Here is a 68,840-nt window from a genome sequence, read left to right on the forward strand (position 1 = left end):
CGGGAATGAAGTGGATTCAAGCCTGATGGCCAAAGGAGACATGCACCGTTTCATTTCCCAGTGTTTTGCCAGAGGACTACAGAGGATTGCACACGGAAGATCAGTACATCTCCTCCATATGTCCATGATGATAACATTATTATGCAGCTTATACAATGCTTTTTTTTTTTTCTCACTGGCCTGGACTGCATATGAACTGTTACAATCTTTCTGATTGGATGAATATGGAATATACTGTATATGCCAGGAAATTAATGCATGTAGATCCGATCTGGGGATAATAGAAGCCACAGAAAAATGGAGATTTTGTGTGATTGAGCTTGCAGAGCTGAGTAGAGATCTAGGGGACTGATTAGCGCCTTGCAGGGGAGCAGGGACGGCATCCAGCAACAACTGTAAGTAAACGGGCACTTCAGTGGGATCCTATAACAACTGGGTTCTCTAACCTCTAGCTCTCTCCAAGTATTTATATGACTTACTGCAACAGTTTACTTCTCTTCATTGCTTTTAGTATGAAACTCTTTTTTTGATTAAGTAAATGTGAAATACAGCTTGTTGAAGATCTTTTGTGGATAGAGGGAAAACAAGTAAGGCCATAGAACAAACACTCAGACAAACATTACAGTCTAAAATATGATTTACTAATCTAAATGTAGCATTATTAAGTTGTGAAATATTCCTATCTAAATGAGCCCATGAATATGAATATGCCAGCAGTTGTAGAATTATTCTTCTGAAAAAAGGCAGAGGTGATTTTTGAGAGATTTTATCAAAAAAGGCAGAGTGGCCAAAGATATCCTTGTAATCACTCCATATTTTATACAGTCAACAACGTTGTATAACTGAAAGCCTGCCACAAACTATGATAATGGTTGTAGGTTCTATTTTATTATGCTGGCTTTTATCTTCGTTGAAATGTTCTGGTGCGCACTTTCTGTGTGTTGTTGCACTGGTGCAGAAAACGTGTCACCAAACGCATTCGCCTTAGCACTCTACGAAAACCCACATGCACTAATATTGCATATCGGAAACAAACTGTGATGCATTCACCGCTGGACATGCAATGGGAAACAAATGTAACCTACTTTTCAAAAGTTTCTCGAAGTCAAGATAATTTGTTTATCAAGTAAAGTTACAATAATGTATTGTAAAATAATAAATAGAAATAACAAACCCCACCTCCACCACTTTTGTTCTCATATTATTTTAAAGTACACTTCAATATACCATACAATACTACACATTTTCTGCTGCCACGTGGATTATGAAATATAAATCCTTTAAAGTTATATATCGATTTGATTTGGCTGTCACTGGGGCATTCAGTCCAGAGACTGATTTAATCTGCATGTGAGCTTGCTGGAGAGATTCATGTCTTTGGCGAGATCCATAGTAAGTGGCCTCTAAAAGGCTGCCAGTGTGCGTTAAACATGAAGCTTTGAAAAGGTCACAACCTCCCCATTGGCCTGGCCCGGAACCGTTCTCATACGCCGCGATCCAGACCTTGTGATGAATAATGAAACATTGTTCGCACTGGTCTCCAAAGTGACAACCTTTGCACACTTTCTGTAGTCCTTTCTCAAAAATCGCAAAGCAATTTCAAAGCATCTTATTGTGAAGTCACAGCTTTGCTGCATTGAACAGCCTTTCAACATGCACAAATGATTCACCCAATCAGTAAGCCACATGATACATATTTTGTGACATAAAAAATTTGATTATTCAGATTTACTGCCTTTGGTAAGTAAAACATACTATAGTGTAACAAATGTATATTGCTAAAATCCTGTATATATTTTATTAAATCAGCAAAATATTATGATGTACTGTGTATATGATGATGGAAAATATCACATGATTTTTATCTTCATACAGTGGCTTCTGAAAGTATTCAGACCCCTTCACTTTTTGCACACTTTATTGTGTTGTAGATTTCATTTTAATGGATAAAATTGCAATTTTTTTAAAAACTGAAATCTCTCATTTATAAAAGTATTCAGACCCTTTGATGTGGAAATCCAAATTGTGGTGAGGTTTGCTTTAATTATCCTTGAGATGCATCTAGAACTTGATTGGAGTCCACCTGTGGCAAATTAAATTGATTGGACATAGTTTAGAAAGACACACACCTGTGTATATATGGTCCCACAATTCACACTACATGTCAGGACAAAAACTAAGCCATGAAGTCCAAGGAACTCTCTGTAAATTGACATAGATTTAATTGTAGCAAGGTATAGATCAGGGCATGGGTATAACACAATTTCTAAAGATTTGAGTGTTCCCAGGAGCAGAGTGGCCTCATTAAATGTGAAATGGAAGAAGTTTGGAACCACCAGGACTCTTCATAGAATTGGCTGTCTGGCAAAACCGTAACCGAGCCAGAAGGGCCTTGGTCAGGGAGGTGACCAAGAACGCAACAGTCACTCTAACAGAGCTTCCTCTGCAGAGATGGAAACCTGCCAGAAATGCGCCCATCTCAGCAGCACTCCATCAATCAAGCCTTTATGGTAGAGTGGCTAGACGGAAGCCACGCTTGAGTAAAAGGCATATGACAGCCCACTTGGCATTTAAAGGACTCTGACAACATCAGGAAAAAGATTCTCTGGTCTGATGAGACAAAAATTAACTCTGGGCCGAACTCCAAGGACTATATCTGGCGAACACCAGGCACTGGCAAACATCATCCCTACGGTGAAGCATGGTGGTAGCAGCATCATGGAATGGGGGTGCTTCTCAGCGGCAGGGACAGGGAGACTGGTCAGAATTGAGGGAAGGATAAATGCAGCCAAATACAGAGAGGTCCTTGAAGAAAACCTGCTCCAGAGTGCATTCGACCTCAGACTGTGGCGATGCTTCACCTTTCAGCACAACAATGACCCAAAGCATACAGCCAAGACAATGCTACAGTGACTTCAGGACAAGTCTCTGACTGTCTTTGAGTGGCCCAGCCAAAGCCCAGACTTGAACCCCATAGAACATCTGTGGAGAGACCTGAAGATGGCAGTTCACAGATGCGTCCCATCTAATCTGACGGAGCTTGAGAGGATCTGCCAGGACGAATGGGATAAACTGCCAAAATCCAGGCGTGTAAAGCTTGGAAAAACTTGAAGCTGTAATTGCTGCCTAAGGGGCTTCTACAAAGTACTGAATTAAGGGACTGAATACTTACTATATAAATGAAAGATTTCAGTTTTGGATTTTTAATAAATGTGCAAAGATTTTTCACTTTGTCATTATGGGTTATTTAGTGGAGATTGATGGGAGAAATCTGGGGTGGGGTCAAATCTGACAACACAATAAAGTGTGGGGGTCTGAGTCTGCTTGTTCTTTGCCTTGTTACATACAATTATTAAATGTGTATGCTCTAAATCTTTATCTTTGTACCTTAGCCTTTGATTCCAGTACTTTTATATGTTCTTCCATATGAAATGTACCCAGGTGATAGCACGTCAGCTCAACCATTGAATGAGACTGCATTTGCCCCGGTGTATGTGTATTAGTAATTATTCATAATGCATTATGTTTCCAAATTAACACAGTAAATCACAGTAAGTATACGTTTAAAAATAGCCTTAAAGGGATTTGGGCTTTCCAGAAGACTCATTATTCATTTTATAGCAGTCAGGCAGCACACCAAAGAAGAAAGCTTTTATTAATCCTGCAGTAGCATATTAATGAAGTTAAGGACATGGAATTAGAAAAATAAAAAGCTAAATTAATTTGGAAATTAATAATATGTGCATTCAAGGACATCTTTTGAAAGAGTTCCTTCTTTCGCAAACAGTACTTTGTACTAGTAATAGTACTTTCACTGTACTTTGAATTTTTATCCCCATTTAGAAACACAGTAATGTCATGATTTCCAAATATTGTTAAATGATTTAGCATATTGGTGAGAAGGTGGTGTGCGATAATACTGTCCCTCTCGAACGACAGTGATTTGTTTGGGGTTGGGATGTCAAAATCAGGCTAGACTAATGGGATGTGGAGGGAAGAATGTGTGTTTACTCTTGTTGCTGGCCTGAGTCCACTTCGCTCCTCTCAGTCCTCACCGTGTTCTCTGAGTGTTAATGAGATCAGGGCATGGAGGACCGCTTCAGGATTATTGACTCAGAGCTCAAAGCTGTCTGAATTCAATCAAACTGCATCCCTGAGGTGGACCATGGGGCAAGCAGAGGATTTTAAAAGTTGCCGTACATCTCGCAGATTATATGTGTGCTTGCTCAAGGCCAAACCAGTTTGTGGCAAATATATGTGGTGGAGGAGGGCTCTACCGCTACCCCCACTAATATACCGAGTGTGATGCAATGTGAAACGAGGCCAATAGCCATGGGAAAGAGAGAGTCTGTCCTGAGACAGACGCACGCACCCCCCTTGATGGATAAAGCCTCTGGACCAATGGAAATGACGCGCTATTGGTTCAGTTCCTGCATAATCGCAGTTCCGGTTATTGCACATCTTTGCCAGGCAGACGGTGTTCCTGGGTTAAGTGAGCGTGTTGACCTATTTTCGCTAATGTCGGAAACCTGAGTCATTTCCCACTTGAAAGTTTCCAGGCACACTTCTGTTTCATGGAACCCGTCAGAGGGAAGCCTCACAGCGCGCCGTGGACTGGATTTAGACAGCATTGAACAATAGTTTAAAAAGACCACCATTTTTGTCATTTATTATTTAGAGAGAAACTGGGTCCAGCCCATTGTTTCAAGGTTCAGTAGCAAACACTACAGTATACCAGAGTACCAAAACTGAAAATGTCTTTCTCTAGTCTAGATCTAAACTCCACCTGGGGTGGGGGTTAATACAGTATGTTGTGTTGTTTTTGTTTCATTATGTTGGTCCCTCAGAAAGATGCTCCTAAGTATGTACAAATAGAGAATTTGAGATATCCTACAAATAATCTATCATCCTGTCTATCAAGAGTCGACTGCGGAATACACATAGATTATGTATATACTGAACATATGCAACATTTTTTAATTGATATATCCATATATTATTAAGGTCATAGCTCTCAGGTTCATTATTTACAATCCTGTGCAATCGATTGCCTCTACTCCTATCTGGACATTCTTAATAGAAACTAATACAGTGTTCAGCACAGTCATTTGTTTATCATGAGTTCCCATGGACATGAAGCAGCTGCTATTACTCTGTCCCTCACTAGAGGACAGCAGTACTCCAGTTTTTGTCATTCTGTGCAAAGGCATTGGAAGAAACATTATGCCTGGGGCCTGTTCCATGAAGCAGGTGTACAGAGTTAGCAGGATAAGTGCACTGAGTAAAACCCAGAGCCCCCAAATCTGGAACATGGGCTGAAGTAAAAAGAGCTGTTCAGGGTTTTACAACTCTATCTACAGTATCTGACTAACTCTGCTTTCTGAAACAGGCCCCTGAAGTGCCTTTTTATGTTTCTCTCCTTATGATGAAATAATAGGTAGCTTATACTTTCAGTAAAGGCCCTACATGCATCATTAACTACATACCGTAATGACTAATCTTCAACACACCATGGGCGCTGTTGCCTTTTGCATTAATCATGTTTCCCCACACATAACACTGCTCTCTCTTCTCCTGCATATATCCTCATCACATATGTGACTGTTGAAAACAGGTCTGTGTTCACACCAAACATGAACACATGTCAACAATGCCTATAAAAAGAAGATTTAATACAGTATGTAATGGAGAGGACATAGTCGAATACAATATGTTAGCTTATGTTCTATCTGTGAACTATTCCAGTCTCTTTTTATAAACATTATTGAGATGTGTTCAGTTCTTTGGAGAGTGCAGGCCTGTCTTACTTGAATCTCACTGGTTTCTGTATGCCAGTGAAGGCCTCATTCTACTGAGGGATTTGAGCATCTCATAATAAAAGGTCTTTTTTTTTCTTTTTCTTTTTTACAGAATAGAGATGTGACGTCTTTTGATTAGTTCTGGAAATCTTTGCCAATTTCACAAACAATGATTACGCTTAGTACTGGACTAAGTTCAGTATTTGATGGATAATCTCTTTGAAACTGGCCCTTGGTGTTTTATTTCAGAAACCATGGTACACAGGACATACTATATCTTTAGAAAATCTATAGAAATCTATAGAAAATATAGAAAACTACTATAGAAAATGGGTATGGATGGCAAGGTGCAATATACTGCACAATATAATATACACTCAGTCAGGACTTTATTAGGTAGTTATTCGACTTATTCTTTAGACTTATTGGTCCTCTGCTGCTGTAGCCTATCTACTTTTTATGCGTTGAGTATTCAGAGATACTCTTCTGCATACCACTGTTGTAATGTGTGGTTATTTGCATTACTGTCACCTTCCAGTCAGCTTTGACCAGTCTGGTCCTTCTCCTCGGACCTCTCTCATTAACAAGGGACTTTTCCCTGCAGAACTGCTGCTCACTGGATGTCTTTCTTCCCGCACTATTCTCTGCAAACTCTTGAGACTGTTGTGCATGAAAATCCCAGGAGATCAACAGTTTCTGAAATACTCAAACCACCCTGTCTGGCACCAACAATCATTCCACTGTCAAAATCACTTAGATTATATTTCTTCCCCGTTCTGACATTTGGTCTGAAAAGCAGCTGAACCTCTTGACCACGTCTGCATGCTTTTATGCATAGTTGGCTGATTAAATTTTGCATTAGCAAGCTGGTGTAGAGGTCTACCAAATAAAGTGATCGCTGAGTGTATATAGTAGATATTATTATCATTTCCAAATAGTGTGCAGTGGGTCAGAGCTAGAAAAAGTAATCTGGCCCTCTGCCAATCTGCTTAGAACATGGAGCCAGAAGAAGAAACGCCATAACAAAATAAGGTCTTTGTGAAGGTCCTCTTCACTCAAATGTCACTCTTGTTATTATATCCATTTGGATATTCTTTACATTCCTTTTAGTCACTCAGAATGATAGTGGGCCTGTATATACTTTATATTGCTTTACTGTGACTACTGTGACCTATCATCAATGATCATGCCAGTGTTTAAACGTGTTTACCAACCTCCTCACATTTTTCCATCTTGCCAGGTGAGCCTATAGCTGAAAATCAGTAAGAAAGTTTTACATTGTACTAGTCGTGAGGGATCCCAAGTGTAAACAATAGTATACCCAGCATCCTTGAAATAAGCTTTAATTATACTATAGGTATTCAGAAGTATACAATACTATTTGTTTTTAATGGGACGACAGTAAACTATCAGCAATAGTTGAATACATATCCCACAATTCACTTTTAGCTACAACAGTGAATACATTGCTTGTATTTTTTTTAAATAAGAATATCAAGTGCAAATGCATGCTTCATTTGGAATACATCTCCCCGAACCAACAAAAAAGCAAGACCGTACAGCATGTAACCCCCCTGTATGTGCCTATAGAGGGCAGTGTGCTGCAGGATATGATAAAGCACTGCTTCCGAACAGCGCTCACAAATGAATTCTGCTGCCAGTATTAGTAAACGAAAAAAGTATTTTAAAAGCTGTGAAATCATTGTGGCAGTTCAAAATAAGACACTATCCCTTCTATTTTTCGGCTCTTTTAGATTTGTCAGTGTCCTTTCCAAACTTGTCCTGCCAAAAAAATAACATAATCTTTCCGACAGAGCCTGACAGCACCACATACAGCCAGTGACAGAAGCCGACGGTGTTGGCAATGACCTCATTATGGCCCGGCACACAGCCAAATGAATAAGCACCGTTCGAAACATCTTTGTAACTTTTAATTAATCGTTTCAGTCCACTTAGAGTCACATCACGTTTAACGATTAAGATGCCATGAAGATCCCCAGACAGCATTGTTCAGCAATTTGATATGTAAAAAATAAAAAATAAAAAAAGATTAATTCTGCTTTGCTCATTACTGTGTGTCTGTCACTGGTCAGCATTTTCACCCACAATTTCGGATAATTATTCATCTGCACCTACCGTACATTATCCACTCTATCGGTCTACATTAAAATAATATCCCTGCATCATTAATGTCAAGCTGGGCAGCCTTTCACCAGATGTACCATGAGCTCCACGTGTGTGTCTTATGTAATGAATGTCTATTTTTTCACCCACATTATGATAGTGTGCTTCTCAAGGTAAAAATGATAAATACTGAATCAAGCTTCAAGGCATCAGAGATCATTTTACGGTCAGCTCTTCAAACTCTTTGGCAAGCAATAAGGACCTGTCAGGCAGAGATGATATCCAAGTTAACCTCTCTGTGGTGGGATATATTTGACTGTAATTATACCCAGAAGAGATCAGAGTGCTGGCTCGCAATCTCCACAATGGCAGCACCTCGTTACGCTGCAGTCGATCTCCGGCATTGACTTCCACGTCCAATTAGGGACACCCCTAGCCAGGGCTATTCTCTAAGCGGAGTCAGCTGTTTAAACGCGCTTTTAATTCTCTTTGGCAATGATTGATTCACTGCGCGATGTACGCAACCTAGATCTGGCAAAACGCCGACAGTCTCTCGCCTCGCGAGAGCACGCGTTCTCACTCTTCGAGAGGCTTGATGCCACGGTGTTACTCGCGACCGTGTTCAGACTGAGCCACATTCTCGGGTTTGAGATTAATTCGGAGTGTGTAGGTGGATGTGTGTCATCAGCATTTTCGGAGAGACCAGTAGAGAGGACACTGACAGATACTGTGGGGACAGAAAGTCAGAAATAGCTACATCTTGGATCGGCTGCTAACTCCTCATTAAACAGCTACCCGCTGAGATCTCCTTTTCATTGTGCTTACATTCCTGCTCGAGATGATGCATTAACTCACACTTAATAATGTATGGGGCTAGCCTACGTGTATTCATATAATCAGTCGCATTAAATTATTTTTTAAAGTGAATTATTTGCTTTAACAATGTGTTAAAAAGTTTATTAATGTCAAAATTAATAAATCTGACCTTACTGAAATGAGAAACCTTCAGGTTTACCACAGTTTCTGTTTATTATGTGTCCTTATATGCCATCATACCATGATTTGATTCAAAGTAAAACAAAATTTAAAAGAGGGGGGCGGGGGTGTAATGCTAATTATGAATTGAATAAGAATAGCTCAGCCAATGCTTTCCTTGTTAACCTCATGCCGCGAGTAAGCATAAATCTTCTACGCTCTTGACGAAGCAGCTGAACTGCATGCTGTGCCTTGCAAAAGGAGCCAAACAAAGTGGCTGATGGATGTGCAAGAGCTCCTTAATCATCCCAAATGTGGCACAGCCACCAAGTAAATATTAACATAATTAATCACTGTCCGGATGTCAGTCATGTTAAAACTGCTTTCATCAAATTATGCAAACAGTTTGTATCCTGTATGTCGCTTCCCCGCTCCCCAGATGCAGGGAATGTAATTTAGTCAAGGTCATTCCATCATACTTTGTGCATTCCTCCCTCGTCGAGTGAGTAAGTGTTGCTTGATGTGTCCAGCTGCATTTGTTTCCCTTAGTTTAAATGTCATAAACAGAAAATTAAAGCCGATCTTCACACCTCGGTGGAACTCTCTCAAAGTGACTTTTAAACAGCCTTGTCTAATTACTTGAGAGGGAAATTTATGGAAAATGAAGCTGGCACCAGCTTAACATTAAGTCCCATATTAATGAAATAAGTTAGGGCTGTAAATATGGGGGGGGAGGGGGGGTCACCATATATTTGCAGAGCATCCATCACTTCTCTTCTCCAGGTAATTCAATTGCATTATTAATTCATCTTGTACATAATGAAATATAATACAGACTTAAACTGAAATGCAATAACGCAGGTTCCAGCAGCAAAATCAATTAGCATAGAAAATGAAATGGGGGGCACGTGAGTGCGGTGCTTTCTGGCTAGAATATTACATGAGTCAGTAAGTGGGGGATCTGGCAGAACTTGATTAAACTCAACATATGAGTTCACTGACTGGCAAGTCTGAGAGAACCGAGAGAATGTCATGTACAGTAATGCATATACCTGGGTTTCATTAAAACCGAAGATATTGTTTATTTTATTTACTTAATTTGATTTCAATAGCTTGGTTGTTTAGCTGTTTCTATTACACTAATACTACTTAATTTATGAAGTATGATTCATATCTGCAATGTGAAAGACTCTAAGGCAAGCCTTTGTTGTCTCATTCAAATTGAGAAGACGAAGACTGCAGAAAGGCCGGAGGATGCAGGTTATTTGAAGACAGCGCCCCATATACAGTGAAAAGAAAGGGGTGGAAAGGTTTTAATAATTAAGCAGAAGTCTTCTCCGAAAGTAATTCATCCATCATCACCCTTGTTGAATGGCTGGGCACATAGAATATGTGTGTGGCATTTATTATGTTACACCCGATGTGCAAGTCACTTTATGCTATATCTGCTATATTTCACATCATTCCTGTGATTATTTACTTATTTATTTATTTTCATACCATACAACAAACAAAGTAAATAAATAAATAGAATTATTATACTCATCATTGGTCAGTCTATAATTATTAATTGGCAATGCAATGCATGTATTAAATTACAACATTGTTAACATACTGTACAAAGTATTCTCTCAGCCAATTGAAGTCGTTATATTAGCAAGAAACCATCTTGCTAATAACCAGTACACTATCATTACACCATCTCCAGTCTCAGATTTTTCCCCCTGCAAATCTGGAGTTCTTAATTGTACCCCCAGGCCTATCTCATTGCTACAATATCCTCTCTCATTTTGGTAAATTGAAAATGAGCGTGTACACTCCCTCTGAAGCCCATGGTGGAAGCTGTGATGGTGTGCTTTGCACTCATTACAATAAAAAGAGACAGACTCTCATATTGCCCTTTTATGGAAACGTGACCACAAATTCAAATAAAGTGGCTACTCATTTAGCACAAAATACTGTCGCTGTAACATTTAGATAATCAAAAGCTACTTTTATATTTACCACTCCAAACATTGACTTCCCAGCTGCTTTGTAAAATGTAGGGAGTTTTGGAAATGTAGGGAGATGGTATGCGGTTGTTATGCTGGTGCAGATGACAGTCTCGGACACTCTGAGACATTACATTTTATTAAAAATCATTGAGGTTCCTCAAGTCAAAATTTGTTTCTGTGTGAGTATCAGGCAATTATAATGTAGTGTTATTAGTGTATTTAATGGAATTAGTTTGGACTAAGCCAGCTCCTGAATTTGACAATATCTTTGTTTAATAGTTGGCATCATCTGTATATAGTTATCTGTATGGTGTTGAGGCTATTTGGTGTAGAGGCTGAAGATGTGTCATATTAGCTTACAATGAGGCTGGGTACAGCATTAATAACATAATGACAAAGTATATGTTTTCTTTTCAGAGCAAAATATTTTTAGATTTTCTGTAGCTTTGCTGTGACTTTTATGGGCTTTTTTGCTGCAGGGATTTATTTGTGTGAAGACAGAAGACTGAGAAATACTTGCACCCTGTGCTGAATCTAGGTCACACAACAATCCTGAAAATACATGTTTGTAATTGGCAAACTCCAGTAATTATTGTGACAGGAGAGATGCTGTGCTAAAGTCCTAAAGCTGAATTTACAAACTTCCGCCCATGTTGACCTATGAGCTCAGAGTCTGATGTCACATTTGCACTTGCATTTCCGTATTTTCCACTTTCCTCCCCTAGCCTGCATAGTTTTTATGACATTCTGGCACACTTTCTTCATCCCACATGAGCACTAGCTGCATACGGTATCCATTGAGAATCCTAGCATCCTAAACATCAACATTTCAAATAACAAAAAAAGACTGGCACTGTGTTTGTATCATATACAAAACTGGCATAATGTACAAAACAACATTCAAATTAGCCTATGATATGCCCATCTCTTACTTGACATTGGATTTGCATAAGCAGAATCTTCTGGAAAGCAGAATCTTCAAACAACAGAACAGAAAAAAACAACTCTAGGTTGGCAATAACATACCAATTTGCATGTACATGTCTGTATGCATAACAAGATCTGCTTAATTACAGAAGACAGTCTGCTTGAGGGAATATGCAAAGACATGAGAGCAGTTGGTGTCTGCTGAAACTACAGACCCTTGCCAAGGTGATACTGTAGATGGCTATTTACTCTCCCCTTGTCTCTCCTTGTGACACAACTGGATGATTCTGAGTGGGGAAGTGAAAACTCTAAACAGGATCAAACCTCCTGTGAGAAAATTCTTATTAAGTTGAGGTCACAGCACTTTTTAAGGTCACTTTCCTTGGTTGAGTGGCCAGTAACAGGCTGGTTATCATTCCTTAGCTTCCGGGTATGTAAGATCATGCTTAAGGTCAATGGTGCCAGGGTGTGGGTGGGAAACAAGCTGCTATTTAAAGCTTCATTTGTCCATGTTCCAATTACCAGTGTTCAGTTGAAACGCTGTTCATGTTTTTGAGAAAATGTTTAATATACACAGGAATAAATTTGATTATTACACTGAATTAATACATTGTTTATATTTGGCAGAGTTACTAATAATGTCACCCTATTTACCCTATCACTCCATTTACTATTTACCCATTTACTAAGCAACTTTCTATCATACTTTTATTATTATTCTATTAACGCATTATTTTTTATATTATTCATTGTTATCTTTAACTACCTTAAACACCATGCAAATGTTTTCAAATGTTCCACAGCAAGAGTAGTGTTAACCCCTTGTTTCTGTTGCTTGTCTTTTGTGAACCAAAAATATTACATTTTGTGTTCCGTCTGTATGCAACTTTAGTACATACACTAATGACACTGTTTTTAAATGTTTATATTTACATTCTGAGGAGCTGTGCCCCTCAATTAATCATCCTGTATTTTTGCAACAAACTTTCTAAACATATGACTATAAAAAGTCATACATAAACATGGTTCATAAACAAACATGCAAATGGTTCATTGCATTCTTGCCTTGCAGTGTTTAATACAATAAAATGAGCAATGTTATGTCAACTAATACACACAGATAATCAAAATATACATTTATAATGAATAACTGTATATTAATGATACATTCATCATCAACCTATGTTTATAAAATGGAATGTATTGCACATGTATTCCATTAAAACAATGTTTCATTAGCATTGTCCTTGTAAAAACCCATTAGTAATTGACATAATCAGATGTGTGTGTCCCAGTAGTATTTATAACAATTGGAATACATAATTAACACGCTACCCACATAAAGTATGTTGTGAATGACTGTAAATCTCTAAAGAATAAATCCTGGATATGGGGTGGGGGTGGGGGAATCCCACACTGACCTTGAGGATTTAATCTCATGTCCCTGCATGCTACCCTGTATTTCCAGCTGCACATATTAGTGTCCTCTTACACATTTGGTGGTATAAGCTGTCCTTTTTCTAGTGTAGTATTTTGCATATGAAAATAGGGAAAAGACCGCAGTCTTTCATTACACTTCATAAACACGCTGAAAATGGCTTGCGATTGGGAGGTTTATACTCCATTCACAATGTCATTAAATACTAAATATTTATTATTTTTACCATAGTGTATAATGGTGCTACTATTTACATTACATTACATGACATTATTGGCATTTGGCAGACGCTCTTATCCAGAGCAACGTACAGTTGATTAGACTAAGCAGGAGACAATCCTCCCCTGGAGCAATGCAGGGTTAAGGGCCTTGCTCAAGGGCCCAACGGCTGTGTGGATCTTATTGTGGCTACACTGGGATTCAAACCACCAACCTTGCCTGTCCCAGTCATTTACCTTAACCACTACGCTACAGGCCGCCCCACTATTTCGCTATTCTTAAATGCAATTACCTGAATACTTTTGAGAATAGTTGATTCTTGCCTGGCTTCCTTGTTGAAGGTGTTCTCACAATCTGTGAGTACCTGAAGTCTTCCATAAAGCAGTAGGCAGGCAGCTGTTGTGGCCTGTGGACTATAAGAGTGAAGATGGCTCAGTTTATTGCTGCAGGCGTTCATGATTTTATACTTCATGTTGTGCTTGTCTTGCATTACTGTAGAGATGCCTTGCCAGCAGGCAAACATATTCCAGGTCAAGTGAGACCTATCCAAGCATATTCATGCAGACTAGACCTGGATTTAAATTGAGTTATTTTTGCGCAGAAAAAAGGCTTAATGTTTTATGCAAATTTATAACCGAAATTGATAGTTGGCAAGCTTGTTGCCATTTTAGTAGACCTGTTAAATGGCATTGATATTGATTTTGAAGTGGGTGAGATATTGAGGTTCAAAATGTGCTGTTTTGAATGGAAGTGCCAACCAACGCAAACATATATGTTTTTGTTTCAAAACCAATGTCAATGCCATTGAGCAGGTCTACTACAATGGCAACGAGCTTGCCAACTATTGATTTTGGTATTGCTAAGTTGCGCCAAGTCTGTTGGTAGCCTTTCTATTGTACAGTATGTATGTATGTCTGTCGCACAATGCAAGTTAACAGAATCTAGAAGGCACACCACTCTCGAAAGCAAGTGACATACCTACATTGATGTAACACGTGAGCAGTAGGCCTCAATAATAATCTTTTTAATCATTTATTTGGGCTTTTGTGAATTTCCCACAGAATATTTGGAAACTGTGGTGAGGGGACTGTATAGAGGGGCCCAGAGGCATGTCCCCCTGGGAGTAATATTGTACATTTTGCTTGATCCATGAAGAATTTTATCGACATGACATCAGGATATAGCTTTGCCAACTAGATGCTGGAAATAATATAGCCTACTAGTAGAGTATACAAGTCTGTAGGTAACGTTAGTTGATTTTACTTGGCAGACCATAGCCACACTCTGTACATATCAACAGAAATGTAGCGAGTAGACTTACTTCAGGAAATAGTCTACTGTACAGTATGTATGAATGTGTATATAGTCTGCAGTTATAACATATACAAACTCAGTACCTCTGCTCAGTCAAATCATTTGTTTTGCGTTGCATAATCTTTATTAAGCCTACCAACCTCCTTATATATACATCACTGTTTTAGGCATTTATCAGCAAACACTGCCTATTAAGTAGGAGAATGAACTGAGGCTGCATTGTCTGCCTATCCAGTTAGAACAACTGCTCAGTACTGGCTCCTAGGCTATTGTGAATTTAAGCAGCTGTGGATTGTCAAACAACATTGTTTACTTGGTTCATTGCCTAATCCAATATATATTTATAAAATATGTAGCTACGCTTTTAATTTATTTATTTTCAAAATGGATTATTCCAGCCTGATTTAAATCCTAGGAAACTCCTAATAGAATGACAAATTATTTTGACACATACATGACCTAAATGATACAAGAAAAAAAGAAATAGGGGTAAAAATAAATACGCTTAAGGTTATTTGGTACCATTTCTTGGTCCTTTGTGCTTTGCAGTTCTTTTCTTTTCTATCCTTCAGATTGATTTGAGGTTTGACAGAGAGATCTGTCTTACTGTATGAAAAGCTTATTTCCTTCTTCCCATGAACACATTCTGGATTTCTCTTCTTTTTTTTCTGTGACACAAGAATGTGTTGAAAGCTTCAGTGCTGCTGCATTCTCTCTCGTGCTTAAAAAGAATAATGCAATCTGATGGATTTAAGCAGAATATATTTTGCTTCTTAATTTATGATTCACTAATTTATGCGATTGAGAGAAAGCGAATACTTTCATGCGAATACACTTGCCCGTAACCTTTTTTGAGTCTTTGGGATGACCATTTTATTTGAACACAAAAAAATATTTAAAAAACTGGGTGGCAGTGTAGTATGATGGCTAAGGAACCAGCCTCATGTGAATCTAAAAGTTGCAGATTCGATTCTCAGGTAGGACATTGCTCTTGTACCCTTGATCAAGGTGCTTAATCTGCATTGTTTCAGTGAATATGCAGCTGAAAAAAGAAAATACTTATGCTGGACACTCCTCCTCCTATTTGTTGAATACAGTTTGCTGTATTTACATTAAGCAGTATAATATGTTATTGTGTAAATGTGGTTTCCAAACCCGGATTGCAAATGCGAAGCTGACATGGTTAAGCCCGTCTCTCGAGCAAACAAGCTTCTGCCATCAGTTAAAGCTTTCCTTTAGCACCCCCAGTGGACATTTGAGTTTGAAACTGCAGAAACTTGTACCTGTGAAAATGTCATTGCGCTTCTGCAAATAAGTGCTTAGAGGTGTGTGTATCCCATGAGACTGGGTAGGCTAACTGTCTATTGTAATGGAAAAATACAAAGTAATTTAATATGATGAATGTGAAGCAAATGATGGAGCCTTTCAAGAGCCATTCTGCCTGTGTCCAGTGCATGGGAAGTGTGGCCTTCAAACGCAATGACTGCAGCACTCAGCTGGGGGACTGCAGAACACAAAGGAGCAACAATAGGCAGGAAGTACATTAGAGGAGGTTCATGGTAGTCTTCCCACTCCTAACATGGTGGATCAAAATTGGGGTGGGGTGAAGATGGTAACATATTTTCTTGAGAGGATTTTCTTCATTTCTTTATTTCTATTTATTTTGGTAAGAAAACAGCAGGCTGAAAAAGCTTTACATCGTACAATCATACAGTACTTCCCTTTAAGAAGCAGTATTGTATGAAATTCCATTTCTCTTTTCTGTTGTTGATGTAGGATTTGAACAGATAAAATAAATGAATGTCAAATACTGTATAGAGAATATACAATAAAAACTTGCAGAGAAAATGATTTTAGGTAAGTTAAAAAAAGACCAAAAAGTTACAATTAAAAGAGTAAAAGGTGCAGACCATGACAAACAAAGAAGTCCCATTCTATGAATATGAACATCATTTTGTATGCTAGTCTTTCCAGTGATATATATGTCATCAAAGACCTTAGGCACTGCTACGTGGCTCACAATGATTTCAACCCATTGCTAAATATGTTAAATGAAATTAAATGAAAATAATACACCTACAAAAATAAATAAATAAATAAATAAATAAATAAATAAATACATGTTTGGAAATAGAAGGTAAGATGATAACTTGAACAACAGTTTTTCAGAAGTACATTCTCAACACTTCCCACTGAAGCTATGGCAGGCTATTGTTTCCTCGGAGATAAGCACTGCTTGGAGTGTTTGTGGGCAACTTGAAGTTTTGTCACAGGCACTTTTCTGGGCACAGAAATACCTTCTTCATTCATATTTCTATAAGTAACAGTGCCCTCTTTATTTGTGCTTATTGATTCATTTTTATTCACCTTTACCCTAAGAGAAATGGAAAAGCATGTATGCAGTATAAATATCTCAACTATTGCAATATCTCTTCTTGTTGCGATTTAGCAATATGCTGTATTTTCTTGTTGTGATAATATATTTTATTGCAATATATTTCAGTATTCTACTTCTGTTTGGGTAGCAGCACCATTCTAAAATAAATCCACCCTTCACATGCTTAATTTCTTGTCTCGCTGACACTTCACTGATGCTATGGGTGGTAAAATAGGATATAATTAGTGGGTTTTATGCATAATGTGCAAGTATAGTAATTTACCTTAGCCTAAGCTGAAGCAAGTTTAATATAATTCATGGACATGTTATAATCATTGCTGTCTGAAGGTTAACAAGCTGTTAACCAGGATCTGCACAAGAATACAAAAAAAGAAAAAGAAAAATAGTTTCACGTTTAAGGCGATATACAGTAATAATTATTTCCAGGGATTTGTCATTTTAGAAAAAAGAAAACTGTACATGAGTAACATGGAGAGTAAATATAAAGAGATCACACAGAAGTTTTGATATAATGATACAGCTGTAGGCATGAGTATAGTGAATGAAACCACTAATGTTTAAGCAGAAAGTTGAAATGAAACTATCACTTTATCTCACGTTGGCGTACCTATGATCACATTAAATGCACTAAGGACCAAGTACACACCATGTAATCGTATTTACATGTACAATGTCACTGTTACCTTTATAGAATTGCGCAAACTATACACTATCCAACATCGTACAGTAGTTTCCCACCACATGGCCTTCTTTAATAGATGTAACTTTTTATGGCTGGATTGGAAGCTGGGTGAGTCCTGGATGAGGTCTCCTAAGAAGACATGGTTGGAAAGGTATTGCTATGCTAAGACTTGGTGCTGCTCTTTGGAACAAAAATAATTGAATGCCTCATGTGAATACTGTAATCTGAGAGAGAACTGTCAGGAACACAGAGAGATCCTGATCCGTGACTACTTAGGATCTCAAATAACTCCCTTCTTCAAACAAAACCACTTTATTTTTTTTCCAATTTTGACTATTATTTTAATTTTAGACTTTGAGCTTGACTGATTCAATAACTTGTTAATTAAACCCAAATAATTAAGTACCACCAAGTATACCAAACCAAGTATTTCTGCCAATACATGTAAAAATAAATTGCTTCAAATAAGCAGCTTTTGCTACGTCTCTAGGCAGTAAAAACACAATTGAAGGGTGAATAAAATATTACCCCAACTATTTTATCCTACAGACACATTACAAATATCAAAGTCATGTTGGTATAAACAAAATAGTTTACAGTATATTCTGAGTTTTTATAATTACAAATGAGAAGCAAATACTGTCATAGTTCACAGCAATCTTAAACGTGTCCTGCGTAAAAACCGATTGCTTGCCCCATTTATGTAAGAATTCTTGTTCGGCTCACGGTTTTGTGCTCCAGCCATGTGTTTCGGCTGTCTCTTAATCTCCGTGCGTGTTTTACATAGCCTGAATGAAAACTGCATTTCAGAAGCAGTTCTGCGATGTGGGTCTTGGCTAAACTGAAGCATGAGCAATTACTCCAAATTGCATTTGTGGTAGTCATTATCTCATGCATATATACAGAACAGGAAACATTGTTCATATAATAATTCATCATCACACCAGTGCCCCAGGTTCAAGGGTCCTACCGACAATAGTCTCTTGGTATGATCCCTTTGAGCTCTGTTGATCAAACAAATCAACAACCTTGGTGCTCAACTCTGAGTCCTTCAACATGAACATCTTAGGAAACATGGAAGATGTAAGGCTTTCCAATCATTTCAGTGTTCTCTCTGGTCACAATGTAGTGTAGATGTACACAAAAATGATGACAACCAAGTTGAGGATGGTTCCGATGATCCCTAGCATAGCCAATATGGACTCTTCCTTGCTTTCCTTATCTTGAATTCCCCTTTCTTCATCACTGATGGAAGTGTTTACCATTTTCGTAGAAAAAATCTGCAGCTTTCTTCTCAGGCTAACCTGTTGGTGAAAGACACACATAGCATGAGATATTCTATGTGATGTTTGACTTAGATATAATTCTGTTTTTAGACTCAATTTAGAACAATCAATAAATAAACAAATAAATAAATGGCTTTCTGGCATGGTGTGGACAATAAATGCACACTAGAAAATATTAATTTGACCATTGCATGCTGTGCACAGTTGTCAGAATAATTAAATTAAAGTGAAAAAAATCTAACATTGCCCTGTCACCATTTGCATATTTTGTATAATGCATAAAGGAAATAATGACAACAGTTTCAGTTGTACATTTTATTTTTAGTGACCAAATTTTGTGTATGTTCATTCAATTATCAGACATTATCTAATTATTTTGAGCATTACAGTTGAACCCAACAGTTCTTTCAAGCTGTCATTTTGAGTCTCCTATACTTTTCGTCCTTATATGACATGCATGCATGCACATACACCCATCTAATTGTAATGAGCTAGAGATCTGCCCAAGGTAGGATTTGAATTCCAAAGACAAACAACTTACCAGTCAGCAAGGACAACATTGTTATTTTAAACCTGAGGTTGCATTGCCAGAGAATGCAGTCAGAGTAACTTTAAACAAGGTTTTTACTTTACTGCACCTCACTGCCCTTTACTAGAGAACTAGCCGAGCTACATAGCTGTCCTTGTAAATAAGAGACTGTTTCATTTGTATTAAAAAAAAGTGGAACCACAGTATCTTTTAGAACTTTTAGCTCTGAATATCAAGCTAACTCTTAAAATGTAGTCTATGAAACACCTTTACACTGCAAACTCTAATCTGCAATCTAATTGCAATAAAAAGATGTTACCCTATTTTATACTTTCAGCCCAACATTAACCTGTGATTTGTTCAACATCACACTGAAAATGTGTTTGTCAAAACAGTACTTCATAGGCCAAGTTAGAAATACTGACAGCACACATTGTATTTAAGAACTGTATATTTTATATCTCAAACATTACACAAACAAATCCCTAAGAAAGGTTTGTTAATTATAATCAGCGTGACATATGTCATGTAAAAACAAGTGGTATATACTCAATTACCTTCACTATTATGTTCATACACATAAAAGGGATTCTTAGTCATGGCCTTCATGTTTTCCTTGCCATATTTATCCCCAGTTTTTTAAAGGAATGATCTGAATCTGCATGAAGATTGGAAATCCCCCACAATGGTGTCTGGGTCAAACAAAACCATTCTTATAGGTATGTAAAAGGTTCAATCTGGTAAGATGGGGGATCTCTATACTCAGACATTTCCGTCAATGTTGAAATGGACGTCTTGCAGGCTTTTATGGAGTGATCTTTTATTTAAGAGCTCGGAAGTGATTTTTCATCAAAAATAAATTAATTTCGTCATTCGATGAATAAAATATAGTGGACTTCTTAAAATGTGTTTTCATGACAGGAATAAAATGTTGTGAAATACAGATACATTTTGTTGTTGTTTTTGAAACCATTTTTAAATTGATACTTCCTCACAGGGTTTTTTTCAAAGCCCTAATGTCAAAGGCTTGCACAGTACATAGTACTAGGGTATGCACTTGTTAAAACATGTACAACTATCAGTCCAAATGTGGATATAGTGTACTCCTGGAGCCTAATGCATAGAATTTGTGTGGAATTCATCCTACATCTTATTGTATGAGCAGTTACTAAATCGTGCATATACATGATTCATAAAATGGCCGTACAGATGAAACTTCTGTTTGGTCCCATCAATAGTATTGTATCCAGCAAAGTGAAACATCTTGCTTGGCAAGCTTTGACAGGTTGGCTCCGGGTAATGGCATGGACTCATCTTCGTGTGCAAGGACATCTGTCGGATCCCTAAAAATGCACTGATTGTGTATCATTCAAAAAATGTAATTTCTTCTATATATTTTCTTCTATAGCTAGGCTATACTTCTCAGTCAAACTGATAGGTTCTCAGTCACAAGTACATAGGTCATATGGAAATGGTGTATCTAATGGAACAGTTTATGAAATGGCATCTAATTAGCACAAAATAGATGAAGTGAATACCTTTTTTGTGAAAACGTATAAAGGTTATCTGTATTCTGCTGCCAGAAAGCAAACATATGAGCAGCATCTTAGCATTCTTACATTAAACAGCTTCTGAGCCTTACTGTAAATCCAACTGAATCCAGTTGTTTTGCTGTAATTAATACATGGAACATCCAGATTAAGACTAATTTGCAAATTCTCAATCAGTGCAGCTGAAGCTTTCAAAACATCAGACTTTAATTAGAGACACATTTCAAATGTTGAAATCCATTGAGGCATGCCAAGTACTGCAGCTAACTTCAGCTCCTGCTTGTTTTGGGTGCTAGTTGCCTGAGGTTGTCTCTTCAGCATATGAAATGTGCACTTGGTCAGTCAATAAGTTTCTAGTTACTGGCTTTAAAAAAGGAATATGTTGCTTTTGAAGAATGTGTGGGTGTGAAGTGCCATCCAGTGAGTTTAGAGGAATTTGGTTGAACATGAGCTAATAAGATGCTTCTTTTTTTACACTTCAGAATTAATTCAGAATTAATCAGTTACATCATCAATGAAGACAAATGAGCCAGTACCCGTGGCAGCCATACATGCCCAGACCTTATCAGTCCCACCAGCAAGTTTCACAGATGCGGGTGGCGAAGGTGGGGAAGGTGTTCTGGATCTTGACATCACTCTGTTACAAATTAATATTGATCTCATCTGTCTACAAGAGTTATTTCCCAGAAGTTGGCAGATGAAGATTTTGTTTGCATTTTGTATGTACAAAACAAACTTAAAGTTCTTAACAAACTCTAACCTGGTCATCCTGTTTTTGCAGCTAACTACTGATTTTCATCTGAAAGTATAGCCTCTTTAGTTCCGTCTGTGAAGTCTACAGTGGACAGTCACTGACAAATCCATGCCTGCCTCCTGAAAAGTGCTTCTGATCTGTTGGACAGGTGTTTGGGGACTTTTCTTCATTGTGGTGAGACTTCTTTGGTCATGAACTGTAGAGGTTGTCCTTGGCCTACTGGGTCCTTTGTGACTATTAAGCTCACCAGTGCCCTCTTCCCTCTTAATGGCATTCCAACAGTTGGTAAGCTTAAGGTTTGGCCTGGCTCTGATCAGCCTTGTGATGGTATCCCTGACTTGAATTGGCACACATTTGGCAAATTCCAATAACTCCAAAGCAATCAAAATCAAAACAAGATAGTGAATCAATGGAACACACCTGACTAATCAGAAACACATGTGAAGCCATTGTTCCACACATAATAGTGCCCTGAAATGGGGCACTATGTATAAAATATGTTCATTGTGTAATTTCTACATGGCAAACCAAGATGCAATTATAGAGTACAGAAAGGAAGAAAAATATACAGCAAAGTCAGAGCTCACTGTATTTGCCTGCATTCTGAGAGCACTGCAAATTAAATTTCTAAACAAGTTTTTCATGTTGCCAGCACATTCTGGAGTGCATCCAACAAAACATGAACAATTTTACATGGATACAGATACATGTCGTGCAATCAAATATGCTTAGAATTTCACCAATGTACATAATTCTGTATATAAATAAATGTGGGAGTCATTCTTGTGGAATACAGTGGAAACCTAGCATCTAAAATTATGACAATGCAACTGAGACAGAGAATAACAAGACCCAAACATGCTAAAAATGAGAAGACTAGGTGCTGGACACACACAGGTAGACATAGAGGAAGGTTCAATAATGACAGGATAGACTATAATGGACTTTAAGACGCCTTGCAGACTTTGGTATTCTACCATCGCTTTGAGAATACTGTTAGGGCAATTGACCTTTGACCTCTTTGTGGTTGTCAATAAAGGCACACAAAAGAGTACTCTTAACAAAACAGTTATAGCCATGTCAGTACTGCTGTATTATAGATTTGTCAGTAATCTGTATTAGGTAGATTTGTATTCAATCATGCTCCTGCTATTTTTATTTCCAGTTCCTCAAGCAGATATATAAGCTTATGAATTGAATGTGAAATTTGCGACAGATGCAACCATCCACACTAAAATAAAAATAATTTGTGTCACAGACATGGTCAGATATGCCATGATGTGATAACATGCAATTCTAGCACATATCCAGTTAAGCTGTTTGGGATCGAAGTCCATTCATATGTTTACTACCTGGTAAGCACTCTGGGAACAATGGTTTTAGTTGCACTTGCAATTTCTGTCCTGGATCCTACACCATCAGGCTTTCAAACAATACTGCATGTCTAGGAAAAGATAACAAATCATATGCTTTTATGTAGTTATGTATTTATTTATATTTATATTTATATATTTTTTTATTGTAAACTGGTGGACAAATGGTCTAAAAAGCTACAACCTTTGCACAAAAGGTGAAATAAAAAGGCCTTCATTATGCCTGGAATGTAATTGTGGGTCTTATTCAGTTCAGAAATAAAGAAGAAGAAGAAGAAAACAAGCCTGAGTTTGCACTTTTTGGCAGCCACACAGTATGTAGCATCATAAATATAAAAACACTATTGCATTACAAAAGAAGACAAATTCTGGGAAGATGAATACATGAAAATGCACTCCACGAATAATGGCACTGAAGTGTAAAAGATTTTAGCCCCCTTTTAATTCACTGCTTGGTTTAATCAATATGAACATACTGTAACAGCATTTGTACGGAGGGCTCTGTTTGTAACAGTACATTTTGTACCCATAAATAAAAGACAAGCTACCAAAAGTAGAATAAATTAATAACTTCAATATTTTGTAACAAAATATTGGTTCTTTTATTATATTTTGCACATTGCCGATCCAGAAGAAGGGGTTATTTTGTACTTTTGTGGGAAGTTAAAAAAATACCTTGATCCCAATAAAACACTTATCATTGTGCAACTAAGCATTTCTTTCTGTTGGGGAACTTAAATTAAAGGGGACCACATCTGTTTTTTGAGACCAAAGCCAGGAGCATGATTTAAAAAAGAGCAAGCAGGGAGAATGAACGGAACATCATACCTGAAAAACAAATAAAGATTCTAGCTCACCTAATCAAAATTAGTGCCTCAAAATTAGTCAACCTTGAAACATTTTGCCACCTGAATAATTCAAACCATGCCAAACATTGCACAACATTAACTGACTCTGACAGGCAGAGATGCTTTTGGCATTGTTATAGAATTGAATTAATACAAATAAATCCCCCTCTCTCTCTATCTCTCCCCTCCCTCAATCTCTCCCTCACTCTTGCTCTCTCTGTCTCTCTCTCTCCCTCACACACACACACACACACACACATGCACAAACACACACACATACATTTGCAGGCACACATGCACATACACACACAAACACACAATTTATAGAGATAACACGACTTTCTATAATGAAACAGATTAACTTTGGTCGTTAGCTAAGTACAGCAAGTATGTATCTGTATATGTAGAATAACTTTGTATATACTGTATGGTGAGAATAACTTGAACTTGCACTGAAGAGGACTGTATGATAAATTAGAAATATGTTACCTTTTTTCTTATTTGTGTCAATTAAGGTATGCTTCAGAACATCAAACGTTCACGTTAACTGCACTTTAATTGTTGTACAAATACAAGTTTTCAGTGTGAGTAAAACACAACCGAGTGTTAAGCAATATTTTATGTATGAGTGATTAGTAATTAACATCTGTACAAATCTTTTATAATAACATATGCTGATTTGTAATATGTTGTTTGTTGTTGTTTCTTCAAACATTACTTTTTAACTGAATGATAACAACATGCCATCTTTACTGAAACAAACAAATTTGAACTTTATAAAACCAGGTTTTTTTATGCATTTAGAATTTGATCATTGTCATGTGAATAATCACAAATTGCAATATAGATTAATTGAACATGAAAATACATTAGGTTGTGTCAAGGAATTGGAACTGGAATTGAATGGCATTGCTAAAATCAAAATATCCTTCTAATCTTCTTGTTCCAAAGACTAAAAAACAAAGGAAAGATTGCAGAGTGATTGCAGAAGGATTTTGACTGTGTCTCCATATTATTTCCATTAATGGCCATTTAAATCAACACTTTTAAACTACATGTCATTATTATTAGTCATTATTAGTCATTATCATTAGCCTTATCAACATTTTCTCAACACTGAACTCAAGTGTTCACCAGCATCTCATAGCTAGAACTGCTGAACCTCAGCTAAACTCAGTAACAACAATAAAATAATCCACAACAAATAGTGCACAAAACAGCAAGGATCCCTTCTCAATTTAGCATGTTTCTTGACACGCTGGTACACTGAGCTACGATCCGCTGGGGAGAGTCATCCAGAGCCCTGCACAGGAGGACTGACTCCTGACAGAAGGTACGTGACAGCACTTACCTTGCACAGCATCAGGAGTAACATAGCATTGGACATGCTGAAGGAGACGGCCTTTCTGTGATGCACAAACATCCCTGGCAACTAGCTGGAAAGTCGTCTCCACTCATTCTTCAGCGCAGGATGGGCAAAGGAGCTGGGGAGGGCTGTGTCTTCTTCCAGCGGGCTGTCAAAGTCGGGGGCAGTTGTTGGCTCTCGCTCCCTGATGCAGTTGAATGTTCCCTCACCGAGTTTCATCTCACAGGCGCCAGGATGAGTTTGTCTCTAATCTCTCTTCTTCAGCTCAGGGGCTGAGGTGGCTCACTTCTTCTTCTCTCCTCTGTCAGGACGAGGGCAGGCGGAGGTCTGTGGAGTTGACGAACATAGGGGGGGAAAGGGGGCGGGGGTGGTGCGGGGGGTAGAGGAGATCTTATCTTCTCTCCAGGATTATCTCTCCCCTTTAGTCATCCTGCTCCGCATTGATCAACCAAAGATTTCTTTTTTCTCTCCTCTTTACAAAAACAGGGATGTAGCCCTCAAGGAGATTGCCGTGTGTATTCTCTCATTTATGAAGCAAAACTCTTCCATCCAGTGTAATGTAGAGTTTCCCAAATTTACACAGGATCTTGCGTCCAGTGTAATGGAGAGTTTCCCAAATTTACACAGGATCTCGAAAGAACTCAAATTCCCACAATGACCAGCGTGGGGCTCTCGGCACCTTCGTGTACAGGTATATGATTTGTGGCCCTCACAGCTCAGAGTTGCTTAATGGAGAAGTGTCAGACACCTCTCGCACGCTACGCTGAGTGAGCGGACTCCGCTCGTGTGTAGCAACCACGCTGCCTCCCCGCTCTAGAGGCGGGAGGCATTCCCTGCTCCTTCTGCCTCGCATATTAATGGAGCCCAGGTTGCCTGGCAACCAGCTCTGGGGAGCCGCAGAAAGCCTGACGACAAGAAGCGTTTGTGACAGCGGCGGTGATGGAGGGGAGACTCTCCTCGGTGGATGTTTTCCCTTTTTTAAGCACATGGAGTTAGCCACACTAGCGGAGCGACCGCAATTACTCCAACCTGAAGGACCAACAGGGCCGTGTGGGCTGGCAGCTGGCACAGACTGGCCTGGCTCTGTACAACAGTGCTACTGCATGAGGCTGTGTGGGGGCATTCACTCCAGCAGAAAAACTGAGCTCAACTGAGGGGGGCCAAAGCTGGCAATGAATACACTGATTGAACATGAAATACGACTTGCTGAGACACTCAGAATTCATCGTCGAAATTTATCCTAAAGTCTAATCTTCCTCCTCTATTTTCTCCTCCGTGACTTAAGATGCATATGAGCACTACGAACCAGATGTAGTTCTGTCATTGCCATATAAAATATGGCATTAAAGTGCAAATCGGGCAGGCAGTATTACACTTTGTATATAAAGGAACAGGCAGATTCGCTCCATGAATTTATATACTCATTTATTCATTCATATTACAACACCCTGTGATAAATATATCTGTCTTTCCAGCAAAGTGGAAAGTAAACTATGGCTCATTAAAGCCTTTGGTTTGTGACACTGGAGGCACATCTCTCCTGCATTATTATTACTGAAAACATATGACAAAGATATTTCATTTCTTTACAGCCCTGTTCAGTCTATAAAGCTTCTTTTTTTTGCAAGCACACATGGGCTTATTTATTAGCTAGGTTACAAAAAAAACTTCAGTTTCTAGTGGTTAATGCATAGATGTATTCATTCATCAATTATGGACCAGAAGTTAATAAAGTATCTGGATACATACAAAATGAACATAGACATGTATAGGTTACCAAATAATTAATAAATAATAGTTAAAGCTTGCTAATCTTATCTGAAATTCAAGAAATTATATTCAAATCACAAATATGGTTGAAATCTAATGCATAGTGTTCAATAATGACTACTTATTCCTTGAGTGTCCACACAACATAGTTTTTACTAGGTGGGCAGAATATATAAATGGACTGAAATGACAATTTTATGCTTCAAGCAAATGATCAACGTGAGATAATTAGATCACTGTGCAACTCAAGTTGCAGGTGAGTTGTTTGTATATTTGTGAGATTTGTGAGCCGTTTTGATGCAGTTTGGTTGTAAGCAACAAATATAGTGTGCAAGTTAGACTGTATAACACCCTTCATAGACCAACTGCAACTTTTGATGTGTCTGCTTGTTGTGGTTGAGTTAAACTCTAATATTAGACTTTGACAACAGTCATGACATTTGTTTGTTGCTCAGCTAAATGAGCTGTGTCAAAGTACATCTGACCTTAATCAGATGACAGAGCACAGTGAGCTGAGAATTTGAGGACATGCCCAGTTTAAAATGTGTTAAATGGACTATGCAGTGCTAAACAAGTCATTACTACTGCTCCTCCAATGAAAAACAGAGTGAACTCTTTCGATAGATATATTTAACAGGACAATGACAGTATGACCATGTCACCTTTGAGTTTTTTATGAATGGCAGAATAAATGTTAGCATCAGCTCAACCCCTGACATTGATCTCTGTGTCACAAGATGTCTTATCAATGCATTTAGTCTTGGCCAACGGACAAGAAGTCCATGACAGTTCCCCCATGACGATGTGATAGTTTATGTGTGTAAGTCTGTTGACACACTCACTTCTCAAGATACCCAGAGAAACAGATGTATGCACAAATGTATGACCGACCAAGAACTCATTTCCTCACAAATGTGTTGATCTTCATAACATATGGATTGCCATACAGAAGGCATGGTGAATGAAAGATCAGTAAATCCCCATGAGATGTTGAGCTGTTTAGGACCCTAATACACCCCTCCGGGCAGGACTAATAGGATGCAGTATACAACACTGCTTTTGAACAATGTAGTATAAAATAGGTGTTATAAATCTATGTGTGTGTGTATGTGCGTGTGTGTGCGTGCGTGTGTGGGCGTGTATGTGTGTGTGTGTATGTGTGTGTGTGTGTAAAATACTAATACCATACCATAGGCAGCATAAATGCACATTTTTGATTAATGCTGGTTCTACAACCATGATCAAATTCTGGTTTCCGCTCCATAAAGTTGATACAAATTAGATAACTTCATAGTCCCTGCTTAGTGATCCTTGCAATGATTGGATTTATATATTGCACATACCTTACGTCCTATATTTTTACATGGACAATATTTCATTATGTTAATGGTAAGTTTAGGATATAAAAAAAATTGACAAAACAAATGGGTTGATGTGTGATGTGTTATGTGTGAATCAGTTATGTCACTCTGCACATTAAATGGTCTGGAATGGACAGCAATAAAATGAAAATGTAAAAGAAGAATTTCTTAGAGCTCACTAGGGTGTGTCATTTTACTGCTTAATTTCAGCCCCCCATCTTAGATTAACTTATTTCAAGCTTCTACATTCATAACAATGAAAATGACAGTAAAGCTAATTAGTTCTTGCCATCAGAAAACAGTCATTGAAGACACCTCTCAGGCAATACTCAAGACTACTCAAATTACTCAAATACATTAAACATTAACAGTACTCAAATACATTAAAACACCTTATTAGTTTTGGTTCATTATAATTCAAAATGAAAATCCAAAATGTGTTTTGTTTTTTTTCAGGAAAATTATATTATATTTATATATTATATAAGAAATCGGGGGCCAGTACAGCCAGAATGCGCTGCTCTGAGTACAAAGTACAGCTCCAGCTTGGCAAATGAAGAAACTCCAGCCTCACTGTAAAGTGGTAAGAGAGCTCCAGGACCTGCCTCTCTTTCCGTGTTTACTGCAGAGTCAGTGAGCATCAGTGGCTGTAGGCCTGAGAACAGGGGAATCCTTTCATCTGCTAAGCTACAGATATGCCTGTGCACAGAGCTCTCTCTCTCACACACTCTCTCTCTCTCTCTCTCTCTCTCTTTCTCTCTCTCTCGCTCTCTAACCTAAGCTAAAACTCATCCTTCGTTGTATACCAACAAAGGAGAAAATGAAATGTCTACAAATACTATAGTTACTGCAGATACATTTTAAAGGCAGCATTCCCATGAATGTTGTATTTAAACACCTATCTTGCAACTGGCTTTAACATTGCAAATCGCTCTCTTGCTCTGATATTCTGAGCTGTGTCTATATTTAGTTCCTCTCTCGAAAGTGAATTTGTGAGCGGGAAGTTGTCCTCCCCTGAATTCAGATCAGAGCACGCTTTAAGGTCAGGCAGAGGGCACCATTAAGTGGGATTCAGTGCAGCTTTATCTGGCGCTAAAGTAAACTCCTGAAATGGCTGCCGTTTAATCTAATTGTGAAGAAAATGAAGGGACCATTCAGGCAACTTAAAGCTGAGAGCAGAGTCTAACAGATTGCGCTGGCTGGAAGTTGTTCCTACCAGAAATTGATATGACAGGTAACGGGAAGCCAAGAGCTTGAAAACCTTGCAGCACAAGACATTATTATATGATTGCTTACAATTTGCTGTTTTTCTCTTTTTCCCTTTACAGGGAGGGCTTCTCTTTGTGCTTCAGGCTTGGCCCTGAATGGACCTGAAGTGGCCCTGAATCCACCTGACATGGTCCAGTTGTAAATCTGCAATACCTTGGAAACTTGATCCAACCAGCCATTGATTAAGCTCATTGTCTTCTTATCTACACTGCATTATAATTCAATTATTGACAGATTCGCTGATGTCTTTCTGAATGCCATGCTGTTGCAGTAACATTGTGTAGAATACATTGTGTGCCGCTAAATCTTTACTGTGAATTGTGCACTTTCTAAATTGACATGCTTAAAGACACTTTGCAAATGCTAGTACTACTTCTGAAAAGAAGAACAAGACAAGCTGCCAAAAGTAAAAGCAAACACCTGATACAGAATCTCTTCAAAAAAACACTTCAACAAGCACTAGGAAAAAAAACATTTACATTAGTTTTAAAAGCATTCCAAAAATGCTAATGTATGCATGCAGTGAGCACCTTCAGCATAATCACCTGACACTTTCAGTGAAAGTGAGACTAATGAGTCAAGTTCATTGTGTAAAAATGGAATAAACATGTTCATCCAGATTGACACTCTGCACACAAGGGTCCCTATTCAAAAGCAGATACATGGATAACTTTTTCTGACTTAGTCAGACCTCCACTAGACCACAAAAAGGGTCATATCTTGTCTAAAAGCTATTATACTGTTACACATTGAATAGAATATTCATTGATAAATTACAATATTCATTTCCGAGCATAGTTATACCCATAAATAAATGTAGACCGAGGGAAGTAATTCAATCTTAAATCCAAATGAATTCATGGATTCTTCTATGGTTTCTTTCTGCAGACCTGTGCCACAGCACAGGTCGAAGCAAAGTTCTCCAATACCAAATCCCAAAGAACCAAAGATAAAATAAGATGAATACATTTCAACAGAAATGGCCCAGTATGCTCCTTCTCATTTTTTTATTTTCAGAGTAAACTACAAGTTTTCATAGTCAGTAAAATGCTGATAATGCTATTTTGAGATTTGAGAAGTTCTGTGTTCCCTGTCAATCACATTCACTTGGGATTTAGGAATGAAAAAAGTTACTGTGTGATGTGTCAGTTGAATTATATCATTTAAACAAAAGGGTTCCTGTAAAAGTCAGTACATTAAATGTTTTGAATTTCATGAATTGAAAATAGACTCCCTTAGAATCTGTGAGGTCTGAATGTGAATTAAAAATGAATGAATTTTTCCTCTGCATGTAATAATTCAGATTTGTACTTAAAATATGCTTAAGATATACAGTGGTATTCAGACCCCTTAACCTTATTCTGTTGTAGATTTTAAATTGATAGAATTGCCATTTTTTTCCATCAATCAACACTCAGTAACCCATAATTGCAGAGGGAAAACTGAAACCTCTCATTTATAGTGTCCAGAACATTAAGATTCAATACTTTGTTGAACCCCATTACAGCTTTGAGTCTTCTTGGGTAAGTCTTTACAAGCTTTGCACACATGGACTTTTTGGCAGTTCCTGGACCCATTATTCCCCACAGATCCACTCAAGCTCTATCAGATTAGATGGGCAGTGTCTGTGGTCACTTCCCATCAGGTCACTCCACAGATGTTCTATGGAGTTTAAGTCTGGGCTTTGGCTGGGCCACTCAAGGACAGTCAGAGACTTGTCCCAAAGCCACTCCAGCATTGTCTTGGCTGTACGCTTTGGGTCATTGTTGTGTAGAAACCAGTGAACCCAGTCTGAAGTTGCATGGAAGTTGTGTTTTCATCAAGGACCTCACTGCATTTGGCTGCATTCATCCTTCCTCCAATTCTGACCAGTCTCCCTGTCCCTGCCGCTGAGAAGAACCCCCATAGCATGATTTCGCCACCACCATGCTTCACCGTAGGGATTGTATTAGCAGGTGATGAGCAGTGCCTGGTGATCGACAGACATAGTGGGCCGTTCAACTTGGGTGCTTTACAGAGCACTAATGAGAGTGTGTCCGGCACAGCTGGTGGGTCTTAAAAAGTATCCATGTCAAAAGACTAGGGGGGATCTTTCCCCATACATATGGAATATGTAACAGGGTGGAAAGATAGTCTCTTCAATCAGAGAAGATGGTTACACAATGCCCACGTATGTGTGAAATGTGTAAAAAACTACTTTGGAATGGAATGATTGTGGCTGTACGGTGACTAATCCTGTTAAGCCCCTTCCAGTGTGTGGATTGGCCAAATGGCCTGGCATCACATTTGAACTGTGCCAGCTGGAGTCCCACAGTGTCCCATAGGGTTATGCAAACTTGCAACCAGGCTGCTCACGGAGGGTGGGATTCAATTGGCTGGGATGACCGTGGCTCCTTGCTGACTACCGACCTCCAGTTGGGTGCCCAGAGTTCGCTTACTCAGGCTGAACATGAGGTGCCTTCCTCCAGCTCACTTCTTTGTGAATCGGGGCATTCAAAGAGGACATTGATGTTGCTCCCCTGACTTGATGGATGAAAATGAGAATGGTTGGTGAACACGTTTGGACATTTGAAATTTGTGGAAATGTTTTTAAAAGCTTGAAACTAACCCTTCAGGTTACTGTGCCAGCCACAGACAATTTATAATTAAAGCCTCAAATTGTTAAAAAAATCTGAGGAAGGCTGAAAAATAATGCATGCAATTATAAATTAATGGATGCTGTAAAATGACTTAAATAAAATAATACTCAAGTGGGCTGTTTGAGGAAAATACATGTAGGCTTTCTGAAACCCAACTTGCAATTTTCCCAACTGAACCCAAACTTTTACCCGATACTTCTGCGGCAGAGAGGTAGGGAACATGAAAGCATGCTGCCAATTCAACAACTATTGTTTTTATTCCTCAAATATTCAGAGAAAGAAACTGTACCCACAAAGATCATTCTTGGGTCAGCTCATATACACTTAAAATATTTTAATGTTATGGAAATTAATTGAAATATATTCACCACACTGCTCATTGGTACTGTAAGTACCATACTGTATTTCACTTTTTAATTATTAGGTTTTGAGGAAAAAACTCCAGCTTCATCTCCAACATCATCAATCAACTGTGACTTTTGAGAAATACATTTGTTCAACAATGGTACATTGTTATCAGGTATCTCTCAACTTTCAAAGTGGAGTGATAAAACCATCACCATAGTGAATGTAACATAAAAGTGTGGTTTATGGGAATGAGAAGAAAGTTTAAAGGCAGTTGGGTTGATGAGGGCACTCTGTGGACACACATGCTTAACAAACACTATAATAAAAATATAGAAAAGTCTTGACTTACTGCATTCCTTTAAACAATTAGGACTGTTGTTCGATAACTCCAGCTCTGCAGAATGGAATGCTAAAATGGCCCTCACTGTTTCTGTTTTTTCGAACTGGTTTGTTGATCTGTTGTACTGATGGCGCTCCTTAAACCAAAAAAAAAAAAAGAATGAATCCTTCAATATTCAAATGTCAATAGTTCTCAACAGTGATTGACAGCCTTGGAGTGCTGCTTTTCCATTGACCAGAACACTCTGAGTGCTCACAAGACTGCCAGCCTGCAGTACTGATTCCTGTGCACATCTCTTCACATGCTGTTCATCTGATAGCCAGCTAGCTCTTCAATTGAGCCTGCTTGCTAGCTAGTTTACTCCCTAAATTATCTACCGTAACTCACATGGTAAATCATTTGAGAAGCAATAGTTGAAACACAGATTTCTAGTGCAGTAGGGCATCTTGTTTTGATCACTGCGTACTATTTTGTATTATTATGCTTCCTAGGGGATGTTAAATGGATGCCAAGTGCATGCGGTCCAGCCCCAACTTTGCAACTGCTCAAAATCAGCTGAATAATGTCAAAATAAGTATATGATGGAGCAAATATCCAAGGAAAGAAACATTTGACTTGCAAAGTGATTAATTAGTCAATACATATCAATCTTAATAATTTCATAAAATATCACCTTGTTCAATATCCCACCATGCAGGATTGAAAGTTACCTTTCTGTACTGTGCCCTGTAGATTTCCATGTTAAATGAACCATTTTAATATCACATAAAAAAAACACATCACCTTTGGGGATATATATCAAATCTGTGCTGCTGTGGCCATTAAAATTCATGACCAATAATATTGATATTAGAATAATTAACTTTGTAAATCTTCCACCTTGTAATAAGATCAGCTGTTGCAAATGAGAGCAGGGGACATTTTATTCCTCAAAAGACCAGACCACTTTTATTACATTACTTTAGAACTGATCATTACTTTGAGGTACTCTGTCGCTTCACAGGGATTTGGAACAGCAAGGTTTATTGCTTCTGTTGTTATCAAGTCTTCACACACTCAGTGAGCATTTTTTTAGGTATTTATTAGACTTATTGGTCTTCTGCTGCTGTAGCCCATCCACTTAGAGGTTTCACACGTTGTGTGTTCAGAGATGCTCTTCTGCATACCACTGTTGTAATGTGTGCTTATTTGCGTTACTGTCACCTACCCGTCCGCTTCAACTAGTCTGGCCCTCCTTCTCTGATCTCTCATTAACAACACGTTTTTGCCTGCAGAACTGCTGCGCACTGGATGTTTCTTGTTTTTCACACAATCTCTGCAAACTATAGAGACTGTTGTGCGTGAAAATCCCATGGGATTCTAACAATCACACTGCAGTGTACTGCACACATACTGTTCACATTCAAAATCTGCTCAACCATCACTTTCTGGATCTCATGATACAATCTTCACTCTGAAAAATGAAAAAAAAATTGCAACCCTTTTCTACACTGTCGACTACTTTCAGAATATACAGTAATGATGAGATGAGCCTTTCAAAGAATTTCAGATAAGTGGGAGAGCTGTATAATTTGATATCTAGCAAAATTAGGCCATACGATTTGAAATTGCATGAAATGACTACATTGTCTACTGGGTAATTACCATGCACATTTCACCATCTGCCGTTCAATACCTTCAGAAGGGCTGTTTGCAATTTCTTTTAAAATGATTATGCATTCCTGAATGCTTTTCTTTCGATATTACTGCAATCCTATAACTACAGTGGAATGCCAGAGAATATTGTGCGTTTCCTGAGCATGGTATCAAATATGAATATATACCCCAGAAATCTCAATATGTTTGTTAAACCATCTGTCATGTCTGAACGGATGCAGATCTGCCAAGTACTTGATCAAAGATCTGTTTTGTAGGAGATATTAACACATGAAACATAGAGCCATATCAGAGCTGGATTAGGGAAGCATGATCCTTGAGAGATCAGAAGATCTTCGGGTATTAAATATTAAACATGAAATCTCAAACTCGGGAATGGAATACTCTGAATTTGGATGATTTTAACAGCAGGAGTTTAACAATGCCGCTTATCCTGAGAAGATAGCACATTGGCTTTCTCTGGAGGATTAGAAGCAGTTGTTGGCAGAAGTTCAGGATTTCCCTCTTTTTCTACCATGTGCATATCTCAGTAGGTGGTGTATTGACTTTGGCACTAGAGACGAGCTGTCTGAATTTAGCCAGAGGATATTTGTGGAGTTCACTCTTTTCACCAAATTTTTATCAAGGTGAATAAAAATTTGCTGTCCAGGGCGGAGGTAAGGTGCTCTGACTCTGAGGTGAACAGCATCCCTTAGTGCTTTAGAATGTATAGTTTTAGTGAAAAAAATAGAATAACGTGTACAGTAAAATTGTTGGAAAGAGAAAAAAAAAAAAAACATTCTCATGAGTAAGCTTTATAGCCATCTACAGCTACAATTATACTTATGGCTTTTAGTTATCCTGCTGTTTAGTTATTACAGGATATTTGCATGTATCTTTTCTTGTTGTAGCAACAGACTCCTGTCCTCCAACAGTGCTATGCTGATCTTACCCTCTCTACAGTCATTAGTAACTGAATTTAAAGACCTGGATACCCTCAGATCCAGGCTCATCTCATTTGTTTGTGCAGGCAGTGGTACTGCAGTTACAGTACAGCACATACCAAGAGCAACATGCAGTTAGTACACATGCAGTAGCACCCACATGACACATGATGTTTCCCCGCTCAGCAAGCCTGAGGAACGAGAAATCTAATATTAAACTATTATGTGCCCTCATCATTTCCATAGAGATAATGGATGTGATCTCACAACAACACTTATTCTATATTGCAGTGTAATTAAATAGCTTGTACTTGTAGCCATCTTTTAATAACAGTGCATTTTATGGATTGTAACATTGTAAATCACTCTGGAATGTAGTATTCTATTCTTCTATTATAAAGCAATGTATTCATTCAGTGTAGTGTCTGGTTATAATTGTAGAATTTATAATGTGCAGAGCATCATTTTATAATGTGCAGAGCATCATTTTTGAACACACCTGCATGTCTAAGGACAACTCATTTTGTCTTGCTATCAACACAGACTGGGTTTTAAAAAACTAGTATACTACAATATGAATACATAGTGTATTTGTAACGCAAAAGTAGTGACACAAAAACGTGTGTTAGACATTAGCACATGCACTTTTGTATGCATAGCTGGTTTGCAGGTTTTCATTCTTCTTTTTGAGGTAGAGCAGCACATGCAGTTATTGTGTCAGCCAATCACATCAGCCAGCCACCCCCCTCCAATGTTGGACAGGTCACATGATGCAAGCAATTGGGAAGCTCTTCCAACTCTAGGACGCTTCTCTGGAAGACTTGTTAAAGAACTCATTCAAGCGATTCTGTCTGATTCTGTACATGGCAGCCACCCCCCTCCCCTTTTCTCCCCTCTTCTGTACTGGTCTGAGGCAATTTGTTCTGGCTAACACTGGCTGTGCTGTGCCTACACTCTGCTACACTCCACCTGCCATGCAGCAAGCCTGCCTCCCTCACACCAGGCGGTTCCTGAGGCGCTAACTTTTGTGAATCTCTCTCAGCAGCATATTTCTCAGTTTGCACGCAGCGCAAGAACTTCAGAACCAAGTCCCACAAGGCACGACTGCAGTGAACCACTCTGACCCCTGCATGACCCTGCTGCTAATCTGCTACTGCTGTTGTCGTGGGATGAAGGCAATAGTTACACTTCAGTTTTTTTATTTATTTAATAATTTCACACCTAACGTGGAGCTGTGTATATCCAATTCCCAGCCCAAATTTAGAATGTCCGACTGCGTTCATGGGGCAACACCCAGGAGTCACACTTGAGTTATGTGTGGCAGCAGCAATCCTGTGATGTCGAAAGGAGTTTGCCAGTCTACCTCATGTCTGCCACCAGAGACACTCACCTGGATTCAGTCAACATTTGTCCTTAACTTTTACTTTAATTCAAATGCATGGGCTGGTTGTTTTTCCCTTGACCAAGACAAGTTTGAGGATAGGTTGGCTAGATTAGGGTTGTACAGTCTTAATGCAGAAAGGGCTTGTGTGGATGGAGGATTTTATTTAACCGCACTCATCTGACATCAGATTCTACTTGAGGTCGTGATTGATTAATAATTTGCAGTGTATTTGAACTGGGGCCAGTGGGAAGCTTGTACTTGCACAACAACATGGCTTCCTGCAGCATATTTTATTTTCCAGAAGGTCTACTATCCAAGTAGTAAACAAGCCCACAACTTCTTAGTTTCCACCATTTGGCAGAAGGATGTTGCTGAATGCAGTTGAATTTGGTTGCATTTGAGTGCAAGTTGTTGCTGTCAGTCATTTTTATACCTTCATTGGACAGCATGATCTACACACCCGAGGAAAATGATCACCCACATTATTTGTTGACTCTGTTTTGGCCTGTTCATTTCATCAAAGCCCTGACATGGAAGAATTCAAAGCACACACTGAAGAGAGGCAAAATATGAATGTATAAGTATCTGGAAAATGTAATTTATCCGAAGATGAAGTTGAGATATCTTTTTCAGAGCACTCCCATACTTTCTGTGAATGCGAGACTAGCATCCCCTGTTACCACGGCAGTAATGAAAAAAAAAAACAGGGCATAAAATGTCATTTTTTAGATGATAAAGTTGTTTAATTCCACTGTACTTGACAAGATGTAGAGAATATGCATGCGTAAGTATGCATTATTAAAATGAGCCGTTTGAGTCGGCCTTACGTAATAAGATGCAGAGTGCACTGTGTTAATCTTACAGGCATCCCCCGATGCTGACTCTGCGTGTATCAGAAGTTAAGTCTGCATTTGCGTCTTATTTTATAATCATGTGCTAACTTTGCAGATTTTCCACTGCCCAGAGGAAATGTGTTGCATGGGACTTTCTTCTCTTCAGCTTCCATTGACTCAAGTTTGGATTTCTGTCCTGATAAAGAGAGAAAGTTAGTTTTCTCTGGATGCTGGACTTTAGTCAGTATACCGGACAATGCCTATTCAATACTGTGAGGTCCTCAATAATTCCACAAGGCTTACATGTTGGAATTGCACAAATGTAAAAGCTACGAAAGCAAATGGAAACAAATCGTGTCCTTGAAAGAGGACTGCCGTGTGACTCCCCTGTGAGGGAGATGCGGCCCTTCCAGGATTTTCACTGTTGTTTACAGCATGGAGAGAGAAAGAGAGAGCGCGCCAACACCAACAGATTTTACATTTCAACCTGTTTCTTTACATTTTATTTCAACTTCCTTATTTTCAATAGTTTGGCCCTGCTGACTCTTCTGTTTCTCTGTCAGAGTTATGTTCTACGCCACTCTGTATACCTTTCAGTGTGAGATGAAAATATCATCCCTATGGCCACCATCTTTCATCTTAGGTTACAAAGAATTTGGATTGCCATTGCTATATCTGTTTTCTTTTATCCTGCCTTTAATTTATTCCATATGACTAGGTAGTGCAATACCTCTGTATTGTCCCCAGTCCATCTTGTTTCTTTTGGGGTTTTTTTGGATGACTACTGCCCCCATGGCAACCCTCAGGTTCTCGGAGGCTCTGCATTCCCACAATGCATCAAACACCGGAATGTTCCCCATCACCCGCCTCTTTCTGTAAACCTCTGTTTTTCTGTGATCAGTTCTCTCTGCTTCACTTCATTTCCCCCTTTCTCTCCCTCTCCAGGATTTCTCTTTCAGTGTTCTCCTCAGACATCCCAGTGACTGGCATTTCTTTGACAGATCTCAGAGGTCCTTGAAGCATCGCCTTTTGTGTCTGATGAAAACTTCCTCTCCGCAGAAGTAGCAGATTTTTTTCTTTTATCATTCATGATTATATTGAACTCTGGGTATTTTAAAAAGTGAGAAACTGCCCTTGCGGCACTGGCGAGATGGGAGTTGAAATTCTTCCCACGTCTTAGTCCTGCTCAGAGAAAGCCTTTGAGACTCTCGGAGCTCGCCCTGTATCTACCAAAAATGTTTTCATCAGCAATTTTCAAAGAATTCATTCAGGTCCTGGGGTCACATTAACAGTCTTTCTGCTCTTTAAATGTGAGAGAATCCTTTGATATCTTTTACAGTGTTTCAGTGACTTATTAATGTTCACTTTTAACTCCTTCTGTTAATTGAATAACCTGTTGTGTAATGGGATATATAATATCTGATGAAGTTGAATTGCCTCTTTGAGACACAGAATAAATTTACTGTGGATGGGAATGCATAGTCAGCTCTTAAACAAACAGAAACAGGAAAGAAAAATCATCAGTGCAAAATCAACAAAAGACTTTTACCCCTGTTTCGCTCAAATTAATTATTTCAAAGTTGAATTAATACTTAACCTTTCACCATGTACTCCAGTGGAGTGCCTATCAGTAGAAGTATATTACTCCAATTGGATTCAGAATATTAGTATTAGGATTCAGAATAGAGTATTCTCACTCAAAACAGGATACAAAACGAGTTGCAATTTCAAATAAATGTTTTGTAAGAGAAGTGACACTTCTGTGAGCAATGTCCTGTGTGCCCTACAGCCAACATGTATTCTACATGCTTTTGTCATTCCTTGTTAAAAAGAATTCAGTCTGATCTACAGCTGACTCGTAGTCTTGGAGAGTCAAGTCAATATAGCCAGACAGCAAAATACTGCAAAGGCATAAAGAGGCACCAGTCAATAGCCCTAAGCCAGTTGAAATCACTCTTCATTTAAGCTGTGATCTCTATTGACTTGCCTTTCAATTTTCATTGATCGTGGCCTGGTTAAAACTTCCATCAAGATCCTAACTTTAAGACACAGATTACACTGAATTTGTGTTTTAATTGAGTATTTGAATGGCTTCATCAGAAATTAATGAGCATGGATTTTTTTTTTAGCATTGATAAACAATTATGGAGATACATGTTGGTTTATGTTTTTGCTGTCAGTTGTATTCCTATTTGCTATTTTCTACAAATTATTTCATAGAACCTCACCAGGGCACAGACAAATGCAAATGTATTTCATGGAAAGAGAGAAAAAAGCTGAATGTCAAATGAACAATTACAAGTACAAAAGTCTAACCCTCCTCCAACCAGCTAGTCCTGCTTTTTTCTGCTTACCATGTTTTTATACTGTCTTGTAAGCAGAGCTAAATGTTAATAATTCCAATGCTTACCATTGCAGTTCTCCAAACAGCGTTTTATTGCCGACGTGGAGGCCTTGGAGTGTCAGTGTCTTTTCCTCAAGGCGTAGCACCAAGTTTCTGGTTCAGCAAGTTTAATAATAATCTGACCTCATCTTGTTTCGTTGGGTGGTGTTCAGCCATATTAGTCCGCAAAACATAAATCCAGAACCTGTTTAAATTCCACAACTGTCATCTTCAAACAGCCTGAGAAATGTGCTCTTCTTGCTAATAAAGGGTATAAATAGTACTATTTTAAAACTTTGAGTTAAAAAGTTATGCTCATTTCAGCATACTGTGTCTACAAAGAAACGTCACATCACCAGAAAAGAGGACAAATGATAATTTTCATGAATATGCACTGTATCTGTACTCACCCAAGCCAGCTGCGGTGTGTAAATTCTTAGTTTAGACATACATATTTATACAGTTCATGGTGATATAATTAGCTATAATGCGAGAATTTCGTAAGTTTAACTAAGTATTAAATGCATGGTCAAACTTATTAAACTTATTTCATTCATTATTTATTTGCTTTGATACCACTTTATGATATGTATGAGCCCATATTTACTCATTTCCATCAGAATTAACGTAAAATAGTTGTCAACCACAAATACTATTATTAAGCTAGGGTATAGTATTGTAATATCATGTGGACTCTTATGTGCAATGACATTCATTCAGAACACAAGCGATACGGAGCTATTCAGGGAAGAACAGCATATGAATTTCAATTTGCTGAATAAAAAAGAAAAAGGTTTTTTACTTGATCTCCTTCCAAACAAAAAACTGTGATCTGCCTGTTTGGCCTGTGCAGCCGAATTATCCAAGAGGGTATTAACTAGAAATCACTTTTGGACAAAACTGTGTACATACTAGGAGTCATTTAATCCATTCATTTCATCCTATAAGGGCCATATTGATACCCTCATAATCAAAACTCTAATTTTAAGATACTTTTATTATAACATAATCATGCAATATACTATAGATAGTTTGGATCATTGATATAGGATTGAAAAGTTTCACATGCATTCATGTATTAAATACATAAAATGCTTAAATTTTTCCAGAAATAGTATGTTATTAAATCAGAATGATGTTGTTCCAAGTGATATATGAGTTCTTCATTTTCTGCAGTGATAGTCAAATGTTCTAGTCTTTCAAACTGGCTTTGAAGATTACTGTAGCTCTCTTCAGTCTGTAAAATAAGAGATAAAGCTGACAATGTCTCTGATAAGCATCTGCCAGCACTGGCCTTCTACAAGATGGAGGAAGAACATTTTCTTCCAGGGGTAATTAGGAAGAGTGTGCATTCATTTTCAGTGCCATGCAGTGTGTGAACAGCATGCAAATTGCAAAATGATTATCGCATTAAGTTGTGATGACCAAGGTTTCAGTATTTGTATATGCCACTTTAGAACAAATTCATATTCACTTACAGGCATGTGTTCAGTTTATCATATGCCTACAAAGAGATAAATTAATATCTAATACTTCCAGGTTGTGTGACTAAATAGAATATGTGGCATGTGTACATGTGTTTATATTGTGAAATGCTTTCCTTCTGTAAACAAGCTATATTTTCAGTATATTCAGTATATTTTCCTTTTGAAAGTTTCACATACATTACTGTCTATAATTGTTTCAATTCCTGTTCGTGTAAGTACCTTATATTAGCAGCAAGCAGGACAAACACCTTCTTTCTCCTGTTGATAAATACTGCTTGAGAGGAGATGTTGACACTAATGGGTGAGTGCAGTCACAGGAGGAGACAGACTATTCATTATATGTGCTCATGAAAACCCCCACCAAAGTTGGAGAAACAAAGATACTTCAGCGCATGAAAAGGTTGCGGTGACATTCCCAAGGTACCACAAAAATAACCACTGCCATATGCTTTAAAACAAGCCAAGGGACATTATACCTTATCATGATGCTCCTGGCCTGAATAGAGTGAGAACTGTTTAGAAGTCACTCCCTGAACCCACAGACCACCTGGGCTTGTATGTAACTGAATGTAGTTCGGCAGAATGAAACACCTTTTACCTTGCATGTAGTAAACATTTGAAGCGGAATCAAAAACTGATTTATTAAGCTAGTTTTTATATTCTCCAGCCATCTAATTAAAAGTGTCCAGAGCCTATGCACTTAAGTCATACATACTTATTTTCTCCTTATTTTGAATTGTGAATAAAACATCTTTAACAATGAGTCAAAAGATGCATACCAAAGTGTGGTATCTGCTGGACTTATATATACTATTTATTCATCACTAAACCAACAGCAATGGTGAACGGTTTTCAGTCCACTTTTCTGTACAGTTTTTGAAAGGCTTGACAACCATTCATAAAAGGATAGTGGCAAATCAGAGTAGATGCAAAGTGAAATGGTGAAATCATTTATACCGATATTATTTTCCATTGTTAGTCGAGGAAGGATTAACCTCACTCAGTGACAGCAATAGATGTGGGCACCACCACACTTCTGGAAAATGAACTAAATCTATAAATAACATCTCACAGAACTAAATGTCATTGCAAAATGCCAGGTGCTCAAAAAACTGAATAATAAATATAGATGTTGATTCAGTGATGTGCATCCATACCTTTATTCTTAATACGTCCTTCTCACATAAATGTACTCTGAATACTATGTCTATGAAATGTAAATGGATACAAACAGAAACCTGTTTTATATATTATTATTTATTTAGTAAGTAGTTTAGATTTGTACAGATGCTTATTTAATAAGTGCTCTGCACCTTTTTCTGGAAAACTGTCATTCTATGAATTTGTGGGGTGCAATAGCATAGTAGTTACTGAACATTAGACACAAAGCAGTAGATTCCATTTATAGCTTGGGAAGCACATTCAATTTGCAAGCCAACAGTGGATTATGAGAAGAAACATTGTGGACTGTGGTAAACAGTCAGGGTTTCCCTGAAATCCCTTCATCTGTTTTTAAAACATTTGTGTTAGCACAGTTGGTGTGCAGTTGTGAGTGACATCACACACCGTGGCAGTGTCTCCTTCCTTCCTGGTGTGACAGCGTGCCTGTCTGAGGCCACCTCATTGTACAGGGATGATTAATTACCATCTGGATTAAATGTGATGTGTGGAAATGTCACACAGACAACATGCTTGCTGTACTGGTAATGGGGAGCTGGAGTATGCACATACATCTGACGGAATACAATACACTACCTATCCTCTAGTTCTCAAATGTAATCCATCACCTGCATGTGCATGTCTTAACAGTTTTAACTGATAATGGGGTAAAAAAATTATAAATGACATCTATTTGGTTATATTACATTTCAGGTATATAACATATTAGTGCTACAGTGCCAGAACTGAATCTGTACCTCTTGCTTTTCTAAGAGGTATTTTGTGGGGTAGTGTGATTGATAGTCTCTGTGAGTGGGGTTAAAAAACCAGGCAGACAACAGAGTTTCTAAACTGGCATTTACTAATGAAGAGAAAAATAATCAGCAGCAAATCAGTCCATTGTCATTAGCACATCTCCTCTTCTTTTCCCCCCTGCACCTGTGCAAATTCCCTCGGATCCCATACACCCTTATTCACACAAAGACAATAGAAATATCAAGATATACAGAAAATGTAAAATAAACCAATCTCATTATTGACCAAGCAAAAAGCACATAGTAAACAGATTAGGCCATTTGTACGAATACAGTGGCCATATCAATTCTTGATAACTTCTGTAGTTAAGGTGGATTGGTCCACTGGGACAATAAAACAATAAGGCTAAACAGGTGCTATTATTTTTAATTATGTTATATGCATGCATATTTTATTTTGATCCACATTCTAAAGTCAGAGCTCCAGATTGTTCACTGCTCAATTGGTAATGAAGTTTTAAGCAGATTCAACAGTTCAGTCAATTATTCAGTCTGCCATATGTCCACAGGAACAAGCAACGGATGTTCCAACTTCTACATAATTACCTGCATAATTTATATTTAAGCAACTACAGTATGTGCACATTTCACCTTGTGTCCATATTATACCCGACATCATGTATAGAATGATAGTATAAACATTCAATCTATTGGATTTCTAATGTACCTCCCTGATGCAGACTGCCTACACATGCCATAGTTCTGTTGGCTGAGTCCAGGGCTTCACCATGACTCAAAAGAAAATCATTACAGATGTACCTCATACAGCAGTATCATTCCAAAGAGAAGGATACAAACAAGGTATTCACTTTCATGACAACCTGAAGTTGTTTGTGATAAAGTGATGTGACGTCTAACAATGCATAAAACATTCAAACAATGTCTTCACACAACTCTCTCACACTGATTGTGTGGATTGTGCGATTATATTTCAGGGCACTGAGAGTCCTTGGAGCTCTTTGCAGAATGTATGATTGGGTGCACCTCAATTTCCCTGAATATGGATTAGTTCTCATCATTGTTTTTACCCTGCCAGGTAACATGACGTGCCCATTATCTAATCCTTTATGGTGCGTGGAGAGCATATCATAAGGCATATGGCAGCTCTCGGCTTCTGTCCATCATGCTGTGTAGCAGTGAGCAGATTTTCAGTTGTGATTACATTCCTATTGATCTGGAGTGATTAGAATCAGAGCACTGTACAGTGCATGCCAGTCATTCTAATGACATGCTCGCTGCCATGGAACCCAATGCAGCTGTGGCATAGTGCTCCACATAATAGCCTCTCTCTCCCCAGGAAACAACTCTGTGGTAGCATGGGTATCAGTTCAAATGAGCATTAGAACTACTACTGTTATGTAATGTTGTTCATTTTTCTTTCAGATCTTTTAACGGTGTAGCTATGCTGATTTTAGTGTAAGTCTTATTATTGAATTATTTGTATATTGCTGAGACCTGACTGTTTAATGTACTGTACAGATGGAATGTATGATAATCATATACGGTACAGTTTATTTATGCATATGACACACTCTGTGTAGTCAATGCTAAGGTCTTTCAAATGACTTTTTTGGGGCTAGCATGGTACTACACAGTGAGAAAAAAGAAGCCAGGTACAGTCAGCATGCCGTACAGTCAGTAACTGCCCCATTCTCAGTTGATTTGCAGCAGATGTGTGGTTGTTTTTCTGTTTTGCCTTGCACCTTGAATTAATCTGTGGACATCACCATCTTGGAATAGGTGCTTAGGTCTACTGCTATTCTTTATTTTCTTCAGAGTTGGATGCTGACATCACCTTAGATGCGGCTACTCGTACTGTAAAACATCAGCAGGTTTATGTAGCTGAAGCTCCTGCCTGACGTATCCCAGCAAACATCACTTTTTCAAAGTCACTGAGGTCTTCCCTTTAAAGGAAACCAGGCCCTCTCTAGCATTTCCTTCTGCGTGTTGCAATGTTGCGTGCTTATTAATGTATCCACTACCTGTATGGGAGCCTCTGCATAATGCGTGTTGTCCCTCTTTTATCCAGGTGTTTGAATTATTTTGTTAGCTACCTGTAGAAAGAGAAAGTATGTCCATGCAAGCAAACAAATCATAAAGCATGGATAAATAAACAAATCATACGAGGCCATTAAAATAATGTGATTATAGTAACCCTAACAAACATAAATTCTGTTCATATCAGAATGGCTCCTGCAGTTTTCCCAGGTGCTAAGTGTATAGAGATTGTTTGAACAATGACACTTTTAATCATCAAAGCCTTGCAGAAAGAAAACACCTTGTAAGATACAAAACTAAACATACAGCACTCTTTCAAAAGCAGATTATATCAAACATCTGGGGATGAGTCCATTCATATGACAGTAAACATCTTCATTAGGAACATAATAAATGGGGCTCAATCAGCCATGTTAAGTTGTTCTATTTGTGATCCATTTAATTTGTAAAGCAAGCAGTGCTTTATTTTTCACCATGACACGTGGGGAAGCCAAAGTATTGTTTTTAGAAATAGAGAGTAATTTAATGGGAATTTGAAAGATTTCAATATTGTTGAGAGGAGGACTTAATTGTTCTGAGTCCAGTCCCGAAAGGAATAAGTTAAATATTCATATTCCATAAACAGAGATATTCTTTTAAGTCCGTTTTTTTTTCATTTCACAATAGGAAATGACCCAAACATGAACCACAGTAAAATAATTACTTCTGTTGTCTTTGGTGTCTGACATTTGTATTATTTATTGATGATAATATTTATGCAGCTGCTGATAGCATTATGATATTCAAAGAGAAAGTGCTTAATTTTAATGTGTATATACCTTTTATATATATATATATATATATCTTTTTAATGTAGGCACAGAGGAAAAAAGAATAATTAAACTTAAGGTGGCTCACAGTTTTGTCAGTCAAAGTAGACTGGAACCTCTCCAAATGGTGCTCCACAGTGACTCTTACCATTTCTTAAGACCGTGCATTTCACCTTCATAATAATTGTAATTTAATTTATGTATCATCTATATAAATTGATTACATTTCTAAAGGATATGTATATATGTAAGAATAAGGAACTGGCTTAAGATTTCTGTGGAAGTATTTGTCACCTGTCTGAAGAAGGCAAACTTCTCTTCTAGTTCAGAGTCTGGTTCCAATTATAATGTGTAATTGTGTTTGACATTTAAAGCTAAAGATCCTGGAACATGACCAAATTAAACCTGACTACTGTCACATAATTTTATTTTGGAATGGCTGATATCAGAATAGAAGTGGAGGAAAGGTTTAAAAGGCAGTGATGGATTAAAATAAACTAGATCATCTATCATATCCATCTCAATGAAGTTGAGGGAGTTTTCTTTTTGCCATGTATACCTGAACCTTGCGGGCAAATAATAAAATCAGTTATAATTGATCCAAGATGTGCATCTCTCTCTCTCTCTCTCTCTCTCTCTCTCTCTCTCTCTCTCTCTCACACACACACACACACACACACACACACACACAGTCTAGCTTCTTCAGTTCTGTAAATGAAATGGCAAGTTGAGGGAAATTTTAATTATCTGAGGCTGATGGAGCCATGCAATGAGAAAGAAGTGTGTAAACTGCAGGCAAAGGAAAAAGCAAATGCAGGAAGGAAGATGGGGAGAGATGCGCTTTGCTTGTCTGAGATTTCCCAGCTCTCAAAAACTGCAGATTGGAAACAAAAGACATGCTGCTTTGGTTGTTTTATTTGGAATCAATGGCCATTAATCTTAAAAGAACGCGAATGGCTGTGGTTTTGGAAAAGGAAAGCTGACCCAATCCACAGGACATCCTAATGGGCCAGATGTTTGTGCTACACAGCACTTCTCCCCTGCCTTGTTTAATCACTGTACCCTGACACAGAGAGAATGCAAGGAAATATGCTCACGCTAAAGTCTCACTAAGTGAGATTTAGTCACTACAGACGCATCAGAACTACAAAATGTTGTGTGTGTATTTTTAAAAATGTCACCTCTTTTGGTTGTGCTTTTAATTATGTTTAAGTATGAGGTGCTCACTGTGCATTGGACTGCATCATTGGATAAAAACTGCGAGGAGAGTTTGGTAAAAGAAGCAAATGGCTGTGTATTTAGTGAAAGAAAATGTTCATACTCTTGTTTTCTGTTTCACATTGTATTTACTGGAGGTATGTAAATAAAGACAGCTGCAAACCAACCATTGAAATACCACTAACTGCTCAGCTTTCATTCAGGCAATTCATTGTATGAGTGTGCTTTCATTTTCTGCACTGAAATTCATGGAAATCAGTTGATGCAACACAGTTAGGAATTTTTATACTGTACGGTAAGTTCTTCCAGTGATTTCTCTTGTACTCAATACAAAATTTAACAAGGACTCCAGGCATCTTCCCATTGCCACTGTCTCAATAGGACTCAAGACTCAATTTCGGGTTCTGAATATTAAGCCATCTGTTTTCACGTCATAGTATTACATTTTTTATATTGGTCATATTACTAATTAGTCACTAATTAGAACATCATTATAACTATTGTTTCATTAAAGTTGGAGAATATCAAAACAACAATAAAGCAACTAATGTATCTGTAGAGAATAAAAATGAAAAACCACTGAACCCTGCTGGTAGATTGCTTAATGTCTTATTAATATTGCAATTTCAATCGATATTGCAAAAACATTTTATATTTTGATAAAATTCATATAAAAGTTTAATGTAATAGTAGGCTGGTCAATGGCTGATCCTCTTCGCACAGTGTACATCACATCATGTTTTTCTTTTCTTAAAATATCCAGAGAGAGTGAAAGAAATACATTAAATATGAAAATGCAACACAATGCATATCCCTCTAACAACATCAGTCTCAAATAATTCACAAGCGTGTAATTCTGCAGACACTGAAAATCGGAGATCATTGCTTTTCACACTGCACTGGCCAACACAGTTAACATCTCTTGCATTGTCAGGGGAACAGGAGAAATAGATTAAAGCCACACTGAAACAGGGGAGGATGGATGGTTACTCAAATCAGCAAACTCTGAAAACAACACTTAGGTTCAGTCAATGCTTTAAAAAAAAAGATGTATCACACGGAAAGGGCACACAGGGGATGCCATACTGAATTATAAACACTGTGACAGATTCACCTTCCCTCCTTCCTAAATGTTTTGAATAAGTTATGCAAATGCCAGACACTTCAACATTGAATCTCAAATGGGTTGTTTTTAGCACATTGTTTGCTAGGGGTATTAATGGTTTGAATTAGCATGACCGGTAGGGCAAGTAATGAAATTCTGATGGAAACTGGCATGGCACAATAGAAATATAGAGATAGGCTAAATTTAAATTATGGGCAACAGCAGTTCTCACATGGTATAGCAATAGCCTTACAGCTCAGTATAACTATAAATTATAGACATTGTATTCTTGTACCACACCTTTTAAAATCAAATAACAATTATTAAATGTGCCTTGTTCCATGATGTAAATCGTGTATAAGAGTGAAGGTGGTTGAAAGCCTACATCCACCCCCCCCCCCCCCACCTCCACTTCTTCTGTGTTTGCTGGTATTTAAGGGAAAGAAAGATTTAAAAAACTGCAGTTTGCAACTATCCATACTGTACCACTATTTGTCAGCCCTTATTGAATTCATGAATAAAAAGACAAACAGGGTAATAAATCAATTTAATTAGGCTCCCTTTATGCCCATAAAATAAAGTTGTCATGAAGTGCAAAACCTTTCATAGGCTTTCCACTCCTGCAAATTGCCAGTAGTGCACTCTGCCTGGTCTACCGTTCCTTAATGTCATTAAATCCCAGGCATTGTACAGTTAAATACCTCCACACATTTATTCTGTCACCAAAGCAGATGGTGTGTTCTGCAGAAGAACAAAGCTGACTTTATTGAAAATTGCTTTGTAAAGACTATGCATATCTCATGGATCCCTGTGGCAAAGACACAGAGGAAAGTGGCTCTGAACCTCAAGAAAAAAAATAGATTCTTATTAAACCTATTAGAGTCAGCAGTTATTGGTACATTCACGTAAGCCATTGAGCTGGTTAATTTTTATGTTTTTAAATCCAAGAGCACCTAAATAATAACTGCATTTACATTTGTTTTTAAAGTGTCCCATCAACATTAAAGCCCATGTCATTATTTTAACGGCAAAGCATTTCCCAAGGTATGATGAGATAAATGTATTCCTTTCCTACAGTAGTGTGCAAAAATGCAATATTACTTTTTATTTAAAAAATGTATAGTTTCAAAATAAGGCCCTGTGTGGAAAAAGGCCCTGTGCAAAAGGTTGAGAACCCTGTAACTCCGGGCAAATATAACAGTTGATTGTACTCTTCAAGGGTTCTGAATTTCTGTATGTTTACCCTAGGACTCGGAACTGTACTGTCCTCTCAGGTTTACTTTTGCACTTGTTCTTGTGATTGATTTGCACTTTGTTGTACGTCGCTCTGGATAAGAGCGTCTGCTAAATGCCACGTAATGTAATGTAATGTAACAGCTTGTAAATGCTTCCTGTAGCCAGCTAAGAGTCTCTCAATTCTCCCCCATTCTTCCTGGCAGAACACCTCTAGCATGTACAGGATATTTGAGATCACTCCACAGATTTTCAATAATATTCAAGTCTGGGGACCATGGTGACCATTCCAAAACTTGATTTTGAGGTATGCTTTGGATCATTGTCTTGCTGGAATACCCAACCTCTCTTCAACTTCAATGTCTGGACTGACCTTCAAACATTAGCTTCTATAATTTCTTGATATTTTGCGGAATATATTTTTCCTTCCACTCGCACAATATTTCCTGTGCCCCCAGCTGCCACACAGCCCCAAAGCATAATGGGTCCACCTCCATGCTTAATAACTGGCATGGTGTTCTTCTCTACAAAGGCTTCACCCTTTTTTCTACAAACATATCTTTTTTGGGGCTGGCCAAAAGGTTCCATTTTGGTTTTGTCAGTCCAAAGCACATTGTTCCAAATGGCTTCAGGTATCTCAATGTTTTCTTTTGCATACTTCAGATGCTTAATTTTGCGTTGAAGCCATTCTTTCTGGCAACTTTACCATGTAGTTGGTCTTTTTTTTGTTTAAAGTATGTTGTATTGTTGACCTGTGAACAGCTAGATCTGTGTCTGGTGCTCTTTTTTGCAGTAATGTGTGGGTTCTTCAGAGCATTTCTCACATTTCTCAGTTGCATGTCTCGGGGCCATTCTTCCAGACCTTGCCTTGACTTCAACTGTTCCATTTATCTTCCATTTTCTAATAATGTTTCTGACAGTGGAAGTAGGTAGTTTGAAATGATTCGTTTTTCTAGCCTTCTTCTTCTTGGCGGAAATGAACCATCTTCATTCTGACTGGACAACTGTTGGACAACTGTTTAGGAACGCATGGTTGTTAACACCAGACAGAACAATCACTGCAGTTGGATACGTCAGAAGGCGTGGAGCTACTTCTGAATAAAAAGTTCAGCCCTGGACTTATACTCACCTGACTCATTGAAGCCCTAACGATTAAATCACCTGGGTTTGGGCCTTAGTAATCATCTGTTTAAAATGTAACAAAGAATAATCCAAAAGGGTTAACTTTTGCACAATTGGCAGAAAGGTATTTTTGCTTTCAGGTTTTCTTTCGATCACATACAGATTCATTGTAACAGGCATTTAAACCAGGGGTTTTGCACCCCACTGTATTTCAAATGAGTGTAGCAGTAAGGACATAAATGGCATTACACTTAATTAAAAAATGTATGTTAAAGATATAAATGATCAAGGGGCAAGGCGACGCCCTCTTGTGGTAATCTGACTGTACCAGTCAGGTCCAAGAACCTGTGTTATAGCATTTTACCTTAGTAGATTCTGGTTTTGAACATGGTCTCCTGCAATGACCTTGGACACATTGTATTCACTTCTGGGCATGCATTACAAGTGAGCACTAATTTATCACGCAAGACTGAGCATTGTAATGTTTACTTCCATTGTAAAAACAAACTTTAACACAGATGCCTACATATAATCATAAGGCCATTTCATTATATAGGAAATGCCAACACCTATACAAAATTCCTAAATACAAGCATGCCAAGAATGCATAAAGCATTCTTAATGCACTATGCATGCATTAATCAATAAAGTCTAGACAAGCATGACAGTGATAATATACAAGAATAGACAAACTGCTTAGTCAAACAGGAGAAGACAAAAGCATCTTATGTAAATTAGTATTCAAATTATTACTGGCTCACTTGCTCTCTTCAAATCATTACAACCTTGAATAATACTTTCTGCTTCAAAGTGAAAAACGATCTTTCCAACAAATTTGAAAATTACTCTACTCATCTTAATGTTCAACTACTTCAGCATCTTTGCATATTCATCTTCATGGCTGCCTTCAGGAACATTCCATTTCATTTGCATATGGTTGTGAAGAGTAATTGTACGTTTTCACCTCAGTACAGGTCCACAATTATTTGTGGATGTGATATATTCCCCTTATGCTGAACACTTAAAATAGGTTAATGCTGCATGATTTCATTTAAAGACTGAATTCTCTATGCCCCATTATTCTCAACTTCCAGGGAAAAAAGAAAGGCGAAGAAACTACTGTATCAACTTTAGAAAAGGAATATGTAAACAACCTCTCATTACTAAATTAACTGAAAGCTACCATATGACATTTTTCTGTTAAAATTTTAACGCTGCTCTTTTGAACTCAACTCAACAAAATACATCAGTTGTTTCCAAGCTATCATAACTCCCCAACTTTTTGAGATCTGAGTTTTCCTCCAGTGTGGCATGATTAAGGTCATTAAAACTTCTCTTCTGGCTATGTAGCCCTCTCTGGGAGTTTCTTTACGGAGGTAAAAATACAGTACGTGAACTGAAATCCAGAATGCCTAGTGAAGAAAAAATCACAGATGTATGATGGTAATGCAAAAGATTCAAAGAAATGTGGATTTAAATCAATAAATCAGTTCATACATTTTAATGGGATGGGCTTTTCGACCAGTTGGTCGATGTTTGAGTGGGTCTGCCCACTGGTATCTTGCCATGCTTTGGTTTCAACAGAAGAACTTTGCTGACTAGCTCTCCTTTGCTGTGCCAGCAGTGGCCTGCGAAACGTTGTCTCCTGTCGATGATGGCTGAGAACGGTGTGATCTTTCCATAGAGTTGCTCTTTTGTTGGATGGTGCTTCCACAAGATGTTTTGAGCAGCTCATAGCATTCTGGTGTAGGCTCCATCTAGTTGTTTTTGGAGTTTCCTTTTGAGGGTCCATGTAGATGAACTGCACTCTAGTACTGATTCAACGGTAGCTCAAAATCTGTCTCTTCTCAGGTCACCAGGGAGATTTGACTTCCAGATTTTTGCTTCCTAGGTATACGAATTCCTCTCTTTGCTTAATGTCATTGCCTGTGCTAGATTTCATGGCTCATTCTATGTTGAAGCTCATGAACCGTCTTTTGTCTGCATGTGAGGCCTATTTTATGCGCTGCGTCTTCCATGAGGCAAAGCAGGCCTGTTGCGCCTAAGATTGAGTCTGCGAAGAGTGCAAAGTCATCAGCGATGACGGCGTCAGTCTGTGTTTTTGGGGTATGGTCTGTTTCTTGCTTTCACCAGAGAGAAGCCAATCTCATTGTGGGCTTCATCAGTTCTCAACATGTAATACAGGCAGATAACAGAGAGGTAGGGTGTTACAGTGTCTCCCTGTAAAACACCTGCCAGGATCTCGAAAAAGTCAGTGTCGCCATCTGGAGAACGCACCACGGATTCTGTGTTTTTCTACAGCATCATGTTTGCTGATATGGTCTCACCGTAGGAACTTAGAAATGTGAAACTGTTCATTATATCTATCTGTCTTCTAGAATTATGTTCCTTAACACAAACTGAAAATGCATTTTGTAACTTGTTGTTGAATCCAGTAGTGCCAAGAGCAGATTCCATCCCTGTTCCTCAAGTACGTATATTGTATATGAGCAAAAATAAATCACAAAGCTTTGAAAAAAAAATCAATTATCTTGGCACTGGAAACTACAGGCAAAATGTGAAACTTGAGCATGGGAAGAGTGATTCTGTACAGCTGGCAGGTAGGCAGACAACTGTGAAAAATTGATTCTCCCTCACTCCACTCCATTTGGCAAACATTGTATACATTTGCTATCAAAGCCAGGAACAATATGCTTATTTGAAATTTACTCAGGCACAGACTCTATTCGCATGGGCCTGGAAAGGAGGCAAATTATATGCTTTACTTTATTAATAAATTCTGAGTAAAATGTGTAATTGTTTTGGATTCAAATACCTTTCTATGCTTTACTGAGCTTGTCTGGTGAGTTGGAACCCATGCTGTAATTCAAAAAGTGCAAACCCCTTCTGGTCATATTGGTTTGCTCAATTGCACCAGACAATTATAATTTGTTATTTCGCTGACGCTCTTATCCAAAGCCACTTACAGTTTATTAGACTAAGCAATACCCCCTGGAGCAATGCGGGGTTAAGGCCTTGCTCAAGGGCCCAACAGCTGTGTGGATCTTATCCCAGCAACAGGGATTGAGCCACCTTCTGGGGTGCCAGTCATGTAGTATCTTAGCCACTAAGATAAATCGAACACAGAAAAGTATTTGAATCCAAAACAATTATGCACGTGACCCAGGTCTGTTATGAAGTGTATTATCATTAATACTAAGTTGTTTACTCAGAAATAATTCAAATGCGTGCTGCCAAAATGTTGCTCATGATCACGACAATTTTGATAAATCATCCACTGGACACCACCTCGGCTTTGCTTTCACCATCATAAATGCTTTGCTGGTATTCTCGGAGCCAGCGGCTCATCGTAATGAGATAATACAAAAATGAACTTCACTGTAGCTGCACTTTAAAATAAGAAGCACTGTGGTCCTGTAGCATTCTCAAAGTCTCAGTTTTGCTTACATCAGGGTAGCGACTATGATTCTCTGCTCAAATTTGCTTAACAATTGCTGTGTGTGAACGGCTGATTATTTCTGTGAGGACACTCTGGAGGACTCTCTGTAACAGCGTCCCACTGTGCCTTGTCTTTCCAACCATCTGCATTGTGCTATCTGCTTAGCCTAAAGCTACATGAAATCACATCCATATTTCAGCAGAATGCAACCAAATGAGTTTAGCAGACCACCAGTAAACAGGCATTGTTACTGCAGCAAGAGGGAAAGAATCTTTTAAAATTATGACATTATTTTAAAAAAATATTACAAGCTCATTCTTTGATCCATGTTTTGCAGATGCTTACAGTACTTGAACGTAACAGTAACCAACTGTATGATATCTGGAAATAGTTATGGATGGATGGTTAGACATTAATGTGACTCCCCTAAATGCATATTTGATTAAAATGGCAGCAGTAATGTTCAGAGAATATAAAATATATGTATTAATGTCATATTTTCATATGCATTTGTATATATTTTTTTTCAAGTATGAAATGATAAAAAGAGAAAACATTGCAACCAAGTAATAGCCTACAGAATAATGTCAACACATGTTGTAATCCTCAACTGCACAGGCTAATAGGTAGAGACTGAATACCCAGGAGACGTTCTTAATTCTCACGCACATGCAAAGTGTCTGGATCCCACTGCAGACTCCATTGCACTTCACTGGCATTCACCTGTTTGGGGAATTGAAAAATCTTACACTATCAACAATTGCTACTTTTCAGTAGTCTTTTCAAGTAATGACTACATTTCTGTTATGTTTTTATAGGTGTTTGTGTAGTATTAATTACTTTGTTTGGCGCACCTAAAGGGTGTTGTTTTGGGGTGCCTATACATTATGAACAAAATTCCACCATTATGCCATCCAGTTGCAAACTTTAATACAGGACGTCAAATTAACCATTATACCATATGTCATCCCACTATCTTAACCCCTAACAAGTCTTGATAGTTATTACTTATGACAAATGAGAATGCAAATAAGCAGGCATCATATGCAGTATGTGAGCTGCCAGTTGCTGTGAATACTTTGGTTTATTGTCACTTCAACATGTTGTCAATAGGCTGAACCCTGCCACAAGACTGCCACTCAAATACGAAGTTACCCTTCAAATGTGCTTCCTGGTACTGCAAGTATGATTCATCTTCATCAGTCCAACCACCAAATAATGGGAAAGGTGAGGAATGGAGTGGCTTTTATTTTGTGCTGTTTTGTGTGAGGCACCTTACTGCTGGTTCTCTGAGCTGAGAGTCTTCGCAGAACCAGCGCACAAAATTACTGAAACAAACAACATTCCCTTGACAGAGCTGTCCAGAAGCCCTTAGACACTCTACAAAATTGGAAGCTGGCCAGGAGCAACTGGTGTCAGTATTCCATAATACAACCAAGTTCATGAGAAGCACACCAGACATCTGCTTCTGTGTGAAGTTCTGCCTAACTGACCCAAAGATAATTATTGATTAGTATTACATCAGGTTTTTTTAGGACATGGATACTTCCAATGTTAAACAGTTTGAGCTTTTCTTTATTAAATAGCTCTCCACTGTCCAGCATAAAAGGTCAACCAAGATGCATCTTAATGGCTCAGAACTGCAGTGACCTTAATGCATTGGCATTCTGGGACAGGGAGCCATTCTGATTTAACCTAAATGAAAATATCACATCCTGTATACTGGCCTTAAAAGGGCTTTCATTCATCTATGAAAAGGTCAATGGACTGCCTGCTCAATTCATTCTCATTTGTGGTCAAAGGAATTAGTTTATCCATTTGATGAAGAATATGTGCAGTCATTGTCTTTTTTGATCAAATTTATTGAAAATTATTTTTCTATTACAGCAGGGAGGACTGGGTATACTACAAATTCGAAATTTAATTGAATAGGATCCAAAACCCTTCATGTCTGACATCTAGTGTACGATGTTACACATAAAAAGACACTATTACAAAGGTGTACTATTTCTGCTTAATGAGAAAATGAGAACGGAATCTATAAAACAATGGAGTCGGATAAAAAAGTCAAATAAGTCAGTCACAGAATGTACAGGTGGCATAAAAAATACTTATTATATGATATTTGATGGTACATCATGATGGTACTATAGACTAGTCCTCTGCAGTCAATCAGAGCTTGTGACTGTACTTCATATATACCTCATATATTGGAACTGCAGATTCAACATTCCCAGTTGACAGAACTGTTTTCTTTCTTGAATGTATTTGTTCTCATGTTGTAGCCTGAGACAGAGTAAGAGATAAATGACTTCCATGTGAAAGAAATCATGTGACATGTGTAATCTGGGCATGCAGTTTGGGGCTTTGCTCATTGGGCATAGTGAAGATACCTTGAAATGCATAGTTTACATGCAATCACTGTCCCCATACCTTCCGTTCTACTACATATCAATAATGCTAATCACACTGCAATTACCAGTTTCAAATGACCCCTGACTGAAATGAAAGAATGAACTGAAAGACAAAAGCTACCATAAAAGTACATCAAAGGCAATATTCACTATGGTTTACCAACACATTTTCTCTCCCTTAGACTTGTTATGTGAAGCATTTTCCGTTGGGATGTTATAATTATCCACTGATACCCCCTTAAATACATTGAATTAATTAAATCTGCAACCACTAGATGGGAACTAGAAGATTTTTGAGTGTGTTTTATGAGGAAAAAACCTGATTCTGAACTTTTCCCCTCTCCACTCAATCCCCCCTTGGGGAAGGGGAGAGAAGATGTTCAGATGTTCGTTAATCATCCCATCTTTTTTAATTGCTTCCCATGTTTTGATGAATGCGATATGTCTAATTATGGAGATAATTTTGAAAGACTTTTCAATGTCTCAAGTGAACGCTTCAGGTTTTTCATTTTTCTGAAACAACGCTATTTTTAAGTACAGCAAAGACACTATGTAGAGTATGTTGAAAATGCATTAAATGATTTAAAATAAATATATGTCCTTCCATATAATCCACTATTCTTTGAATTCAAAATAAAGCTTTGCAACACACATACACAAACAGAAGCCTCAAAAACAAAATACTCTAAAAACCGTTTTGTAAAAATAAGTCCAATTATCCAAAAAATTTAAAATATACTATACTATATGAACAGTAATTTTCTTCATTAATGTATTTCTTTCATGATGTTCAGCTCAAATTAATAATGTGTAACTTATATGGTGTTAAAATTGCAACAATTAATCAGAAAATCCTTTTCCAAGGATTATCATATTTATGTTTGCCTACCTGCCTTACCAATGACCACATGTCAATCCTAGACCCAAGCAGCACTTGGTTTAAATGTTGAGAGTGCTCTTGACTCCTGCCCAAAAACACAAGTTAGTTGATGTGGTGAACACTTTCATCAAGTCCATCAATTCTACCTGTTCAGATTACTTATATATCCGACTGTAGATATACAGTATGTCAAATAACGTGAAAGGCATGTTCAAGAAAGACCCGAGCAGGTATGGTACTTATTAATGACTTAAAGAGCAATTCTAAGTGGTCAAATAGGGCCTAGTGAGGATATCAGAGGATAAGCAGACCTTGAATGTGAAAACATCAGTACCTCACTGACATAAACTCACTGAGGGGCTTTAAGAGTATTCAATACATTGGACTAGGGACTTTGGAAAAAGGCAAGCATGTAGATGGAAGACAATAGCAATCAGCTTTGGGCTGTTGGTTCATTATTAGTTTGGGCTGATGGTGTAACTGCATTTCGACACAAATAAAGGTGCTGTGCAATTAAAGGATATTTCAGTCCTGTCTTAGGATTGTTCTCTCTCTCTCTCTCTCTCTCTCGCTCTCTCGCTCTCTCTTTTGCTCTCTCTTTTGCTCTCTCACTCTCTCTTGATTGTGTTTGCTTGCAGTGAAGCAATACAGTCTGGTTAGCATTCTGGGATCTAGGAAAGCAAACAGTATATTGATGCTATACACTATATGCTGTCAGTGTATGCATTTGTTTTCATTCAATGTTTGACTTCATTGCCATTGCAGTATTTACGAATCCAAATCAATAAATAAGTGGTATCAGAAAAAGAACAATTCTTGCTCTGGCAGGTTATTGTAATGTATAGTGGGCGAATGACTGGTGTGTGTAACAAAAGTTCTATTCAAATGATTGTTTATTTTTAAATAATAAGCCTGCAGGCTTTCACTGTGATTGCCTGATATTGTGAGATTGGCAAGAATACCCAGGAAAACCACAATGCAAAAGTTGTGTACTGCAGTCATACCTGTTGTGACATGTCCGGACAATGTGTCAAATGAAATATGAAAGAATGCAGTGTGCATTGAAATGAGAGTGCAGTGAAAGATGGGTTAGATGTTCACTCTGAGTATGGCTTGGGACCTAAGATCAATAGTGCGCAAAATATGACCAAACTTGGTCAAGGTATGAGACAACTCATCTTCTTCTGAAATGATATTACCTGTGACTGGGCCTAGCCAGGGACCAATTGCAATCTTACATGGCTTCAGGGAGGTATAGTGTAGGGCTATAAAACAGCAGGTCAAAGTGAAGATAGAATTAACAGCCTTCCCCACTGTAGACATCCAGTCATTTCAATCATGAGTTGACACCAAAGTGGGAGAGAAGAAACTGAAGACTATAGATATATTTGCTGAAAGATCCGAACAACAAGATAAGAGATGTTTTAATGAATTGTGAGTTTTCTGATGCGGCATCACTTTAAAATCCTAAATTGCATATTAGGCATGTTTTGCTTTATTAAAGTTTAATGATACCCTTTCATATTAATATCAACTCAGCAAAAGCAGGTCTGTGGCTAAGCAGCTGTTCATGTTAATCCTTGAAAAGTGTCTTCTCTTACAGGATGGCTATAAATCATACATGAATAAGTGAGTTATGCTGGAATTTAGAACAGGGGACTTCTCAGCAGGCTGTCCATATGAGTTTTGATTATGGTTCAATTTAACATAGTCATAGATACACTCTGTCAGATCTTATATCAGATACAGCAGATTTTTGAGTGAAATGCCACTACCCCATACATTAATGCAACGGTGTGTTATACACTTGGAATCATCAATGCTAGTGTAGATCTATTGTATCTATAAGGCTGCCAATTCTACATAATTGCCCCCTATTCACACTAGAACTCTTACATGGAAGGATTTACTATACTTCAAATTGGTAATAATAATAAATTATCGGGAATGCTGAAGGAATAGTATACACATAAAAAAACAACCTTATGATACATTTTTAGATTAAACAAAGAAAGACGGTATATTTTGGTGTGTCCTAACAGAGATGGGAAATAACACACTGATACCAGTTATTTTAATCAATAATATAATGGAAATTGCAAGTACCACAGAATGTTTTGGTGAATAACTCGATTATCTTTGCTTTTACTTTCAAAGGATTTGAACAGGAAACCTTGAGGGACAAGGACACAACTTTGCATTTCAGAGGCGTGATTAAAATATTGGCAACTAAAGCAAAAGTATTACAGTCAATCCTGCCATGAATCTTAAATGAGTACTTCTGCGAGGTCACGGAGAGGTAGCTGGGGGGGGAATGATTACCCAGAAACCGCAGGATGAAAATAAGTTCAAAGCAATGTTAGGTTCTTCTATCACTCAGGACAACTTCAAAGAAAAGCTTAAACATATAAATAAAAAAAACAACGTCTCTAAAATATACATTCAGCAGGCTGTCCATCCGGACAATGATGAACTCAGCATACAAGGCAGAACAGAGTGGTCTCTTTGGTCCTCGTACTGTGTATAAATGAAACGAGTAACTGCCTCAGAACCAGACCTGAATTTTCATAATATGTAAAATGAAATAATTCAATGAAAATGCTATCGTGTCCTACTTAATTAAGCTTAATTAAGCAACCCAGAATTTTCATTTGAGGGAATTTGATTCGATTTAGATGCTCGGTTTACATGAACCTTTATAAGTACAGATGGAGAGCTAATTTGTAGTAATATACACCGTGACAATACAATATGATCAGGCGAGAGATGTGGCACAGTCCATAGAGAAGCCAGCTCTGGAACCACACGTGAGAAAACGTTGCCCCTCGCCACCCTCTGAGATAGGATCCCTTATGGATTTGCACCCTTCCCTGCTTTCTAGCTGTCTGAATACAGCCAAACGGAGGGCAGACTCTGCTTCCCAGGTGAAAATAATAATACAAAATAGTTTTAGTTTTTAAAGCGTGCCTGTACGTAGACTGAAAGGTCCCAGACGTGAATTTGAGTCGGACTCTGCTGTTGAACAAAATATTGAACCTGAATGGTTTCTGTGAATATATTCAGTTGGATAAATGAATATACACACATTATAAATATAAGCTGTAAGCTGCATTTTGGAAGAAGCTCAAAACAACACTGAAGATGTGATTAAGCAAATAATATTATAATGAGGCCATTATTTCAAAATTCAATTCTCATTTTCTAATTGAAATCTATTATACCTACTTCCAAATCTACTGACATTACCACATATACAGTAGTTTCTGTTTTGCACTGTGCTGAAACCGAAATATATAAAACATTTGAATTCACATGCATTTGCTGTATGAGCTTCAGACCAGATTTTTTGACAGAGAAGAACAACATTAATAATACATTACAAATGTTTTATTCTTGTGATTTTTCATATGAATCGCTGTTCCATAAACGCAAGTAAAATGCATTACCTAGGCAATGTAATTACGATTATAGTCAAATTAATTCATGACCATCCTTTCACCTATAGCCCTCACTCAGCTTTCTGTATGATTAGTGGATGTTCTAAGATCTCCAAAAGGTGTTTATCTCCTTGCTCTCTGTAGTTTTTGTTTGCGTGCCATGGGCTTGTTGAGAAAGCACACTCCCCGCTCTTGGCTTAGCTGACACCTGGGCAAGAATATGAGTGCCTTAATGAGAAGGTGGGCATTGATTACCGATGAAAATGCTCCATTGCTTTGTTGTCTTTCTTTAACCTTGACTCCTCGTTTCCTGAGTCTGCCGATTCCAATTTCGTCTGCTGGGAGCTTTTTGCTCTGCTATTAACTCTTCCTGTCATGGCGCTGTAATTCTGTTCCCTTTCCTGTCTGCTGACAGGGACATAGACAGTACAGAGGCAGAAATATCATCTGTCTCCTCAGACAAGTGCATCAAATCGAGGTGTGGCTTCCATTTAGAAATAACTCTGCAATACAGGCAGTCAATCAGAGGGACCCCAGTCTGGGTTGGGAGTGTGGCTCTCTTGCACGTTTCTCCTCTTATTTATGTTCCAAGCGAGAAGAAGGTACCCAAAGGCAGGTCAAGACACAGTTTGAGTTGAGCCCTGAATGCTTTTTGTCCAGCAGGGAATGTCAGTTTCTATACTGTTAAGGGCATTGACATTAACCTGCTTGTGGGAAGGAGGTAACCTCTACAATGTGCTGGCATTAATAATGTACTGTTTTTCTATGATGCTGCTGGGAAGTCGATACACACATATGCACACACACACAGAAAAAAGTTGGACATCTGCAAGACGGGGGATTTTGGGAGTTTGTACTGCACCTATTGAAATACTGGAGCTGGAGCCCTGAATGTCAAATACAGCCTGTGCCCCATATTTTAGCTATGAAATCAGTCACATATGACCAGTAGTCATACAGTACAACACATGGCCTCATCCCAAAGACATGCAGGTTAGGCTAGAGGATGTTACCTTTCCTGGAATTGGGGCGGCCTGTAGACTAGTGGTTAAGGTACATGAGCAGGACATGGAAGGTTGGTGGTTCAAGTCCTGGTGTAGCCACGGTAAGAACTGCACAGCTGTGGGCCCTTGAGCAAGGTCCTTAACTCCCCCAATATTCGAGGAGGGTTTGTACCCTGCTTAGTCAAATCAAGTGTAGGTCGCGTTGGATAAAAACGTCAGCTAGATAACAAATTATTATTATAAATGAGCATTTGAGTTATGTAACCTACCCGGTATGAATACAAGTTAAAATAAAAAATCTTTAGGATAAACCAAGGTTATATAGGCCAGGGAGTTGTGGAATTACAGCGCGTTCGTTCTTCCCAGCAGCATCCCGTGCGTCAGTGAGAGAGATGCGTTTCCTCCAGCCGTTGCTAGCTGGGCCTCCGGTGTGGCATGAAGGATGTAAAATTAGAACTGGCCCAAGGTGAGTCCATCACCAGAGAGCAGGAGCTTCAGCTGCGTCTCCTGTCCTGGCGAAGATGTGGTCGACACCGCGGAAACCTCAGAGGCACACTTGAATTTGGCGAGAGAAAGGCCGGGGTACATTGTCAAATAAGTCACAGACCCACTCAGCAAAGACAGCAGCAGTAAAGTGTGGAAACTAAACGTACGCAGCTGAGACCTTGAATAATTTAAACAATCCATGGATCACTGGCCATCATGTACAGCACTGAAAATGCAGAAGACATCTTATACGGCAGAAGGACCTCCCGTTCCATAAGAATGGTAAATGGTTGGCGTTCATATAGCGCCTTTATGCAAAGCACTGTAATATTGATGCTTCTCATGCTCTTACCACCTGAGCCAATGTCGCCACAAAAGAAGATCAAAAACATTTAAAAAAAAGAAAATCTTTACTCAGTGACCAAAACTCGGATATAAACTACCCCATGTTCACTTTGTAGTGAGACGAAGGCATGAGGCCATTGCTCTCATTTAAATGTTTTATAGCTTTGTAGCTTTTATAGCTTCATAGCTTTTATCTACAGTATATACAATCTTTTTCAAAGAAATGCATTCTTATCCCCTGCAATTCAGTGACTATCTTGCTCTGTAAGCACTTGTATATTGGTGCCTCTTCTATTTCAGAAATTCAGGCAATCAGGAGACTCATGCATACAAATAAGAGATGAAATATAAAACATATCATTATGTAGAGAAGGAATTATTTGAATAGAAGGGAAAGTAATTAAAGTGTGAATTACAACTGAAAGTGTATTGCCTATTTGGCTTCAGAGTTAATATTTCCTGTGGGATGTCAGAGAAATGAAAGTACCTGACTGACTGTTCACTTCAAAATGGGATATACTCCATTTGCTCCATACATTCATTAGGAATACAATTAAAAGGAGGGAGAAAGGCAAACATACACCTCTATGAATCAGCCTAGTGTCAACTCCTGCTAAATATTTAGCAGCAATTTAGAACGCTTGTCTAAGTTTGAGTTTAATATCACAATGCCCAGAGTGACACTGTATTGTTCTCTAATAAGGTACATCTACTACCAATAACATGATAAAGTCACCTGCAAAAATGCTGAATTAACATATCCAATTTAACAGACTGCTTGCATCAGTTTGCCCTAACATCCTGTAACGGAACATGTGTTTTTCTTACTGCAGATGTACAGGTTATTAATTTTTATAATCTCATTAAAGTAATAGCGGAACTGTAGAGACAAGCCCTATAATAGCATTGTGGAGGAACAGGGTTGGGTTGTCTGCAGTGTGTTTACATCTGGTTGTTTTGATTGTCTGTAGATAAGGTTTCTTGCTTGCTTGTTTTACACACATGCATATACTAAAACTAAACTAAACTAAAATAAACAATGGACCTGAGGTGCTTACAGTACATTGTTTACTTGTCTGACTTCACTACAAAATTATATAATTTTAACTCATATTGTTTTGCAAAATGTGTACTGTTTCAGGGATCAGGTCATGGCTCAATTATTCCTTGATGCTGATGGACAATAGCTGAGTGAATGTGCATTATGAATTTTGTTTTTAAAACTTAGGTAAACAAGCTGTGTTCATTTGAAAATCCCTTAGTAAGAGAACCATCTGGATCACCTGTCTTGATGGCTGGTTAGGAGATGTATTTCATGTGTCATTAATTTGCAGGCTTGTTTTAGACCTGCCAGCAAACACCTAATTACCATGAAACAGTTTGGCATTGCCTCTAATCACACAGAGGTCACATTATAAATGCTATATATTTACATCTTTGCTCACACGGTGGAATTGGCTGACGTGCCCCCATGAGTGACATTTAAAAGGTGAAATCTGTGCTGGCTTTGGTCTGGAAATGAATTAGCTTCTTCCTGTCCATTTGGGTGATAAATGTCACTTGAAACAATAAACAGTATTAATGAAGCACCATATTTTGTACTTTGAAATATTAAATCTGAAAATAGCACAAAGGGCAACCTTTTGCCTTTATGCAGCTTCCGTTTCATTTTGTTATTGATTTTGTTTGATCCACAACTTTACTGTTTTTTTTCTTCAGTTAGTTCATACAGACATTGTATTGATCCACAAAGACATCATAGCATTGTTTGTATATTTGCTATGAGTAGCTTTGTCAGACTACTGTAATGAAGGTTGATCAATAGTTTTTAATATGAATTATGATTACTCGAAACTGAAAAGCAATATCTACAATTCAATGTGTCAAAGGGATGCAGACATAATGTAATTGTTTGTGATGTACAGAAGGCTTTTCTCATCAGCTGCCAAGACACATCTTTTCCCAGCAAACTTCAAATTTAAAAATATATATGATTTCACACATTAATAAATGAATTACCCCGTACTAATTACTCTCTTGTTGATTTTATCCACATGTACAAAACATAATATTCATAATATTGATGATTGAGCAATTAACTAAACAGTGACGTGAATCTAATTACCCAAGGGTGATTAAATTATATTTCAAAAAGTAGAGCAAGGAAATGTGACATTCTGCTTTTTAAAACGTAGTTAGCTACAATACTGACTTCAACTAATTGTAGTTGTTCTCCTAATTAAGCTTAGGCTATACCAGAACATTGTATTGTATTTCTGTCAATTTTCTGAATAAGAATGAGGTTTTTACAGTAAAACATCAAACTAATTATTAGTGGCATGCGCACAGGTAAATGCTTCAAAGACATACAAGGAAAGCACTGGACTGCAGCACAGAAACCCTGTAAGAGAACATAGGCATTTTCATTACATACGCCATACACTACATGTCATCTTAAATCTTTTGTAAACCTCAGATCAGCAATTTTATTCTTATTTGCATTTGTTGTTACGAGAGTCAGCGATCCAGTGTGTTTTGCCATCTCAGTTACATAAAACAGGATGCTTGTTTCATTTTGAAAGCTTACTTCAGACGAGCAGGCAAATAATCAGCCTTGCAAATTACTGCCTTATTGCATAACAGGGAGCAATACATATCAGTGCGCATGCCTCTCTGCTTCAAAGCAAGGAATCTCACACCCTCTGATTCCCCATACAATTCAGCAAAGGAAGGAGTACATACTTTTCATTAATGATGATACATACTGTATGTACATCTGTCACTTCATATTAAGTGTGTGTTCCACACTGGACATACCTGAAGCTATATCGAAGACCAGAAATAAAGCAATATTTTATCTTGAAATGCTGGCAAGATTATACTTTTTTTTATTTAGGGTTTTACCATTTTAAGTTTAATATAGTATCATTTTAAGTAAAAGTAATTTAAAGATAATGATAATTATATGTAATTACGGCATGTAGGGTATGTACATATGGAATTCTTCTTCTTTGTCTTTGTCTTCTTGTTATTATTATTAGCAAGAAACAAAAAGAAGAAGAAGAAGAAGAAGAAGAATGCCATATTTACATATATACAATAATTCTATATAATTAGCTATCATTATCTTTACATTATTTTAGTTAAAATGATACTAATTTGCCATGGACATTCCTCCTCTTTGAAAGACCACTGCTGTACCTATGCTTGTACTTCTAATCCTAATGCAATACAATACAACCATTTCAGATTCTGTTCTGGCCTGATCTGGAGGTATCAAATTCCACATCAGCCTTGCCAGTCTCTTTGAATAGTTCTTCATTAGATTATTATCGCCCCCTTGTGGTAGAAATGACAATTATACAGACAAATTATTTCCTGGTTCAGTGAACTCACAATATTTTTAGAAAAATGAGGACTATATTAATGTCACTTGAAAAGCTTTGAAAAATCTAACAATATACTACATACAGAAATAATACATTAATATCAATACCTACTGATTGTTTTCAGCCTATCAAATAATTCTGCTACATCAACTGCATGTAGCCGGTGATGCCTTAAAAAATGCGATTTTACCATAACAATGCTCTCTTTTTATCCAGTGGAGGAATAGTCCATTGAATGAGACATCAAATGAGTAACCGCCTTTTGTTTTGAATGTTTCTTGTTGTATGATAAGTGCCATAAACAATAACAATGGTTCCTTTCTATGATTCATAGTTACCTCTTCCAAAGAAATATGACAGAGCTTTACAGTGAGTCACAGTTTTAAGAGCTCAACTGAATATTCAACCTCTGCCCTTTGGTATGTAGTTCCTTCTATGCTCTTTAGCAATGCACTTTGTCTGGATAACACACCTCCTTTTACCTAACACAACTCCTTTACAATTTACCTCCTGGAAAAACATAAATTACAAAAAAGTAGGCCATCAGCAAATTACATATGATGTATAGCCTACATTGTAAACATTTACCATTGTGTAATCCTCAGTGATCCTCCTGCACTGGTGAACCCCATTGCATAACCACTAATAAATGTTTTACTGAGCTTTTCCTATGTGAATATTTCCTAACATAAATGTGAAACTGATACCCTCAAGGTACCATTAACATACAAACACATACAGAGTATGATTTTCTCCCTCAGTAAGTTAAATACCTACATATTTGATCAAATAAATAATTAAACATTTCCCTCTATCAAACTCAATATATAACAAATAAGCCAATATCTATAATTACCTCATATAAAAGAAAAACTCTTGGGAAATGTGGCTCATGGAATTCCACTAATGAAATTTATATTATTTGTTTTCAGTTTGCACAGACACAGAAAATGATGTTTATGGAAGCTGTGCAGGGTCATGGTGACTTATTATAATGGGACGTTAATATTATCAAGATAAGAGTAGAGTAAATTATTATATTAAACATTGCTGCTATTGTCCATGTTTATTGGATACCAATCATTATTATAATGTATCTTGTTGTACTTACATATTATTAAATCATAACTTATGAATATTATTATCATAGCTATGCTGGTTACCCATAACAGTAGCCCATAAGTGGCAGCGAGGTTTGTAAAACAATAAAGTACTTGTTTTTGTATGTACATCTGTTCATTAAGAAGATTATTTTACTTTGCATTGCATTTTTTGTACAGAATGATGCTGGGAACATCAGTGAGAGTTATTTGCTTGCTTGCTAGCATCCTCTAGTGGTGGCTGTTCAGATGTTTCTCACCATTCTTCCAGTATTTTTCAAACTGAAGACTAATTTATTTAAGGCGGATTCAAAGGGCTAGGGTGGGAATTTGGCTTGGATACAAAACAATCTATTGTTTATCTGCTTGAACCATCATTTCCTGTTGTCATTTGCCAACCGCAAATGGCCCAAGAGAAGCAAAGGTATGCAAGGCCTTACCACAGACAGGCTGGGTCAGGTCTATAGCATCTGTTCTTCTCACTGATCCAAATATGTGATTAACTTCAACAGAGCCAGTCCCAGGGTGTTGATGGCCCTAAACTGGAATGTTCCTGTAGTCCCAAAGTCCTCCAACAAAAAACACGCATTGAATTGTGTGGCACAGGGATGCTTGTGATCTCATACACACCACTGCATAGAATGTTTACACCAGCAGTCGGCTCTGAATTATAATATTTTGCACAGAACTCACAGCACCTTTTCAAACTGATGGTGATAAATAACATTTGTAATGGGTCCCATACCAGACACAGAGAGAGGATTTTGATTTAAAATAGTATGATTTCATAGGTATTGATAAGTAGTGGTAAGTAATTGATATATCATGTTTGCACATGATTAATGTAAGAATTAATTAAAAATACAGAACTAGGGAAGAGGTGCAGATCGGCAAAGTAAAGCAAAAGGCACCACTCACAA

General features: G+C 37.9%; 1 protein-coding gene across 1 annotated transcript; it reads right to left on the bottom strand.

Moving 5' to 3' along the window:
• Positions 1-18,987: 18,987 nt before the first annotated feature.
• LOC133122107 (protein TUNAR-like) lies at positions 18,988-25,596 on the bottom strand. Its single transcript, XM_061231840.1, has 2 exons — positions 25,561-25,596; positions 18,988-19,173 (listed from the first exon to the last, which is right to left on the bottom strand). Exons 1-2 carry the CDS (start codon positions 25,594-25,596, stop codon positions 18,988-18,990), a joined length of 222 nt encoding a protein of 73 aa, XP_061087824.1.
• Between the last annotated feature and the right edge of the window lie 43,244 nt (positions 25,597-68,840).

Source organism: Conger conger, chromosome 1 (assembly GCF_963514075.1).
Source record: "Conger conger chromosome 1, fConCon1.1, whole genome shotgun sequence".
Lineage (NCBI taxonomy): Eukaryota > Metazoa > Chordata > Actinopteri > Anguilliformes > Congridae > Conger > Conger conger.

Coding starts and splice junctions, on each gene's coding strand:
- LOC133122107 (XM_061231840.1), bottom strand. CDS start 25,596: ATGTCCAATGCTATGTTACTCCTGATGCTGTGCAAG. Junction 19,174..25,560: donor TACTCCTGATGCTGTGCAAG/GTAAGTGCTGTC, acceptor TTTCACCAACAG/GTTAGCCTGAGAAGAAAGCT.